We start from the raw sequence: 72089 nt of genomic DNA, 5'->3' as shown, positions 1-72089 counted from the left end.
TCTTTACTTCATAAAGATGGCTATCACTGTAGTCACAACTTGTCACTTGTACCAGGGCATGGGTAGCACGGGACTAAGGTAACCATGGCCTTAACAATCTTACGCAATAGGCTCCTTCTGGGCTGGAGTCTTTTTGCAGTTTACAATCCACTGTTGTAGCAGAGAAATCATCAGGGCTCGCTCCAAGCTGAAAGAGCACTAGGCTTTGTCTGCATTTCAACAAGGTGCCATCACCTTGCAACCACATTGCCTTGCACCTTGCAACCACATTGCCCCTTCAGTCTTTCAAATTGGGAAGGTTTCGGAAACAATTCTAACCCTTTGCCACTATATGGAGCATTCGCGTTTCTTTCTCTTCCTTGTTGGATAAATCCCGTTTACCTTTTAAATAGTTTTTTTTAACTTTTGTCATTCATTGATTTTATTGTTGTGAGGGGTGGGGGGTCGGAATCGGCCCTAACCTGAATTTTCTTTTCCATTGTTGCTCTATCAAAATAAATCTCCCTGGTCACAGTAAAACAAATAAATCCTCCCCAATCACACTGCTACAAGGAAACAGTTCTGATTGTTGCAGAGGGTTATTATCCCATTGCATTTTTCTTAAACAAATCATTATTAATAAATATATCATAAAATCAAAAATTCAGTGGGACATCCGGATCGTTCCCACATGGTCTTCAAATCCCATACTAAACCTTTCACTTGCATAGCATCAGGCCGAAGGAACAGCACTGACCTTGAACATCTGACTTGGCTCCACCCATCCGGAAGACCCAGAACTTAGAGAAAAGCGCATGGGCAAAAGAGATGCTCACTGTTCCTTCTTCTTGGCTGCTTGCTTTTTATGCCTGAATAAATAATATGCAAATACCTTTCACTTTCTGCTTGCTCTCAGTCCTGCCTGTGCTCTCCGCTTCTCTTAAAATAGAACAAAAATGTATAAACTTAACATTTATCAGTACCTTGGAGGATGTGCTAACTGAAGACTGTATAAAGCCCAAGCAGCTCATTATCTCCAGTTTCATTGCCCCACAGCCTGCACTTGTTTTAGTGTGCATTTTCTTCACTTTCCAGAAGTGCAAATATGGTGAAATGAGCAGCTGTGATGAGTTTCATGCACTTACCTCCTCTGTGGCAGAGTGTTCAGTCATTTATCTGACCATGCAGTCCTGCAGGATCTGTGCGGTAGATTCTAACACACGCTGGGTCTGAAGCAATCGGGGTCAATGCATCACTGGTCTACATTTGTTGCTCAGGTACTTTTAATTCCAGGACCTTGATTGCACGTCTCAGTTGCCCACCCAAAACGGTGTATAACAGCAAGCTGAGGGGTGGAACGCAAGCTTGGATATTGAGACACTGCCTTCCAGCACCAAAGGAATGCAAGTCACGGGAAAAGTGTTTTTTTGGGAATGTTAGAAAATAGAAGTAGGAGTAGGCCATTCGGTCCTTTGAGCCTGCTCCGTCATTCATTTTGATCATTGCTGATCATCAAATTCAATATCCTGATCCCCCCCTCCCTTGATCCCTTTAGCGCCTAGAGCTATATCTAATTTCTTGAAATCTGACAATGTTTAAATGAGGGGCATCTGAGTGATATCTCTGCACCTCTTGGCTCCAGAAAGGAAATTTTTAAAATTCTGGGCAGTATTCTCCCATCATCCTGCTGGTACATTCGGTGGCGGGTGGGGAGGTTGGGGGAAGAATACGGTAGGGGTCCAAAAATCAGTTTTACAGCAGCATGAATTTCCACCGGGATCTTCGGTTGGTGCCCACCACGGTGGATCAGGAAACCTGCTGAAGGCCAGCATAAAACTGATTTGCATCCCGCCAGTCCAGAACAAGCTTGGAACAATGTGGTGTACAGAAGTCAGGACTCACCTGAGTAGTGCCTGGGGCTATCTCTGGAGTTCAGGATGGACAACCCCGGGCCCCCAAACACCACAGATTCACTGGCATCGAGGAGGCCCATCTTTCAGTCTCTGTGTTCCTTGAGGTGCGTCTCCTTTCTCAGGAGATGCATTTTCTTTCTTCAATGGTGGACCAGTGATGTTGGGCACCTTTTTCAAAATGGCACCCAGATGTAATGGCAGGCCTCACGCCATCACGCCCAACATGCTACAGGATATGGCGCGAAACCCCTGGGTGCATCATTAATGAGGTTGAGGCCAGAAGATATGGCATGGTTTCCTGCTGGCCTCCACAACCAAAAACACTCCCCATCCCCGCCCACGGGACTCAGTCCCAGATGGCAGAATTCCAACCTTCCTGGTGTGTGCTGGCCTGATTTTAGCTGGTAGGAAAACTACAATATAGTCCCTGCTCTGGTCTGGGTTAAAATGTGATCATGGTGTCTTGGACTTCACGGAACCCTGCCACCAGTCTGGCATATGTGCCTCATTTGCCAGTGAACTAAAAAAATTGTGGGAAAAGAGTGCAAAAGGGAGCTGCTATTCTCTTGGTACTGAATGTAGTGAATAAAATTTCCACCATCAAGTTTCAGTAGTGTTGGATCAAAATAGCTCTCTATCTAATCACACACATAGACAAAAACAACTATTCTATCCATTTGCTCACAAGGAACATTGGTAGATTTGCGTGAATGTTTGTAGAATAATGGGCATTTTTTCATGAAATGTTTATAATTTTTCTGCAATATTAAACAGATGCAATCTTCATAAATGAAATCAATACTCTACTGCATGTAGCAATGGAGGTTTCTGTAATTCCAGTAAGGGTACCAAACTGTATTTCTTTCCAGACTAGGGAGGACAGTAATTAAAATTCAAACTTACCCTCACTTCTTGGTGGTCTCATGGCACTGATATAGATGTTTAGTTGAATTCCTTTACTGCCCATGAGACTATATACATTTCAAATACCATTGAAATTTGGAAGGATGCAGGTAGGTATCAAAATGTAGAAAATTGCAACATTTTTTGCAAATCCTTAGAACATGCAACACCAAATTATACCCTCTATAATTATTTAAATTGGCATTGCTTTTTTAAAATTGAGAATTCAATCTCATTTTTGAAAATGGGGTTTAATAAAGACAAATTGGCATATTGACATCTTTATAGAATCATTTAATGTTCATACAGCAAATATATTTATCAACTTTTCTCAGGAAGGAACCAGGAGACTGAAATGTGGGTGCACTATCTCGAATGATGTCTAATGATGCTTGTAAAAATGTCATTTGACACAAAATATGACATAGCTTTCTCATAAACGTGGGTCTTCCAGTTCTTTATTTTGTGCTGAAATTATTATTAAATGTGAAATGAACTGCTACTTCCTTTTTGTGGGAGTTCAAACAGTGGTGTTGATGGATAGGGATCAGTGAGCATTTCCACAGTTATGACTCGGTGGACTTACGCCTGGAAATTGTATCTCTTGGATAAATCAGAATTTTCCCAATTTACATTCAGCTATTTCATGCCAATGTGCTGGATTAATAAGCTTTCCAACATTAATATTAGTTAAATGGCTCATTAGCTGCCTGAGAAGTGCTAAAGGATAATAATTATAGGTGCAGTGCAATTGACTATTTTTAATCCCATGTTTCAAAATCACTTGATCATATGATTGAGGCTATCCCTTATTACTTTCTCCTGTGTGGGGAAATAAAGCGATGCTTTTCAACAAGTAAAATGACCTCGCAAGGCACTGTTGGCACATTGTTGTCAATATTGTTCCAGTTTATGACCAACTTTCAGTCAATGCTTTAACATTTTGAACTGTTAAAATGGCTGCTGCCAATCTTGTGACCATGGGCATTTTGAGCTCCAGATGGTGCTGAGTCTCTGGCAAATACTTGATTAAATATGGACATTCACAGCCATCCTGGGAAGTCACACATCCTTTTAAAGATGGGCCATCAGCAGATGAGCTGTAACATTCAACACTGAGATAAGAAAAATAAATTTTCACATAAGGTCTGGAGTCTTTGGAACTCACTTCGTCAGAGCAGCGGAAGCGGAGTCAAAAAGACAGAGGTAGATAAGATTCTTAACTGACAATGCAGTCAAAAGTTATTGGACGTAGGTGGAATGTGGAGTTGAAGCCACAATCAGATAAGCCATAATCTTATTGAATGATAGAACAGGCTTGAGGGGCCAAATGGCCTACTCCAAATTTGTATGTCCATCTAAGAAACTGCAGTCCTGCCACAAAAGAAATGGAGATAATGATAAATTGTAATTGTGTTGTTTTACCTTCATATATAGCTTAAACTTTGTGTGATAGTGTGAGTGCGATATTGCATTTTAAACATCCAGGGCAAGTGTATGATACTAAATAATTGTCTTTATTTTTAAACTCTCAAAAAATGTGCTGCTGGAAATTAGTTAATTTGGACAACCAGTCTTGAGAGTAGGAAAACACACATCCCTGACATACAACATATTGATAATGGCAGTAAAAAGAAATACAAATTTTATCTGTGACAATTGCTAAAATGTATTCAGCCTTTTCGGGAGTCGATGGACATGAAAGTGTCGCATTATCTGTCCTTCAGTCATGAAATTCACTCCTATTCTATGTAACTGGGAATATCCATAAAAGTGCTTGGTACCAACAGAGCTGAAGACTTACATTGTTGTAATATTCAGTACTCGGAATGATGTGAAGTACTGTGTAATGTTAAGGAAATGGGTTATCGTTGTACTTGAAAATAAATGCTCATATCCATGATGTTGGCAGAAGTGGTCTTATGATGGAGAAGGTCTGCAGCTGGAAGCTCAGTGTAGAGTGGAACAGGACACTGTGGTAGAAAACTGCTCAGTCCATGTTAATGTGGTGGTAAGGAAGGAAATTGAGTTCGTTGAGAGGTATAATTTCTTGTGGGGCCTAAATACGATGGATGTGATTTTTCTACTCTTTTTAGTCAAAGTTCTGGTTCCTGAAGACTAAACCCGGCATGGGGAATGATCAAAGGTCATTTAATTAACAGCTTGCGAACGTATCAAATTTGATAAGTAATATTGTCTACCATAAGAAATAACTTTTTTTTACAATTGTAAAGCCAGAAGAGGCTGGGTTTCTGGAAAGCCGGATTCCCCTATGGAAAGGGCAACCTTGATATCGCACTTCCATAAACAGCAAGTGCTTCAACTTTGCCTGCAAATAATCTATGAAGATCAAAACAAACTCATGAAAGTGAATGCCTGCTTCCCTGGTGCTGGTCATAATTTTAAATGCAGTCCACTATACCAAGATTATTTAATGGAGGAGAAAATGTACTGGAAAGGTTAAAGAGCTAACTACCGACTTCAAGATTAGCTCCTGATTTCCCAGAGCAAGTAATTGAACAAGTGGCAGAACACAGTTACAATAAGCACTGGGTCACTTAATGGACAGACTTTAGTTTTCCTGAACAGCAAGTCAGATAGTATGATGCTGAGCAAAATGAAGCCTCTGGAGTGTAATCTACTTTCCTGCCAGATCTATAACTTTGCCAGACAGGGAGACGCAGAGTAAAACAGGTAGAGGAAAAGGGTACCCACATCCTGCCAAGGGAAGAGGTAGACAAAGATCAAAAGAGATTTTTTTGCTGAATCAGATTCAAGGCAGAAGGAGTTTTATGACAATCTGTCTGTCACATTTTGGGCTTTTTAACCAGATGTTTTATTGGATTCGATACCAGTGACTAGTCCTGTCAGCAGATCCTGCAATCCTTACAAAGCAGAGTCTATCTTTTTCCACTTGGTGTCGAGGTAAATGACCAACCAGTTACTGGAGTTCCTCCCCAGCTACTTTGTCATTCATTTCAGAAAGAGGGCTGAATGTACAGATTGGTGCTCACCAGACTATGAGCCAACACTTTTTTTATTGTAATGCATAAACTATAAACGGTATAAAACAAGCCTCTTGTCACTTTTGTTCTAATTGGCTTTAAAACATAAATTTACTTTTTGCACTGTGGAACATTTGGGGGTGATTCTCCCAGCGCACCTGGCTGGGAGACATAAGCAGAGGCCATGTAAGGGTTCCCTGCTGGGTGCCATGGCTTCCGTGTGTCTCCAGCCGCCGGAATTCTGGCTTCATCACCTCCCTGCCGGAAATCGGAGTTAAGCTGATTAAAATATTTAAGTTAGAATTTTAATATCATAAGTGGGTCCAGGGCTGAAGTCTACGAGCCCACTAGTCTCTCTTTTCCCCCCATACCCCCACCCACCAGGAATGTTTCACTCCAGCAGTAGGGGAGCTGGTGGCCTGACCCCACTGGAGTGAAGGGGAGGCCAGGAGGTCAGGGGTAAGAGCAAGCCTGGCCCCCTGGCATTGTCCAACGATCAAAGTGGTACTGCCCAAAGGGCACCTTGGCACTGCCCACCAGGCATCGGGCAGTGCCAAGGGGGTGGCGCCAGAGGAGTCTATTGGGGACGGGATCTATAGCAGGAGCAATCGATGGGAGTGGGGGGTCCCGCTGCCACTTGCGAGCAGAGGGAGGGAAGGGCTGATCGGGGCTGGTCATTGAGGTGGTGGGGGGTGGGGTTGGCCTGCCGGGGGGGTCAGGAATGTGAGGGGCGGAGGGATGGGAGATCGGGACTACCAGGAGTTGGGGAGGGGGTTGTGGAGATTGAGGCAGGCTGGGGGGGGGAGGAGGATGGTCGAAGCTGGCTTGGACACATCCCTGAGACCAGCAATTGGAGGGTGGGGGTTCGCACAGCCTGTGATGCGAGGTTGCAGGGCTGGCCAGTGATCATGAAGCCGGCAGTGCGGGGCTACTATGCATGCACCAATCTCGGTGCTGACAGATCGATGCATGCGCGGTGGCCCGCTCAGCGCTATGCTGCCGGCCTCTCCAACAGGAATAGACCCCACACCCGGCTTTCCATCATGATTCACACTAGGGCACCCTGTGATGCAAAGTGTGCGGGAGATTCATTTTGAAAATCCTGCTGAAAAAACAATCGTGGGATTTACTCCAGTTTTTAGGCAAATTCGGCACTTCGGATTTTTTTGGGAGAATTCCGCCCATAGTCTCAGAAGCAATCCGCCTGTTCTCTTGATTAATGTAAATCTTAAACATTTGTCTCCAGCTGTTTGTTGAAGACTGTAGACTATTTCTCTTGAGTAAGCCCACTGATAGCAATATTTTAATCACACTGATGTACACATAAGCAAATAGAGAATTGCATCTCTCATAATTGCTATCCATCACTCTGAATAGATAGCCAATTTTTGCTTGACAAAGAATTGAGACTTATTGTGATGGTGTCACTATTCTAGCACTTATTCACCTTCTGCCCCTGGTGCCATCTGAGTGACAGAAAAATTGACCTTAATCAAATTTCCAGTGGCCAGATTAGTACTGATGGATTTCAGAAATAATTCTAGGATAATTCCTTTGTCCTGTCAGAAAACATTATTATCACAATCACTTAGTCCCTCATCTTTTCCACTTATGTCCTTTGATCAGTCCACAGGGGCAGGTAAACCACTCGAAAGTAGCGTCACCTGTTACATTGCCTGCTGTTGAGAAAATCCCATCTTAAATATGGAAAGACATTACATCATCTGGACACTTGAGTGCTGACCTTGAGGTTTTTAAAAAGGTCAGAAGTTCACCTGGGAAGAACCCTGCCTTCATCCAAAAAATTACCTGACCTGTTTGGCACGTGAGAAAAATATTTTGAACTGCAATCACTTTAATTGATGGAGAAAAAAACTGAAAGGCAAAGGCTCGTTCCTTACTGGAAATCACATGGCAGAGGCGAGCTTTCACCCTTTTGGCTTTGAAGTCAGTCTTGTTGAGGAATAGGCTGGCAAAGGAAGGCTACCCTACTTGACTCTCTTTCTGCCTCTCTCTGCCTTGCCTGAAATTGTATGGTTCTCAACCTGCTGCCAGAGAATCCTCATCTGAATGTAACTTGTCTGCATTTGGACCTGCAAAGAATTGATTCAGCCCGATATTCACCACTACACTGAAGTTCTATTGGTGAGAATTTTCTGCGTGCACCTGGGCCATCCCCCCCCCCCCCCCCCCGCCCCCGGGCTCCCCCCAACCCCCACCCCACCCCCTTCATATGAGGGACCTCTAGTTCAACAGTATTGAGACCCTGCAATCTTCCTTTATTTCATAATGATTATCCTCTAAAGCCTACCTCTGCAGGGAGACCCTATCTGTTTGTCTTTGGTTTGTATGTGGAGATGTGTGCGTGCTGGGTGAATTTTTAAGAAGGGATATAATTACCATTGTATATTAACTATTTCTTGCAACTTGTTCAAGTTTTGTTTTATAATGAACAATCGTCCTGAGTTAATTGAAAGAAGCCTGATTAAAGTTTCTTTTATCCTGGGTACCAGTAGACAAGGTAAACAACTGGCCATTTTGGTGAGGAAACTGAATTTTTATGTTAATGGTAACATTTGCAGAGTAGTGGGTCGAGATAACACACACATTCCTTCCATCTGGATTGTCACACTGCCATAACTAAGAACTGATATTAGGATAATCAGGTGACTTTCCAACAGTAGACAATTAGTATTTTTTAAAATCATAAATGAGTTTAAACTTTTGTTTATGAAGCAAACTATCATGTTGTTTTCCCCAGAAATATGTGACCTGTTGCTATGTGTTATTGCTGTTAATAGAATTGTGATCTACAATTTAGTATTTCTCCAATACTGCAGCAGTTTAACTCAAGAAACAAGAACACAAGAGATTTTGAAGCTTAACAATATTTTCTTAGGCATTTAGAACATTCTTACTGTTGATCTCGGAGTAGCTTGATTTGTTGAACCCCTATCTGTTGTTATGTTTGAATCAATATTTCATTTATGCAGATAGATTACTGTGCAGATCAAGGAGTCAGTTGCTGAACTGTAAAATTAATGTTAACAATGATTTATAGATTGTTACGACCAAGTCTGGAGGGGTGAATAAATTCCTCTATTCTATTCCTGAGTTTGAATGTTTTACAAAAAGGTGTGATTTTTCAAATCACTATGTACTTGACCACATGTAAACTCATCAACTCTTCAGTTGACAAGTAGAGTTAGTTTTATTGTTAAAATTCACCCAGGTAAAAGTATAAGACATTTTCAAAAAGGTAAAACGAGTCCCAAATGTGGCAACATATATATGCGCATGCTACCATGCAACATAGAACCTGTTAGGGGGAGGAAGTGAAATTAAGAGTTAAAGTTCAGAAGAAGAAAGAGATGTATATTCCAATGTTCCTTCAGTGGTTTTGAAATTTCAGCGGTGCTGTGGCTGATGTAAGCTGGCTGTTTTTCAGTCAAAATTTTTGTGTTGCAGATTTGGTACTGTCAGACTCCTATTTATTGACTGCAGCTCAGCCTTCAACACCATTATTTCCACGAAACTCATCTCCAAACTCCATGGCCTGGAACTTGGCTCCTCCCTCTGTGACTGGATCCTAGACTTCCTAACCCACAGACCACGATCAGTAAAGATAGGCAACAACACCACCTCCACGGATCATCCTCAACACCAGTGCCCCGCAAGGCTGTGTCCTCAGCCCCTTACTATACTCCTTATACACCTATGGCTGTGTGGCCAAATTCCCCTCCAATTCAATTTTCAAATTTGCTGATGACACCACTGTAGTGGGTCGGATAGCAAACAATGGCGAGACAGAGTACAGGAAAGAGATAGAGAATCTGGTGAACTGATGTGACGACAATAATCTCTCCCTCAATGTCAACAAAACAAAGGAGATAGTCATTGACTTCAGGAAGCGTAGTGCTGGACATGCCCCTGTCTATATCAATGGGGACGAAGTAGAAATGGTCAAGAGCTTTAGGTTTTTAGGTGTCCAGACCACCAACAACCTGTCCTGGTCCTCCATGCCGAAGTTATAGTTAAGAAAGTCCACCAATGCCTCTACTTTCTCAGGAGGCTAAGGAGATTTGGCATGTCTGCTACAACTCTCACAAACTTTTACAGATGCACCATACAGGGCATTCTTTCTGATTGTATCACAGCTTGGTATGGCTCCTTCTCTGCCCAAGATCGCAAGAAACTACAAAGAGTCGTGAATGAAGCCCAGTCCATTACTCAGATCGGCCTCCTACTCCTTGACACTGTCTAAATGTCCCGCTGCCTCGGAAAAGCAGCCAGCATAATCAAGGACCCCATGCACCCTGGATGTACTCTCTTCCACCTTCTTCCTTCGGGAAAAAAATACAAAAGTCTGAGGTCACGTACCAACCGACTCGAACAGCTTCTTCCCTGCTGCTGTCAGACTTTTGAACGGACCTACTTCACATTACGTTGAATTTCTCTACACCCTAATTATGACTGTAACACTACATTCTGCACTCTCTCCTTTCCTTCTCTATATATGGTATGCTTTGTCTATATAGCGTGCAAAAAACAATACTTTTCACTGTATACGAATACATGTGGCAATAATAGATACAATCAAAATCACATGTCCCCAGTATAATCCTCTTTCAGAGGCTTTGAGAAACTTGGAAAAATTGTGGGTCAAGTGACTTTGGCAGTCGTTTTAAAGCTGCATATTTGCAATTTTAGCTGTTTATATTTTCTCCTTAAAAACAATCTAAGGCATGACAACAGTTGATAACGATTAATATTCCAGATTGCACATGATACAATGTCGTGACACCTCTCCTTCATGGAGAATAAAAACATACATTATAAGGAGTGTTCCATGACAAGATGTCAAAATATTAAAAAATCAAAAAAGATACACATGCACACCTATTCATACTTTAACCTTATGGTTACAGCTATGTTCAGTTGTCGGGGTGGCAACTAGATAATTGTAAATGGAGTTAGAGTCTGTATAGCATACTGTAACATTGCTCGTTTCCATTTTAAGTGTGTGCAATGCATAAAACCTATTTTCACTGGGAAAGGTTAGTCTTGCATTATTTCTCAATTCTCTCTGGGGTCAGGCATGTATGAAGGTTTGTGGTTTCAGTGCCTGCTCGCGACTCCACAAAAGCCCTGAATGCCTATCATCTAGCAGCTTTGGGTTTATAATTCAAATTAAGCTTCTGTTCCGCGGATCTTTGATGTGTTAACTGTGAGACAGGCTGCTGTTATGCAAATATTCTCTCTTGCAGAGCTGAGATGCTTGGCTGAGATTTAACCCTTTGACGTCCAGCTCTATATCCCATGTAGTTAGTGGTTCAACTCCAAGTACTTTTTTCAGATTTGATCTCCCGGAAGTCAGTAGATTGTAGCTTGATTTTAGCCTCCAGTTGGGTTTCTGGACCTGCATCAGGCACTTCACTTTTACTTAACTCTGCATCAAGGTGGTAGCATAGTGGCTTTGTCACTGGGCTAATAATCCAGAGATCCAGAGTAATGCTGTAAGGTCCCAAGTTCAAATCCCACCATCGCTGATGGTGAAATTTAAATTCAGCAAAAATCTGGAAGTAAAAGTCCAATGATGACCATAAAACCATTGTCGATTGTCATAAAAACCCATCTGGTTCTTTTGATTTGATTTATTATTGTCACATCATAGAATCATAGAAACCCTACAGTACAGAAAGAGGCCATTCGGGCCATCGAGTCTGCACCGACCACAATCCCACCCAGGCCCTATCCCCATATCCCTACATATTTTACCCGCTAACCCCTCTAATCTACACATCCCAGGACACTAAGGGGCAATTTTTTTAGTATGGCCAATCAACCTAACCCGCACATCTTTGGATTGTGGGAGGAAACTGGAGCACCCGGAGGAAACCCACGCAGACACGAGGAGAATGTGTAAACTCCACACAGACAGTGACCCAAGCCGGGAATCGAACCCAGGTCCCTGGAGCTGTGAAGCAGCAGTGCTAACCACTGTGCTACCGTGCCGTACCGTACTGTATTAGTATACAGTGAAAAGTATTGATTCTTGCACGCTATACAGACAAGGCATACCGTCCATAGAGAAGGAAAGGAGACAGTACAGAATGCAGTGTTACAGCATAGCTAAAATGTAGATAAAGATCAACTTAGTGCGAGGTAGGTCCATTCAGAAGTCTGATGGCAACAGGCAAGAAGCTGTTCTTCTGTCAGTTGGTACGTGACTTCAGACGTTTGTATCGTTTTCCTGACGGAAGAAAATGGTAGAGAGTATGTCCGGGTTACGTGGGGTCCTTGACTACGCTGGCTGCTTTTCCAAGGCAGCGGGAAGTGTAGACAGAGCCAATGGTTGGGAGGTTTGTTTGCATGATGGACTGGACTTCATTCACGACCCATTGTAGTTTCTTGCGGTCTTGGGCAGAACAGGAGCCATACCAAGCTGTGATACAACCAGAAAGAATGCTTTCTATGGTGCATCTGTAAAGGTTCTCTAATGTCCTTTAGGGAAGGAAATCTGCCATCCTTACCTGGTCTGGCTTACATGTGATCCCGGACCCACAGCAGTATGGTTGATTCTTAACCTGTTAGAGTTCTTTGAAGAGATAACAAATAGGTTAGACCAAGGAGAGCCAATGGATGTTATCTATCTTGACTTCCAAAAGGCCTTTGACAAGGTGCCTCACGGGAGACTGCTGAGTAAAATAAGGGCCCATGGTATTCGAGGCAAGGTACTAACATGGATTGACGATTGGCTGTCAGACAGAAGGCAGAGAGTTGGGATAAAAGGTTCTTTCTCAGAATGGCAACCGGTGACAAGTGGTGTCCCGCAGGGTTCAGTGTTGGGGCCACAGCTGTTCTCTTTATATATTAACGATCTAGATGACGGGACTGGGAGCATTCTGGCCAAGTTTGCCGATGATACAAAGATAGGTGGAGGGGCAGGTAGTATTGAGGAGGTGGGGAGGCTGCAGAAAGATTTAGACAGTTTAGGAGAGTGGTCCAAGAAGTGGCTGATGAAATTCAACGTGGGCAAGTGCGAGGTCGTACACTTTGGAAAAAAGAATAGGGGCATGGACTATTTTCTAAACGGTGACAAAATTCATAATGCTAAAGTGCAAAGGGACTTGGGAGTCCTAGTCCAGGATTCTCTAAAGGTAAACTTGCAGGTTGAGTCCGTAATTAAGAAAGCAAATGTAATGTTGTCATTTATCTCAAGAGGCTTGGAATACAAAAGCAGGGATGTACTTCTGAGGCTTTATAAAGCACTGGTTAGGCCCCATTTGGAGTACTGTGAGCAATTTTGGGCCCCACACCTCAGGAAGGACATACTGGCACTGGAGCGGGTCCAGCGGAGATTCACACGGATGATCCCAGGAATGGTAGGCCTGACATACGATGAACGTCTGAGGATCGTGGGATTATATTCATTGGAGTTTAGGAGGTTGAGGGGAGATCTGATAGAAACTTACAAGATAATGAACGGCTTAGATAGGATGGACGTAGGGAAGTTGTTTCCATTAACAGGGGAGACTAGGACGCGGGGGCACAGCCTTAGAATAAAAGGGAGTCACTTTAGAACAGAGATGAGGAGAAATTTCTTCAGCCAGAGAGTGGTGGGTCTGTGGAATTCATTGCCACAGAGGGCTGTGGAGGCCGAGACGTTGAGCGTCTTCAAGACAGAAATTGATAAATTCTTGATTTCTCGAGGAATTAAGGGCTATGGGGAGAGAGCGGGTAAATGGAGTTGAAATCAACCATGATTGAATGGTGGAGTGGACTCGATGGGCCGAATGGCCTTACTTCCGCTCCTATGTCTTATGGTCTTATGGTCTTAACTGCCCTTTCAAGAGCAATTGGAGAAGGACAATAAATGCTGACCCAGCCAGCGATGCCCACATCCTATGAACACATAGGATAATTCTTGCAGTTGACAACTTTATCCTACTTCTTCATATGCTCGATAGATCTAAGGTGTTATTATAGTCAGCAACTCAATTGATTATGTCCAAAGATGTGCGGGTTAGGTTGATTGGCCATGCTAAAGTTGCCCCTTCGTGTCCTGGGATGCGTAGGTTAGAGGGATTTGCGGGTAAAATATGCAAGGATATGGGGGTAGGGCCTGGGTGGGATTGTGGTCGGTGCAGACTCGATGGGCCGAATGGCCTCTTTCTGTACTGTAGGGTTTCTATACCGAAAAAAAAAATATTGCCAGACTGGCTGGTCTTTTGCTTGACCAGTGGGTAACTCAACATTGGTTTCACTGCTATCTCTTTTGTAGTCTCCACATGTGGTATTTGATTTGAGGTATTTTTTTTCTCTTTTTCAATCAGGAATGGGTTTTCTCCTAACCTCTTCCATGTCTCCTGGAAGGCAACTGTCCCCAGGTGAATGTCCAGCTCCTGCTGCACTCCCCTGTGGCTCTTTAACCGAGTGGGCCATCATGCTCAATTTCTCTTGGCCTGTTTGAGAACTTGCCTGGCTCCCATTTAAATTGGATGTGAAGGTGTCTGCTAAACAGATTGCTGGCTCTCTTCCTTCAATTTTTGTTGAACCTTTATGGCCTCTTTCTTGGTCTCTTGTACCTCAGAAAGGGATATCTTTTTAAGCAGGACAGGAACTGATGACTATGCCGATATCCATTGAGGCCAGCCTGAGAGAAGGAAACTCGTCCCCATCATATTTTTTAGACCTAGTCAACAAACTACTGCTGTTCATGTTTCCAGTGTTGCTGCCTATTCAGCAAATAAATATCCTGGTGCTCATACCACCATATTATTGTCTCTCTCAGCTGTATGGATTTTCTAACTGTTGACCTAGGCTAAGGTTCTCCTTTTCTGATTACTCTTTTGCTACTCCCTCTGCGCTCGACTTGTTTCACAGGATCATGGAGGACATATCCTGACTAGTACAGTTATGCCTGTATCAGCATGCTATCCAAGCTGGTGGTGTGGTGATACTTGATAATCTTGCAGTTGACAACTTTATCCTACTTCTTCATATGCTCGATAGATCTAAGGTGTTATTATAGTCAGCAACTCAATTGATTATTTGTTGACTGTAGCATATCCAGGATGTATTTCCACATGCAGGGATGGTAATGGTAACTTTGCTCATTCCAGACAGATTTTCCAGTCTTTAGTGAAATGATCCAATGATGCGGGTTAGGTGGATTGGCCATGCTAAATTGCCCCTTAGTGTCAGTGGGTGCAGCGAGGATAAATGTATGGGGATAGGGCCTAGGTGGGATTGTGGTCAGTACAGACACGATGGGTCTGCACTTTAGGATTCTATGATTCTATGATGGCTTTTTTCCTACGAAAGGACTCTCTGTCACCGTTTAACTCTACCACCCACAATGAATTGATTGACAACTTTTAGTTCAATAGAACTAATGGCAGTATTTAACTTGACATTGTTCTTTACTGAAGCTGGCAGATTCTGACCTTTCCTATCACTATGGAAATGTGATTGTTCCTGTGGAAGCCAGTTGTTAATAAGCTGCAGTTCCAACTGGTATGTACCTCCAGTGCAATAATTTATAAACAAAAGGTCCTACACTATTTTACCTATGATCTTTGTCGAGGCTCATGTTCTCCTGCATCGAAGCACTTTCTGTCTTTGCAAAAGCAATGGTTTTGTTGAATCTTCAAGCATAGCTGAAAATAAGGCCAACATCATCCCCAGCTCTGGTGCGCATTGGCATACCAGGCATAAAATTCAGTGCCTGTCAGCTATCCAATCCCATGGGTATTTTAACTACGATAGGTAAGGCAGTGGGTGACCTGGGCAACCTGTGGGCAAATTGAGGCCCTTGCATGGCCAATTAAAGGCTATTTAAAGACCTACCACTGCCATTGGGATTTTGTGGGGTGGGAGACCGGGGGTTTTCAGGCCTCCAGTGCCAACAGAGGCCCTCTTTCCCCAAGAAATTTTCCTCTCTGCCCCACCAACCCACTCACCTCGACCAGCCAATCTGGCTGCAATGAGACCCATTGAGCTCTGGGCTCCTTAGGCTCAGTTCTTCACGGACTGACCAGAATCGCAGCAGTGGCCACCATTTGCAGGGCTTTGGTGCAGCCCAGCCAAGCTGAAGTGGGCTTACCTCCTGACTTTTGTGGCAGGGTCATTGCTGCCTGCACACGCATAAAATTCAGTGAGTTTCCACAGAGGCTAAATTCAGCAATCCTCTTTCACTTACATCTCTTGCACAAAGACATGGGCAACGTGGCAGAAGCATTCTCTCTTCCATCATGGAACTTAATCCATGCAAATTCCTCCCGTTTTCCACAACTCAAGTCAGCCGATGTCAATGAAAAGTGTTTGGAAAAATTTGTTACTTAGCACATCTCTTAAATTTAATGAACGGTGTAAATTCTCTCTGTAACGCTGCAACTGGATTGTGCCCAATTTGTGGGGGTGTTCCCTGTCCAACGCACATTACAACCGCCTAACATGGCAAATTGCTGCTGGCCTCATTTGCTTATTACCAGTGATGTGTGGCTGCCAGGCACGAAGGCAGTGTGCTATTCCTGAGGGGGGTCACGTGGAATTCAATTTTAATTGTTGAACGTGTAAAACGTTGATTACATTCCAAGGACCGTTCTCCATTTTGATTGCAAACTTCTGTCTTGTCAAAGATGAGATTAGAACATGCTATGAGAACATTGCAATCTTGTTTCCATTGTGAACTGCTTTTAAAAAAAATTTCAACCCGCATCTTCATTTCACCCCCACCACAAAGTGGTGGTCAGTCATGCACTCAAACGTGACAACAGCTCCCTCACTCTTTCTTATTTTAGACCAGGATCTTGTGTGAGCAACATCATTAATATCAATTAGCTGTGGCTGTAATGATTATTTTTATTAATGAGGCCACCCCTCCTGCCTTTTTTGCAGCTGTCTGCTGAAAGTTCCACTGACAAGAACATTGTTTTTATCCTGGTCCAAACTGAAGCCAAGTTTCCGTGAGGGCGAAACTGTGTTCCTTTGTTCGAATTGGTGCTTCCACTTCTCATAATTTATATTTTATGCCTTGTGTATTAGTGTTTGCACATTTTGTGTAAAGATTGCTATTCTGATCCATTAATACTGCACAGTTCATTTTTCTTTTCTTCATCAGCCTCTTTAGCCAATCTGCTCTTTGCCTTATCATCAACATAATTCTGCATGAGTATACAATTTTAGACAGCTTGTCCCCCTTCACTATATGTAAGGCTAATGTAGACATTTTTTTTTTATACACTGAACAAACTAAACCGGTGAAGTTATTGTTATTCAATCTCTAGTAAATAAGAAATGCACATTAGGCTGCTCCTTCGAGTTAAAGCTTCATCAATGTTTGTAGATCTTGGATAAACAAATAAAATCCTTCCCTTTTTTTAGCTTTAGATGGTGAATTTTCTAAAGATCATGACCTGAAAATCCGTGGATGTCACATCTTGCCATAAGTGTCCATATGTGACCATCCTGGATCTCTGGCATTGGGACCACCAAAGTTTGCAGGCCAGAAGAGATTCTTTCACTCAGGGCAGATGTGGGACTGGCAAAATTGCAGAAAGACCAGGATATCCAGTGTAGATAGCTTAGCCGAGGATGGGGTAAGGCTGTCTGAGCAAATGACTCTAAAAATGACTTAGTTGCCCCCAGAAGCCCCTTACAAAGGGGCTTAAAACAAAATTCAGCCCAATCGGCAGTGGTTGAAGCTAAGATCTCTGGTCCTCTCAGTCACCCATTGGTCAGCTTCCTGGTCTCATCAGATATGTATCTGCCGACCTTTCATAATTGGAGGCTAAGGTTGTGGGAACTCCTGATTGTAGAAAGTGATTGTCCTGGCCCGAACCCCTTGTGACTGAGTTTGTAAGCAGCTGGTGGAGGCTCTTACCCCAAAAAGCCACATCTCAATCCACCTCATTTAGATTCTACTATCCTGGTATTCTGAATCAGAGTGAAATTGTTGACAAGGCATAGATGGTACATTAAAAAATCCTCAAAGGTGGATAGCTTTGGGAATTGAAACACTCAAGGTTACCACCAATGATGCTTGGCAGAATGGAAAAGGAGGAAAAACCCAGATAATAAAGGATGTGTAAGAACATTAGTGAGAAAGGATCTTGGCTCAGAACAGTAGAATCAGCATGGTTGGAGATCAGGAGTAGCATGAGTCAGAAAGCATTGGTGGGAGTAGTTTCTAGGTGCACTACCTGCAGTTATACTTTTGAAAACAGTATTAAACCAGAAATTATTGGAGTGTGTAATAATGACCATGTAATAGTTTTGGGGACTTTAATTTTCATGTAGTTTGGACCAATCAAGTTGGCAAAGATGGTCTGGAAGATAAGTTTCCTGGAGCAACATTTTGTGGAACCAATTGCATAACAGTGGATCTAAAACCATTTTTGATCCACTATTGTGCAATTAGTTAATGTTAATTTGTAATGCCTTTGTAAAGGATTCACTGGGAAATGGTGATCATAATGACATTACATTCCACATTAAGTTTGAAAACAACATACTCCAATTACAAACAAGAATCTTAAACTTATACCTATGTAAGTATTTGTTTGAGGGGAGACCAGGCTAAGGTTGATTAGGCAAATGAGAATAAAAGATATGGTAGTAAATAAACAGTGGAAAACATTTAAAGAAGCAATGGAAAACATTCAACAAAAGTATGTTCAATTGAACAGCAAATCCTCAACGAAAAAGACCCATCTGTGGCTTACAAAGATGCTTAAAGCATTTGAGTAAAAGAAGAGGTGTCCTGTGTTGCAAAGAATAAAAGTGTGTCTGAGGAATGGAAGTTTCATATACTGGCAGTAGGCCACCAGAAAGTAGATAAAACGGTAAACATCTAGACTAAAATAGCCAGGTATATAAAAAAGATTAGAATAGCTTTTTACAAGTAGTACAAAGGAAGAGAGTAGCTAAAGTAAAAATTGGTCCCTTTATAGCAGAGACAGGAGAAAATAAAATGGGGAACGAGAAAATGGCAGAAACACGGAACAAATATTTTGTGTCTGTTTTCACAGTAGAAGACACAAGTTACACATCAGAATTAGCCATGATGTGGAGATGCTGGTGTTGACCTGGGGTAGGCAGATAAGATGCCGGTGTTGGACTGGGGTAGGCACAGTAAGAAGTCTCTCAACACCAGGTTAAAGTCCAACAAGTTTATTCGGTAGCACGAGCTTTCAGAGCGCTGCTCCTTCATCAGGTGAGCGTTCTGAATGCTTGTGCTACCAAATAAACCTGTTGGACTTTAACTTGGTGTTGTGAGACATCAGAATTAGAGCATAATCTAGGGACTAAAAGGAATGAAGAAATTAGGGTATCAGCAAATAAAAATGCTTGAGATTCTTAAAGGACTAGCATATGATACACACTAGTGCATGAAAAGAGACAGCAGCAGAGATAGTGGATACACTGGTTGTGATTGTCCTAAATTTCCTAGATTCTGGTAATCCCAGCAGATTGAAATTTAGCAAACATAACACTGCTATTCAAGAAAGAAGGGAGAGTGAAAACCAGGAACTAAGGCAGGTTAGCTTAGCATCTGCAAAGTGTTGAAATCTATTATTAAGGAAGTTCTAACAATGCACCGAAAAGGAAAGGGGATGATTAGAACTAATCCATTTGATTTTCCAAAGGGACATCCTGTTTGATAGATTTATTGGAGTATTACTGAAAAGAGAGAGTTTTTGCTGAAGTTTTTCATCTTGCATTGATCAGATTTGCAAGAATATAATGCAAAGGAAATCAACTAATTTAAAGTGTATGGGAAGAATGTTGATGGTTAACAAGTAGACTTTTATTTGTCAAAGCATTGTGTTGGAGAATGCACCAGTTGACAGTAAGCGATAGTTAACTGCCAAGCATTATTCGAAATTTAAAACAAGGCAGCTTGACTCTGATTTGTCAAGGCATTGTCCTGAGGAATGAAACAGTGAATGGCTGTCATTTAGTTTAATTAGCTGAAACAAAAAACAGCCGCAAATGTGTGCACATGTTCTTCCTATCTGCAAATAACAGGGCCCTGTGTAATATTACATGTAATTTTCAATACACATACATGCACCACACTGTGAGCCTGACTGACAATCATAAATTGGTTGTCAGGGTCATTTTTAGCACTGAGGATTATTTAGCAAATATTGTCCAATTGCGGAATATCATCTGGACATTATTTTGGGTTTTGTAAGCATGGGCTAGTTGAATACATTCAGCACCTTGCCCATTGTGAGCAGTGGCTGGGCCAGGTGCCAGTTTTCGCGATGTATGGCATACATACCTAGTATCACATTGGCATTGAAGTTTATATACCACATTACTCATTTTGTGTGTCTGTTTGGTTTGATGGCAGCATCCTGTACTTGCAAATACCACTCATTGCCACTGCATAGTAGCAGTGTGAAACAGCTAGCTTCATCTGTTGCTCAAATGTTTGAGATACTTTGTCATTCCATGATAATCTGAGGTAGACTTGACATTTTTCCGGGCTCAAAGTGATGGCCTTTAGCCTGTTCATGAGTGCAAAATGATCTGCTCAGGGTAGCCATTATCCCACAGGATGGGTTTGATGTGCTTATTTCAGCATCAAGCTTGCATGGTGAGCAAGTAACTCGGGCCCTATTAATGAAGTTGCCAATAAGGCCAATCTTCTAGTGCGTGGAACTGTAAGAATCCCAACGCGTGTATTGATCAGTAAAGGTGGGCTTGTGGCAGACATTGGTAGTGGACCCCTGGCAGATTTCTCAATTAGCATGTGAAGGAAAGGGAGTTAGTTCATTTGTCCGCTCCATTTCAAATGTGAATTTGAGTGCAGGATGGAGCACCATAAAACATGTAAGGAAATTATTATTTGAAGCTGCAGATTTAAGTTTTGCAAACGTATCATTTATACAGCAAGGGGTATGAGGTTAGGTGTCATTCCATTGAAGATGCATTTCTCGTTGAACCCAACAAAGATGTTTGAATAAGTGGGCCAAGAGGGGATTCCATGGCAACACCATCTATTGGGCATACATAGTTTTTTAAAAACTGAGCTCAACTGCACGAGTTGCAAGTTCATAAGTTCAATGAACAAAGATTCAGACATTGGTGGCGGGTCTAGATCACCGTGATATCGTGCTGTAGTGCAAATATCTCTGGTTTCCTTAAATGCGACATTGATGAATAGGCTAGGAATGTCAAATGAGCACATGGATGTCGCATTGTTACTGATATGCACGTCCTGTATTGTCTTTATAAATTTGAAGGAATCCTTCACCCTCTGTCTGGAAAACCTGCTCAAGACTAGTGTAATAATTCACCCAACTATTTGGCAAATTCATGTTGTGCAGAAAACATCAGGCTGTGGTGGTTCTCCTTGAAACTGAGGAGGCCAAGGGGAGATTTGATTGAGATTTACAAAATTGTCAAAGGCCAGGATTGAGTTGATGGGAAGGGCCTATTTACTTTAGCAGAGAGGTCACTGACTAGGGGACATAGATTTAAAGCGATTGGTTCAAAGATGAGAAATTGTTTTTTCACCTAGAGGGGTGTGGGTGTCCGGAATGCTCTGCCGGAAAGAGGAGGAGAGGCAGAAACCATCAACTCATTTAAAAGATGTCTCCACATGCACCTCAAGTTCTGTAACCTGCAGGACTACAGACCAAAGGCTCTATTAGGCTTGGTGGCTTGTTCTTTGGTTGGCACAGACACTGGGTCAAGTGGCCTCTAACTGTGCCATAAACTTTTGATGTTTTTATCCCCAGCTGTTGTGATGGGATTTGAACCCATGTTCTCAGACCATTATTCCGGGTCTCTGGATTATTAGTGCAATGACATTACCACACTGCCACATTGCTCCCCAGAGTGAGGAGATGGCACTGCTGATACCACAAAGCTAAGTTGAGAAAGCAAACTGAGGAGGATACCAAAGAAGCTGCAAAAAGATTTGGGCAGGTTGAGTGGGCAACAGGGTGGCAGGCTGAGTATAATGTGGAGAAGTGTGAGATTATTCATTTTGGCTGTAAGAAGAGAAAAGCAGAACATTTTTCAAAGGCTTGTAAAATGTTGCTTTACGGAGAGATTTAGGTTTACTTGTTTAAGGAACACACAAAAACCTAGCTTGTAGGTACAAGTAATTAGGAAATCAAATGGCACATTTGCCTTTTATCGTAAGGGAACAGGAGTACAAGAACAAAGAGATCTTTCTCCAATTGTATGGGGCTTTGATAAGACAATTCCTACAACAGTGTGCAATTTTGACCTCCATATTTGATGAATATTCTTTTTTTGCAGGCAGTACAGCGCAAAGGTTCATTAGATTGATCCCTGACATAAGAGGGTTGTTTTATGATGAGAGGCTAAGTAAATTAGGTCTTAATTCTCTGGAGTTTAGAAGATTGAGAGGTGATTTCATTGGAATATTCAAGATTACAAACCGGCTTGACAAGGTAGACACTGGAATGTAGCTTCTCCTGGCTGGGGAATCTAGCACAGTTTCGGGATAAGGGCATAATTGTTTAGGACTGATATGAGGAGAAATTTCTTCATTTAAAAAGGATTTTGAATCTTTGGAATTCTCCACTCCAGAGGGTTGTGGAAGCACCATCATATATTGTTGATTTATATATATCATTGAATGTATTTAAAGTTGAGCAAGGCAGACTTTTGATGTGTCAAAGAATCAAGGGATGTGGGAGATTCCTACAAAATGGAAGGTATGCTTCAAGGAGGGAAAAAGGGTGCCTAATCTCTCAAGGTCAAAATTGTACTTATTCCTCCTGCAGTTTAAATGATTAGCTGCAGAAAAGGAATTTATAAACTGTAGAATTAGATCTGTCAGAGGCCACACTAAGTGCAATGCACAGCTTTGACACAATAACCTAGCCTCTGACTGTGGTAATTAGGTGGGTGACAATATTGAATAGGAGATGCATAACACTAGACTTTACCATTTTAACACCCATGCCATTTTCCACCATTGTTGCCTATTTTTGAGTGCATGTGCAAATGAGACAGGTGCTATTCTGTGACATAATTTCATTATAAACTAAATCCTTTCCTATTAGAAGAAGTTATGTGAGGCTTTAAACTAGCCGTATCCCAGGAGGAGACAATGGCTCGGGTGGGATTTTACGAGCCTCACCCAAGCAAAATCCATAAAATCCCACCCAATATGATGTGCAGTTGTGGAAACAGCATGAGAGAGTAATGAGTTTCTTGAATTTCTTGAATAACTATAGAGCACAGAACCTATTGCTTTCATTACAAGCCAAAGAACTGTTACGGGTGGTAAAATATTTTTGTTGTCCTTGAAGACATGTTCATCCATTTTATATGTTAATCCCTTTCTGTTTCTTTGCTGTAATTAATCATTACAAAAACACAAAATCAATAATAATTAAAATTTAGATCTTGCAGGCTTATCAGGTGCATTATTCTGTCTTCAATCCTGCTTAATTTCTAGAATTTTCATTTTTAGAATGTGAATCACCACTGGGAATTATTTAAAATCATTCAAGTGATTTTTACTGATAGTGCCAGTGAAGCTACTGATAATGTTCAAGATTTAAATCTCAATAATAGCAAAAAATTATGAAATAGAAAAATTAGAAATTCAGAGCCAGAGGTTAAGACAAATGGCAACCATCTGGCTTATTCTCCATGTAGAAAAATTATGGTTGTACTTAGCCAATGGTTTTACTTGTAATAAATTTATAGGCTAACTTTCAGAATGCTTACCTTCTCAGTTACAACGGTCAGGAAAAACAGGCAGGTTCAGAGTGAAGAAGGCGTTTGCCTACTTTGTTACATCATATCTCCACTGCTACTTCTAGAACAAGATGGTCTAGTTGGATGTGGATCTAGGTCTGCAGTAAGCACAGACACACCAAGGCCCAGAGACCAAAATGCACTCTGACCAAAAATAAGTGGACACTGCACAATATGTATTTGGAAGATTTAATTTTACTTTGCACCTTTTCTTTCATCCACCTTTTCTGATGGGCATCAATTATTTTTTTTGTAAGTGTAGTTCCAAGTATATTGGATTATTTCTGGTACCTTACATACACAGCCATTATTTTTTATGGGAGTGTTAACATTGTTGTACAAAATTTACAATAATTATATCTTCGCCACCTGGCATAAGCAGCTATTACTAGCGGGATCTGTGCTTTTAACAGCCTGCATATACACTCAAATGATATGCGAGAGCCTCCACCAACCGATGATTTGTGCTGACTTGGTGCTAATGGCTAACTTTGTCCTGAGAATTTAGTACATGGTCAGCACTGAGCCATTTACACAAGTGGGAGGCGGGCTTAGCCACACAGATAAGGAATTTCAGAGCTTATATATTAACAAGCATAACTTGTTAAAGTAATTTTCCCCAAACCAATTCCAGTTCTCAGTTATATGCATACCCTGAAGAGAAGGGGCAAATTATCTAATGTGTGTCAAAGAATTAAAACTGCAAATGCAGGACACTTTAGAAAGGACCATTGTCTCTGAGACAGTAACCTGTTTTTTTTTCCCTACAAGCCAACAGCAAACCGACTGTTTAGTTGAAGCATTTTGTGTTTCTATACTTTCCCATCAATTTTGTATTTTTAGAATAATTTGCTGCAAGATGATGTTTAAAAATTTAGTAATGGTCTTCAGTTTATTCCAGAGGTAAATGGGATGTGGGGAGGGATGTGATTTTTAAAAATACTGTCAGGGGTCCATTTTCTTTTGCCCTGTTTACAAGCATAAATGGAACAGTAGTTGGTTGAACTATTTTTAAAAATCAATTGATGCTTGCTGCTGAAGCGCTATCCATTTTGATTTTTGGGCTGACCTTGATAGAGGCGGTGTGCTCCCACCTGACACAAGTGAGGGCCTCATTAAGATATTTGCTCATGGTCAAATGATGCATTTAGGAGATTGATGCTATTTTGGTGCAAGTCATCACTTCTGTGCACAAGCTAGGGATGGTGCAGGTCAGGGAGAACATGCATTCACAGCACTACTTGAATTGATCATAACCTACATTCGGGTAAAGCTAGAATGCAAATCTGGCAATTACTGCCTCTGCTTTTTAGGAACTTTTAAAGCTTAAACGACTTTCCTTTAGTGCAAGTCTTCAGGATATGCTCTTTATATTTCCCTGCTGCTTAAATCTGCTGCTCTTTTGATCCCCCAATCTTTTCAGCTCTCCTCATTAATTGCTACTTTAAGCCATATCAGTTTAAGTCCTGCTCTATTTCCTGTCCTCCCAAATGGTGGACTCTGTATAAACAATTAGCACTGGCAGCTCGCCTGTTGCATTTAAATGAGGCTTGACTGTAAAACTTGATGGAGCTTCTCTACAGCATTTGTTGTGGAAAAGTTGCCCCATCCGCAGCCCATATGGTGTGTGCCACTTCAGAAAATCAAGCCTTAAATGTCTAATGGACTTCAACAATAAGCAATAATTACCAAGAGTACCAACTTAATGGCATAGTAATTGTGGTAGAATGAAAGGTCACTTATTATTTCACTCTGTGGTTTTGTTTGACTAAGGCTGGCATGAAATATAGAGGTAATTTCATGATGCCTTCCAGCAAGGGATTATGCTCATGAGGCTAAGTACTGTGGAGTTATCTCCATTATATATATTTCGCATGAGCTTTTTCAGAACAATGAAATGATCTCTTCTGTAATATGCTCAGGAAGTTTCTCTGCCTAAAGTGAGATTTAGGTTTGGACTGCTGCTGTTTCCTTTCAGGTAATGGATCACATCTGTACACCCTCGTCTGGCAGGTTTCAAACGGTTTGCAGTACACCAGAATTTTCTGCAGCAGTGATTAATGGTGAATGAATCAAGAGGTATTCTTGAAGAAGCTGATTGAAAATGCCGAACATAAACTTATGATGTGGAGATGCCAGCGTTGGACTGGGGTAAACACAGTAAGAAGTTTAACAACACCAGGTTAAAGTCCAACAGGTTTATTTGGTAGCAAAAGCCACACAAGCTTTCGGAGCTCTAAGCCCCTTCTTCAGGTGAGTGGGAATTCTGTTCACAAACAGAGCTTATAAAGACACAGACTCAATTTACATGAATAATGGTTGGAATGCGAATACTTACAACTAATCAAGTCTTTAAGAAACAAAACAATGTGAGTGGAGAGAGCATCAAGACAGGCTAAAAAGATGTGTATTGTCTCCAGACAAGACAGCCAGTGAAACTCTGCAGGTCCACGCAACTGTGGGAGTTACAAATAGTGTGACATGAACCCAATATCCCGGTTGAGGCCATCCTCGTGTGTGCGGAACTTGGCTATCAGTTTCTGCTCAGCGACTCTGCACTGTCGTGTGTCGCGAAGGACACACGACAGCGCAGAGTCGCTGAGCAGAAACTGATAGCCAAGTTCCGCACACACGAGGATGGCCTCAACCGGGATATTGGGTTCATATCCCACTATTTGTAACCCCCACAGAGTTTCACTGGCTGTCTTGTCTGGAGACAATACACATCTTTTTAGCCTGTCTTGATGCTCTCTCCACTCATGTTGTTTTGTTTCTTAAAGACTTGATTAGTTGTAATTGAGTCTGTGTCTTTATAAGCTCTGTTTGTGAACAGAATTCCCACTCACCTGAAGAAGGGGCTTAGAGCTCCGAAAGCTTGTGTGGCTTTTGCTACCAAATAAACCTGTTGGACTTTAACCTGGTGTTGTTAAACTTCTTACTGAACATAAACTTAGTCAGGAAACCTTTTGTAAAAGTTTGTGTAATTCACCCTTAAGAATGAAATAATCAGCTGTTTTGATTCAGAAATCAAAATGTAATGCATAAAGCTGCTTTTAGAACGCAGACCTGAAAAGCAGCATTTTACCTTCCGTTTGCAAAATCTCTATTGTTCTACAAACGTGAATTCCTATCCTTTTCAGTTTGCTGCTGCTGATATCGAAAGGAGACACAAGAAGCTTTGAGGCATTTTCTCCCCCATACATTTGTCTCGTATTAGTGTATTATTATATAGTGTCGTTGTTTTCATCTTAGGATGCATTGATTTCTCTGCCTGTCCAAAATATTGAAAGTTTTTTGCGTATGACAAATCATTGCACGTTGCTGTAACACTTAATTCTTTGTTCCTGCAATGTCTGTGTCGCTTTTAATCAGAGGCAAATTTAATCTGATACAGCAAAATATTTTTAAAGGCACTTGGAAGAATTGAAGCAGACAACACAGAAATATGTTAAAACAAACAAAAAACAACTGGTGGTCTTCATTTGACGATAAATAATCGGAAAAAATTTCAAACAAATGACTCCTAAAATTCAAATTTTTGAACTCTGGCTTCATTTAAAATGTAACCTACAAAATCCTCTCCCCAAATCCCCTGGAGTCACTAGCTACAGGTCTGTACAGTACTTGTTGGCTTCAATACCACACTAGGCTTGGTGTGGGGGTGATGTGGGAGCAGCTGGAATTTGGTGAACACCCCAGTTATTGACGATTGGAAGTCAAATCCCAGAGTTGTCAGTCCATCATTCACCTGGGTTGCTGGCATCCCACTTGCACTGTATGCAGACTCGAGGACCCTTACTGGAATGCTCACCGACCTGAATGTCCTTCCTCTCCACTCAACCTTTTTCCTTTCTTCAGGGAAGAAAATCCTGTTCATGTGCGTATAAAAGTAATAAAGTCTACTTACTCCCCTGAGCAACATCCCCACTGACTGGCCCAAAGGGAAAGGGAGGAGCTCTACATGAAGCCTCTTGTCTCTAAGATTGCTCATCAAGTGTACATTAGTAATTTTAAGAGATGTGTTTGCTGCCCAGATGTTGGGGAGGGAAAGTAACTTTCCAGTATTGTGCAGATTGCACCTCACACACTATTGTAACCTGCACAACTTCACCATACCAAGTGAACTGGACTTGACATGCAGGGGTTTGAAGCGTTTTGGAGGTAAAACTACATGAAATGTTTTAATAAAGACTGATACTCTTGAGGCCTGCTCAGTGACTGCTTCAAGAGCCATCAACATTCATTTCATCACTCACATCTTCTCTTATGTATAACAGTCTATCTTTGATTCTGGAGCCTGACTTCTTCTCCCCTCCTTTCAAATGGAAAGACATTTATACTCTCCAGCACCATCCTGGAATGTGACAAAACAAATGCTCCCTTTGCCATGACATGACAATGAAAATAATCAATCAATCACCTGATCAAATAAGTCAGTACCATTTCCGGTTTGACTTAAAGATCCATGAATTAAATCCATTGGAGTGCCTATTCTATTTATTGTAGCAAGGAATGGGTCTTTGCTCAATTGGCAGGTAGTGACTAGTAGGTTCCTCAGGGATCTGTGCTAGAACCAACTATCCACAATGTGTATTAATGATTTGGATGAGAGAACTAAATGTATTACTTCGAAATTTGCAGATGATACTAAGTTGGGTGGGAGGGTGAGTTGTTAGAACGATGCAGAGATGCTTAGGATGATTTGGACAGGCTGAGTGTGTGGGCATATGCATGGCAGATGCACTATAATGTGAATAAATGTGAGGTTATCCACTTCAGTAGCAAAAATAGGAATACAGATTATTATTTGAATGGGTGTAAATTGAGAGAGGTGGATATTCAGTGAGACCTTGGTATCGTCTTGCATCAGTCACTGAAAGTAAGCGCCCAGGTACAGCAGGAAGCAAAAAAGGCAAATGGTATGTTGGCTTTCATAATGAGAGGATTTGAGTATAGGAATCGTGATGTTTTGCTGCAATTGTATAGGGTGTTGGTGAGGCCACATCTGGAATATTGTGTGCAGTTGTGGTGTCCTTATCTGAGGAAGGATGTTCTTGCTATAGAGGAAGTATAGCAAAGGTACACCAGGCTGATTCCTGGGAGGGCAGGTCTGTCATATGTGGAAAGACTAAGTGAGTTAGAATTATATTCATTGGAGTTTAGAAGAGTGAAAGGGGATCTAATAGGAACTTAGAAAATTCTAACAGGATTAGACAGGGTTCAGAAACAATGTTCCCAATGGTGGCAGAATCCAGAACAAGGTGTCATAGTTTGAGGATAAGGGATAAACCTTTTTAGGACTGAGGTGAGGAGAAACTTCTTCACCCAGAGGGTGGTGAATGTATGGAATTCACTACCACAGAAAGTAGTTGAGGCCAAAACATTGTGTAATTCAAGAAGAAATTAGATATAGATCTTGGGGCTAAAGGGATCATGGGATATGGGGGGAAGGCAGAATCAGGATATTGAATTTGATGATCAGCCAGGATCTAAATGAATGGCGGAGCAAGCTTGAAGTGCTGAATGGCCTACTCTTTCTATTTTGTATGTTTCTATGTAGAATGCAAACAAACGTGTTTCTTAACACTGCATGTTTCCTGTGTGGTTACCAATGCTTGCATTTCACATTTTCTGGTGCTTCTCTTCAGTACAAAATGTTAGTTGCTCATGTTCCACAAAAGAGGTGAACATTCAGTCACGACAGTTTCTGACTAGGAGTTGCTGCTGGTTGCATCTCTGGAACTTGTTCATTGATGGACTGCCCTGCAACCCATTTATTGTACAGTGTGAGATCCAGAGATCTTGATAAGGTCATGGTGGCACAGTGGTTGGCACTTCTATCTCACAATGCCAGGGACCCTGGGTAAGATGCTCTTTAGGAGAGTCGATGTAGACTCAATGGACTGAATGGCCTCCTCCTGCACTGTTAAGGATTCTTTGCAAAAGGTGATGATTCAGTGCAAGAACTTTCTTCACCTTTTCTTTCATTACATGCCCTTTAGTATGTATTTTAATATTACAGAGAAAATATCAAGAAAGTTGATTTGAAACTCTTGATGTTACAGAATGTGTAAATAATTGTATTTCAGAGAAGTGGATTGAGTATTTCAGAGTATGAATAGAAACCAAAAGATAGCTGAGAAAACCTAAAGAGGGGAGATACTCAGTCTTTCAAAAGAATTGCAGTTTGAAATGAAAAGATGACACCATTATAAGAAAAAAGTGATGTCATGTAGGAACTAAATTTTCTTCTGTACACTAATTCAGTGAAATAAATAGAAGTGAAATAAATAGAAATATAAATGGAAATCAAAATGTTGGTAGTGCTATATGATAAACCTGCCAGCAAGTTGAAGGCCATGGAATGAGTGGAATAGTGGCAACATGGATACAAAGTTGGCTGAATGGCAGGAAACAGAGTTGTGTGATCCAGACTTGATTGTAATATTTGCATGTAACAAAGTAGCTGCATTGTGAACTGTTGCGGTGGAGGGAGGGGGTGGGGGGGGGGGGGGGGGGTGGGGGGGGGTGGGGGGGGGGAGCTGGGGGGTATGATAGGTATCAGGAAGAGATAAACAGGTGAACTGGGCAGACAAATGACTGATGAAATTTAATGCACAGAAGTGTAAAATGATATAAAAACAGAAAATGCCAGGAGTCTAAAGAAATTTGGCATGTCTGCTCCAACTCTCACCAACTTTTCCAGATGCACCAGAGAAAGCATCCTTTCCGGATGTATCACAGCTTGGTATGGCTCCTGCTCTGACCAAGACCGCAAGAAACTACAAAGGGTTATGGACAAAGTCCAGTCCAGCATGCAAACCAGCCTCCATCCATTGACTCTACACTTCCCGCTGTCTCAGAAAAGCAGCCAGCAAAATCAAGGACCCCACGCATCCTGGAAATAACCTCTTCCACCTTCCTCCATCAGGAAAAAGATACAAAAGTCTGAGGTCACGTACCAATCGACTCAAGAGCAGCTTCTTCCCTACTGTCATCAGACTTTTGAATGGACCTATCTTAACCTGACCTTTCTCTAAACCCTAGCTGTGATTGCAACACTGCATTCTGCACTTTGTCCTTTTCTTCTCTATGAATGGTATACTTCATCTGTATAGCGTGCAACAAACAATACTTTTCATAGTATACTAATACATGTGACAATGATAAATCAAATCAAGAGAAATACTGAACAGGTCAGGCAGCATATACGGAGAGAAATAAGAGTAAGATTTCTGGTCAGTGGCCTTTCACCAGAGTTCTGATCTGATTTGTTGAATATTTGCAGCATTTTCTGTTGTATTTTGCTTCTGTATTATTGTGAAGTGATAAATTTTGGTTTGAAAAATAAGGAAAGGCAAAGTAAACTGAAGGATGCAATTCTCAAGGGGTTTGAGGAGCAGAGAGAATGATCTTTTGTGCCTAAACATATATAATCTATGATTTTATTATGTTACCATTTCTGCTAACGCCAAACAGTGGAACATATATGCCTTAACATCAAGTAATGGCAGATTTAGAAACATACTAACAAGAATCCAAGTGATGCACGATAATTGAAAAAGTCAGGAAGGTGAACAAGAAGTGAGAAATTCTTCGCGACTGTATCTGAACTAATAAACAGCAGAATTACATCATAATGTTCCAGTGGCGATTCTGAATTCACTTAATGAGATTCTGATATCAATGTTGATCTGGGTGAATGTATCACTCCACTTCCTTCAAAGATTTCTATTCTTGAAGGGCTAAATTTCTTTCTCATTTCTCTCCAGCTTCTGCTGTCACATAAAATTCATATTGCTGGAAACGCGGCTTCTCCTTGGGGAAATTATTAAGATGATAATACAATTATCCCAGTTCTTTCACAAATGATTTCCATGCATTAACTTGGGCAATGAAACATCCTTTTAAAAATCTTGTGACTACTGGGATGAGTAGCTGCTAGCAAGGGTACCCGAGGTCAACGGCAAAGCAAGTGTTGAAATCCTCCTCTGAGAGCCTGAAGCAAAATCTATGCAGCAACAACTTCAAATTTCTTGAATGATGAGCCGATTCATCTGAATTTGAAGTTTAATTAGATTCCAAGAAATACCCATGTACTTTATACTCAGAACCATTTTGCCTCCTGTTGAGAACAGTTGTTTTCCTTCTGGTTCTTGGCATTTACTTGCTGTAAATACTTGAGGCTTGCCACAGCAAGAAGAAATTTAAATACAGTTAATTCTATTTGATGTTCTCATGTTTTGGAGAACATATCTACCAAATTGACTGCATTATTTTCAGCTTTGTACTATGTTCTTGATTTTCTTTATTTGTTCTCCAAATTGGCCCTTTTTTGTCTTCTCTCGTGGCTCTTATATTTTGGAGTTCTCTCCATGCTACTCAGGAACCAACGGGGTAATTTATTCTGATCCATCCAAAGGGAAACTGCCTTGCAATGTGACTGAAGTTCAACTGCCCTTTGAAATGACCTAAGAAACCACTTGGTTGTATCAGAATTGTTGCATTAACACAGAAACTGGATGAGCTACCAGTCTGAACCTAGCCACTGGATTTGGCACATTCAGCCCGACAATGCTCTGCTTACTAAAATAGAATTATATGATTCGGAACTTTTGCGAAAATTTGGAGAGCTCATACAGAGACTAGTCATGCAACAGCCTGACATAGTCATACTCACAGAATCATACCTTTCAGCCAACATCGGAGACTTCTCTATCGCCATTCCTGGATACGTCCTGTCCCTCCAGCAGGTCGGATCCAGCAGAGATGGTGCTACAGTCAGGAAGGAATGATCCTGGGGTCCCTCAACATTTGACTGTGGACTCCAAGAAGAGTTTGTCAGCAGGTCAAATACAGGCAAGAAGTCTCACAGCACCAGGTTAAAGCCCAACAGATTTATTTGATGGCACAATCTTTCGGAGCACTGCTCCTTCATCAGATGACTCACCTGATGAATGGGCAATGCTCCGAAAGCTCGTGCTACCAAATAAACCTGTAGGACTTTAACCTGGTGATGTGAGACTTCTTACTGTGCCTACCCTAGTCCAACGCCGGCATCCCCACATCATAAATACAGGCAAGGAAGCTTCATGTTTATTATCACTTACTGCCTTCCCTCAGCTGATAACTTGATGCTCCTCATGTTGAACACCATTGGGAGAAGAGCTAAGGATAGCAAGGGCACAATGTATTCGGTGGGGCGAGTCCATGCCCATCACCAAAAGTGACTCAGCACCACTATTGACTAAACTAGTCAGTTGCTAAAGTATGTATCTCCCAGACTGAACTTGCACAGACCGTGAAAGAACCAACAAGTGGGAAAAGCCTACTTGACCTTGTCCTCACCAATCTACCTGTTGAGATGTGTCTGTCCAGGACAGTATTTGTGGACTGACCATTGTATAGTCCTTGTGTTGATGAAGCCCTGCCTTATCTTCAGTGCAGATTTAGCAGTTCAAAACTGGGCACTAATGAAGTGTTGTAGGCCTCAAATTTGCAAGCTTGTGGTCGAACATATCCCTCACTCCACCATTAAATCCAACCCTGTAAGTTTCAGGGCAGATAGGCATTGATGTAGCCCTTTTCTTTAAATGGCTCAGGGTCCTCAGTGAAGCACTTTAAAGTATAAAATGTATATGTATTTCTGTGCCTGTAATGTAGGAATGGTGTATTGATTTGTAATTTTCTTTTAATTAATTTTGCCAATTTAATCTCCTATTCAACACTTTCCTGTTACATGCTGATCTTCTCACTCTGTCATTATATGCTTGCATTTCTTTAATCTGATTGCTTGGCCTTTGTCTGAAGCACTCAATGCAAGTTACACTGCAGTTCAGCTTTCAGCTGGGAACATGTTTGTTGAATAAAATATCATGAATACGATTACATCAAGCCAAGGGGTAGCTCTGGTTCAATAAGGGCTGCAAAAGAGCTTTCCTGGAGCAGGAGCAGGCTTACCTAAAATAACTGAGCTGGTGAAGCTCTGATACATGAGTAGCAGACATTGCATTCTATCGATCGAATTGAACAATGCCAAAAGCAACAGTCCTGATCAAAGCTCTGCAGTTGTGCCTCATCCAACTATAAATGATGGTAGACTATCAAACAATTAAGGAGAGGAAAAGGTACATAGACATCCTCATCTTCAAAATGGAATGCAATAGCATAGTGGTTTACTATACAAGTAATCTAGGTCTCTGAATTAAGTGAGTGGGAGATGTGTGTTCAGATCTCATTGGATATTCTGCAGTGAGTGACTCCCTATCTGATTCCCCAATGTCTCTCCACATGATACAAGTGTTCCCCACTTGACAGGAATGAATGAAGTTCTAACAAAATTGAATAAGTGTTGACACCATCCAAGTTATAGCTGGCCACCTGCTTTAACATTCACTCTCTCCACCACTGGTGCACCGTGTTTGTAGTGCTTACCATCACCAGGATGCACTTCAGCAGCTCACCAAAAAGCTGCTTCAACAGTGCCCTGGAACCCATGACCTCTACACCTAGAAGGATAAAGGAAGCAGGCCCATGAGAACACCACCACCTTCAAGCTTTCCTCCAAATTTCACACTATCCTGACTTGGAAATATATTGTTGTTCCTTCATTGTTGCAGGATCAACATCCTGGAACTCCTTACTTAATAATGCCATCACTGTGTGGACTGCAGCAGTTCAAGAGTGGTTCATCATGTTCCCAAGGGCAAATAGGAATGGACAAAAAAATGCATACCAACAATGCCCACATCTTGTGAATGAAGATAAACAATTGCTCAGTATCTGTCAACAGCATCATTTGAAACTCTGTGCATTCCCAATTAGCATTACCAAAGCAACCCTGATATGGATTTTCTCTGGTTCTCAGTGAGAACTAAATTCAGCTTCAAGTTATAAAGGTGCTTTGTATATGGATTTACGATCATTGAAATTACAAAGCAGCAGCCATTCCCCAACAAAAAGCCTGAAATATAGTTTCAATTGACACCATTCTTCTCTAATTAGGTTATTAACTTGGTCTGACATCGTGATGATGCTTAAGAAAATGCAATTGTGCAAGATTTCCAAATTTTTCTGTAAATCATTGACATAGATACATTCAATGATGCAAAAATACATTTCAGTTGACAAGGAAACATCTGTAATTTTATAATTTGCCATTAAACACTAGATGTGTAACTACAGTCAAAATTTGCAGGAAGTTTGTGGGATGCGTATGTACATGGGAGCGGAGCTAAGGTGGTGAGTTGTGGTGGAGATTTTGCAGAAAAAGAGATTGACGTTCAGGCCATAGTGTAAATTTGACAGAAGTCTTGCGCACCTGAATTTCCTCATCATGTTTGCCCAAAATTGGCATGCTGCAAAAACCCCATGGGCGGAATTCTCCGTCCGCGCTGGTCTAAAAGCCGGAAATTCCTGCCCGACTGTCAATGGCGTTTCACATTCTCTGCAACCTGCCCGTTAAAATTCCAGTGGCGGGTGGAATGGGAGAATTTTTGCGCAAATTTGCATGAGCTTTCAGGGCATTTTGTTAGAAAATTTACTGCAAATGCTTCAGAGAGCGTTTTCAGAAGAGGAAGGCTTGGTCAAGAGGCGGACTGACTGGTAATCAGGAATAAAGCCATCAAAACCTCTCAGTCTGTCTTCCTAACATTCAGCTTCTGCAACAGAGTAATTATCTTCTTGTTGAAGCATTAAAATGTTTGTTCTTCCATTATTCATCATCAAGATTTAAATCAACATCAAGTTATCAGAAAATTCTTTGATACTTAGCACTGACAGCTGCAGAAGGAGCAGCAGACAAGATGGTGAGTTTGATGTACTGTAACATTCTTGGAGAATATAAAAAATAAATATCTCAAGCTGTGGCAGCCTCTGGAGGCACAGCAGTGGGAGCTGCAACAGGAGTGTTAGGAATATAATAAAGGCAGCAGCAGACAATCTAGTAGCACATTTAAATTATCCTAGATTTGAGTACCATAATTGACAATGATCTTCAAAAAGAAATGCTGTTGTGAATGTAATCTGATTTGCAGAGTATTTGGGGAAACTTTATAAAGATAATGTATAACACGATCATGAGTCTTTTTTTTCCTTGCGTTTAAGCAATGTTCTCCTCCCACCTCAGAGGAAGTATATCCCGGTGCCAGTTTCTCTTGTATCCAACTCCATATGATCCTATATATGGTTGGAATTAAATAGAAAATGGTCTGGTTTCCACTCTATTTACATAAACCAGATCATAGAATTCATGCAGTGCAGAAGGAGGACATTCGGCCCATCAAGCCTGCACCGACAACAATCCCACCCACGCTTTATCCCCTTAACTGCATGTATTTACCCCACGAATCCTCCTGACTCTAACGGGCAATTTAGCATGGCCAATCCACCTAATCTACTTTGGACTGTGGGAAGAAACTGGAGCACCCAGAGAAAACTCACACAGACACGGAGAGGACATACAAACTCCACACAGACAGTGATCTGAGGCCGGAATTGAACCTGGTCCCTGGCACTGAGGCAGCATGCCACCCAAAGATGATTGATATCCAATTTCCAGAGATGAAGTAAATGCATCAGTTTACATATGGCAACATGAAGAGAACATGCATTTGTATATCACTTTCCATTACCTCAGGACATCAGGATCAAGTCAATTACACACCAAAAATGTAGTCCACTGAGGAATGCAGTACCTAAGGCAGGTACAGAATTTAAAATCCGATAAGTCCATTTACCATTCTTTGTTTTCCATACGTTAATGTGGGGCATTGATGTGCCCATTCTACCCAAGAGTTTATACTAATGGGGTTCAGGTTCATAGATAAATGTCTGTTCAGCTTTTTGGAAAATATGGAGCAAATTGGTGGCCTTCCAAGTTAAGTAAAATAATATTTTCAGGGGACAAAAAGTGCACCTGCAGACCCCACAAAGGTGGTTTGGGTTGTTGCTGTCCCCTGTTGAACCCTATCCAAGAATTTGCCTTGTGCCAGCCTGAACCCAACAAGCTGCCTCTATACTAAAAGCAAAATATTGTGGTTGCTGGAAATCTGAAACAAAAACAGAAAATTCTGGATAACTCAGCAGGTCTGGCAGCATCTGAGGAAAGAGAAACAAGTGTTACCGTTTCTAGTCCTTCTTCAGAGTTGTCTCTTTACACCCACTTCAGTTGGCAGCTCATTACCTTCAATTTGATGAGGTTTTGCTGTGAAAATGGACCAGGCTTCCTGTGGCACCACCTGTCCTTCCAGCTAGCCGTCCCACTGTTAGAATTTCCCTAGGGATTCGACCATTCCAATAAGAGTCCAACAAAGCCCAAGGTTCATTGCTCTTGCATATAAGAGAACCCCAATATTCAACCAATGTTCAACCTTTGAGCATATGCTACAGTGAATGTTGTTAAGTTTGTGAGTGATTTTCAGGCAGCAGTCATGATAAAACAGGAGTGCACTGTTACTTTTATTCACAATTTCTGACAACTTGAGCATTGGGTTTCGGGAGGTAATTTTATATATTTCTTGGGATGTGAGCTTCGCTGGCTGGGCCAGCATTTATTGCCCATGCCTAATTACCCTTCAGCTGAGTGGCTTTCGAGGCCATTTCAGATGGTAACCTTTGAAGAGTCAACCACATTGCTGCAGGTCTGGAGTCACGAAGACCAGGCCAGGAAAAATTGGCAGATTTTCTTCCCTAAAGGACATGAGTGAACTGATGGGTTTTTGCAACAATTGATAGTGGTTTCATGGTCATCATTAGACTTTTAACTCCATAATTTTACCATCTGCCATGGTGGGACTCACATCCAGGTCCCCTGGTTTCTGGATTACTGGTCTAATGAAGATACCATTATGCCTCGTAACCTTGTTGCTTGTAATGTTGCCCAACACACCAATTTCTAATCATGTTGGTTCCCAAATCTGCCTCATGCTGCTGAATGAGCTCTGTTCATCTGCTGTGCTGCTGTCTACTTGCTATCTACTTGTTTCCCCTGGCCACTGCCTTTGCCCTGCTCATCTTTCAGAATATCTTCACGAGAGTGGGTTAGAGTTTCGCTAGGTGTTACATGCTCCTCACCACCTTACATTTGTTCCTTCAACCAATTCCCTCATCTGCACCAATCCTGTAGATTTACCCTTTGTCTTCATCCAGCTCCCTGCTCTTCACTGCTGTTGGTCATTGTGCTACACTCTCACTGCTGCTTTCTCCTTTGCTGGTATACCAAATCTTCTGGTGTGCTTTGCCAACACAAGAGGCTGCTATGCACCTCCAGAACTGCCACAAGATATTTGATAACATCCTTCATTAGTTAATTAAAGTTGAACAGAATTAGAAGCAAATTATTGACATTGCTAGAGAATTGGCTGATTGACAGGAGATATAGAGTAGGGAGAATGGGCTGAATGTAACGAGTGGTGTCCTGCAAGGATGGAGCTATTTTAGGACCTCAACCATGCATGTGTTTATTAACAACTTTGACGGTGGGATAGAAAGCTACATATTCACGTTTGCTGATGACACAAATATGGGCAACATTGTAAACAATGTAGATTGAAACATAGTCTATAAATAGCTCTGTTATATTAAGTGAATGGGCAAAACTATGGCAAATGGATTTCACTGTGGACAAGTATGTGGTCATCCACTTCAAACTTAATAAAAGGATGGAAGGGGGTACTGTTTAAATGGTCAAAAATTAGAAAAAGTTATAGTTCAAAGAGACCCTGTACATAGATCATTTCATTGTCCGAGACAGAAAATAAGGAAAAAGGCAAATGGAATGCTAGCCTTTATATCTAGAGGCTTATAATACATGAAGTAGAAGTTAAAGCAAAGGAAAACAAAGCATTGGTTTGACCACAGCTGGGGCACTGAGAGCAGTTCTGGGCACCGGACCTCAGGAAAATGTCTTGGGAGTTGAAGGATTGCAGTGTATGTTTACCGGAATGATAGCTGGACACTAAACTATGAAGGCAGATTACGCAGACTAGAGCTATATTCTCTAGAATTTCTATGATTAATGAAATACTGAATCAAAGTTTTCAAAATATTAAAGGGAACAGGAGGGGTGGAATGATCAAAACAATTTCCACTGATTGGAGAATTTAGGACTATGGGCACAATGTCTACATTGGAGCCAAATGTTTCAAAAGTGAAATTCAGAAATGCTTCCACATATAAAGGATGGTTGGTACATGGAATCTCTTCCGCAAACAGCAATTGCTATTTTAAATCTGAGATTGGTAAGATTTTTGTTAACCCAAGGTATTGAACAGCATCAGGTAAATAAGAATTATCTTAGTAGGCCGTGCCTCAGATCGAGAGTGATTTGCTCCACTTCGGCTCGATGGGTTTGGAGGTGGTTAATAAGTCCGATGTGCGATATGCAGGCGCTGCTTGAAGGGTGGATTGTTTGGAGGGATATGCAATCCCTTCAACACCTTGACATTGCTTTTGTATGTTCCTGATGAAATCTTTCCATCTGTTTGGTGCCTTCCCGAAAGAACCTTCTCCATTTTGGTTAATCACAAGTCAGGGGCTCCTATGAGTCAGCAAGAATATTTGGCCTCTTCAGGGATGTTTTGAGGACATCCCTAAACTGTTCCCGCTGTCCTCCTGTGACTAGGTTGCAGATTGGCCATGATCTCTCCATTGATCATCTACAGCAGTCTTAAAAAACAATCCTAGCAGGAAATGTTGACACCATTTTGCATTCAAATGCACTCAAAACATGCTGTGATATCATTTGACATCAAAAGATATAATTTGGAATGATTTTGTATGGCAGAAATAGTCATTTACCATCAAAAGAGACCAATTGTCATCGCTCTATCATCATAATTCCTTATGATTGTCAGGAGTCATCAAAATGTCCCTAGATGTTCAAAATCTATCACAGCTTTGGTAAATCTGTGGAAGCAGTTATTAGCATATAGAAGTGATCATTTTCACTCAGAGATGTTCATTAATAATCAAAAGCATTCATTCGCCTCAGACCCCATCTCCCCCTTTACAGCCTAGCCTTGATCCCTCCAACCTGGCCTCATTTCAACCCCACACACCTATGAACCCTGCAGTATTGTTCACCACTGCGGCTCACCATTCATATGGTTCGCTGTTCCTCCAATCATTGGCTGCTCCTCCTTTGTTTTCTACTAAGTGAGCCGATCAGCAACAAGCATGGAAGAGAAATAGCCTATGATTGGAGGATCAGCTCCCTACAGAATCTGTCACTATCTGCATTTATTTGGGTGACATTTTTCTGGTTGCCATTGTGATGAAGTTTCCAAGGCTATTTTCAAGCTTTTGGGAGCGAATTTGCCTGCCACCCCTGTGCATTCTGAATACTGAACCAAACTGCATGTAACTAAAAACATAGAGCATCTATTTGTAAAATAACTCCAAGTACATTACTATTTTACTTCCAGTGATCATTTTTGAATACAGATGACCACTATTGAGTGCATATGTTACCTATTGATTGCTGTTGAAAGCAAATGATCTCAAACTTTTCCGGTAGGGAATGCCCATCTGCACATCCACTCCTCTCCCTTTGATCCATTGATGCAAAGCATTAGGAACCATTGCATCTATCTCTTTACCTTTCATAAAATAAAAGACTCTTCAAAAGCCATCACCTTCATTTAACATTGTCAAAATTCCCAATTCATTTCCCTGAATCTGTGTCCATTTGCATCATGCTGAATTTGAAACACGTTGAGACTTTTATGTTTGAAGTGCTACATTCTTTCAAGCTTTATTTGTTATTTTACTTGTACGTTAATTATGCATAAACAAGGCAGAATGTTTAGATGTTTGCACATTAAAGGAGAAGAGAGAAGTAGGGAGATGGTGAGCTTTAGGGAGGGAATTCCAGAGCTAAGGGCTCAGTGCAGACGAAGGCACTGGCATCACCAATGCGGCAGTTAATATCAGGGATGTGTTAGTAGCAAGAATTGGTGGAGTCCCAAGACCTCACTGGGTTGTAGGACTGGAGGGTGTTACAGAGATGAGGAAAGATGAGACCATTGGGGGATTGGAAAACAAGGATGAGAATTTTAATATCGAGGTATTGGTAATTGGAATATTTCTCATGGTATTAAGGTTAATTCAAATTTCCTGAAATGGAAATAAACATGCCACTTGTTAATTTTTTAAGTCCATTATGTAAATACTGTATGTAACAATCAACTATGTACAATATATACATGTATGAGGAGAGATTGACGAGGTTAGGATTGTTTTCGCTGGATTTCAGATGAATGAGTGGGGATCTCATAGAGACTTATAAGATTCTAACAGAATTAGACACGGTGGATGTAAGAAGGATGCTCCCGATGCTGGGGGTGTCCAGAACCAGGGGTCACAGTCTGAGGATACAGGGTAGACCATTTAGGACAGAGATGAGGAGACATTTCTTCGCCCAAAGAGTGGTGAGCCTGTGGAATTCATTACCGCAGGAAGTAGTTGATGCCAAAAGAAGAATGTATTCGAGGGGCAGCTAGATATAACACTTGGCGCAAACAGGATGAAAGGTTATGGGGAGAGAACAGGATTAGGCTATTGAGTTGGATGATCAGCCATGATCGTGATGAATGGCGTAGATCGAAGGGCCGAATGGCCTCCTCCTGCTGCTATCATCTATGTTTCTATATACGTACCAGCAACTCTTCAACAGGAGCAGGAAGAATCCAAGGATGAAAACTGAACAGAAAATTAAGATGCCACAACCTTGTGAAAGCCTAAGGGATAATTACCTATGATTATCTGAAGGGGTTTTGGCTAACCAACGAAACAATTACAAATAATAGAAAGAATCCAACTCCAGATCTGAAAGTGTCATATTGATTGCAGTGCTCTGACTGCAGCTGTATAAGTCAGAGTAGCCTTTTTTGTTACATGGTCTTTCCTGGCACCTGGGGAAATGATTGTGATATTGCTTAAAGCACTGTGTCTATCTGCATTCGAGAGATGACAGATCCATTCCTTTTTCTAAATGTGATGAGAATCACTGTGCTGCAGAACAAAGTGTTACTGGTGTTGGAGAGGGCACAAGCAGGAAAGAGAGGAACAGAAGCTTATGATTTATCTGACTATGCTTATCTTGCAGATGAGAAGTAAGATTGCTCTGGGGAATCTTAGTATTCAAAGAGATTGACAGGTGTCTTGTCCAATTGAAAGCTCAACTTAATGGAGTATAGCTCTAAATTCAATTCCCTGAAGGGTTGCCGATTGAAAAGTGTCAAGACAATGATGAAGGGAACGTATTTCTGACTTGAGGCACAAAATGGAATTGAGTATGAAGGACAGAGCCCAGAATGCTTAATCTCCAAAGTTAATTTTCAAGAATAGATCTTCAGGTAAACAATCCCTGGTCTTGGATTTTGTAATCAGTGATGAATGAACAGCGCCTGATGTTCATTATGCTTACAGTGCCCACAGACATTTTGTGGATTGTTGAGCATCAATTTTCTGTCATTGGGTGTCTGACACAGTGTTGTACCCTCTAAAGGGGATCTGAAAGCTGGATGTATAGTGCAGGCAACAGCATGTTCTGAGTCCTCGGAGACATTCGCAGTCTGAACCAGTTGTATAAATTAAATATTTACTTAAATGTTAAGTTACATGCAGAAGCAAAAAATGGGATTAAGAGGCAGATATAAGATAATTTTTAAAAAAAATCTCAGATCATAAAGAGTAAAAGTGAGACTCCACACTTGTAAACATTAATTTTCAGTTAATTAAGGCATAACGTGCTGTTAAAAAATTGTGTGCATTGAATGAACAAGCCCGAATTTTTTCCAGCTTATTTAATTGTATCTAGTGGGCAAGTATATCAACCTCATGCCTTTGCATGTATTTTAATACGAAATCCTAGGGCAAAGTACCGATGTAATGAAACTGATCTGACTTTCTTTAAAGATTAATCCTCGGCTTAAAGGAAAAGTACCGGCAGATAATATGCTGAAAAAAGGGACCAGGACAAAGATGTAAATGTCTCTCTGCATTACAATATAGCGCAAAGTATTCAAATATTTGAAAAGAATCATAAAAGATATTGGGCCAGAATTTATTGCAAAAGTAACTGAGAAACGAATGACTCTCATGGTTACTTAGGTACAAACTGGACAGTTGACAATTGCAGATGGGCAGTAAACTTTTGATTCTAAACGTTGTTATCCCAATCACTCTCCATAACATGTTTAAATGGCTTCTTGACTGTCTCCCCATTTAATTATATTGAAACTTTGAAATCCTTGACTTCCATGGTTAAAAACATACTAAACTCACCACACAGTTAGGATGTAGTTATTTCAATGTAATTATCCTTGAAATGTCTGGCACTGAAAATTAATTTTAACAAGTTTGCAGTCTAATTTCTTCAGATTTTAATTAATGTTGGAGCTTTTATAAATGTAATTATTTAAATATTTTTTGTTTTCTTTCTCCTTTATTCTCTCTCCTAATCTAAATGTTCTTTTTCTCTCTTTTGCTTTTTGTACCTAATTTGTCATAAAATTCATTATTCTTCCTTGTCTTGGTTCAACTTCTGTCCATTATGAGTTCTTTGATCTTACTGGTGCCGTGACACACAGTTAGTTGCCCTGTTCACACAGGTGCCAGATGCTCTGTAGAAGGTGTAATCACACTTAACTCTCCAATTTACAACTGCCAGTGTAAAATGTCATAGAAATTCAATGGTTTTGGACAGGCTTCACGCTAATTTTCATGTTTTTCAGCATTCTGCATTGAGCATGTTGCTCCTACATTTTCCTGTTCCTTTAAAATCATGGACTTGTGTTAGCTGCTTTTAATTTGGGTTCAGTACCATATGACTCGCAGGAACTACTAGTTTCGTACAATCAGTGGCCTTAATGAATCCTGCAAGTTTTCTTTGGAGTCGCTGCAAGTTGCATGAGGCCAATATATCGGAAATCTCTAACAGTAATACTGTTTCTGAAGGAATATAAAAGTACATCATGCCGTTTATAATCAGGGTTGCAATAGGATTTACAGTAATTTTCAGTAGCAAGATGCTTTACCTTGGCTCAAGGCAATGTTCATTTTATCACATCCTTCTGTTGACAAGGAGAACTTACCATCCACGTCAATGATATTGTACTTTTATAATTGAATATAACAGAAATAATGTGAAATATGTTATCTTGGGCGGCACGGTGGCACAGTGGTTAGCACTGCTGCCTCACAGCGCCAGGGACCTGGGTTCAATTCCCAGCTTGGGTCACTGCCTGTGTGGAGTTTGCACATTCTCTTCGTGTCTGCATGGGTTTCCTCCGAATGCTCCGGTTTCCTCCCACATTCTGAAAGATGTGCTGGTTAGGTGCATTGATCCAAACAGGTGCCAGACTGTGGCGACAAGGGGAATTTCACAATAACTTCATTGCAGTATAAATGTAAGCCTTACTTGTGACGAATAAATAAACTTTAACTTTCATAATCACCACCGTGGTGAACAATTATCTGAAGCTACCAGTTTCATACAGGTTAAGGCAAACACAAGGGGGTGGGTGATTCTCCCAGCCCATTGCGCTGCTAGATTTCCGACGTCATCAGTTCCACGCCAGAAATTGGCGCGGAGCTGAATAAATTATACAAATATTTATTTGAATCTCATTAGCGGGCACGGAACTGAAGTCTCAGGGCCCGCTAGCGTCTACTTCCCCCCCCTCCCCATCCCCTTCAACCAGGGGTATTTCACTCCAGCAGGGTTTACAACAGCTATATCACTAGCAGGGAGCTGGCAGCTCAACCCCACTGGAATGGCCCCCCAGGAAGTCAGGGATCAGTGAGGGTGTCCCCTGAGCATTTGCTAGTCTGGCCCCCGGCACTGCTTAAGAGGCAAAGTGGCAATGCCCACCGGACATCGGGGAGTGCCGGGGGAGAGGGCCTATAGAGGGCGGATCCTCTATGGGGAGATCGGTGAGGGTCCCGCTGCCACTCTGCCCTGGGATGCGTGACTGAGGGAGGGAGGCCAGCGATCGGGGGAGGGAAAGCTTGGCCTGCTGAGGAGGGGTAGGGGATGGGGGGGTCCAGGCTGCCAGTACGTGGGGGGGAGGAGTCGAGACTGGCCAGTGATTGGGGGGTGGGGGAATTGGAGGGACAGCAATTGAGCTGGCCAGCGATCGGGAGGCCGGTAATGCGGGGCTACCGCGCATGGGCCGATCTCGGCACTGACAAATCGGCACAAACGCAGTGGCCTGCTCAGCGCTATGCTGCCGGCTTCTTCAGCGGGAATAGGCCCCATGCCCTGATTTTTAGCATGATTCATGCTCGTGCACTCTGCAGTACACAGAGTGTGGGAGATTGATTTTGAACGTCCCGCTGAAAAAAAACATTAGGATTTACTCCAGTTTTTACTCCAGCGAATTCGACACTTAGAATTTTTTGGGAGAATGCCACCCAGGATGTTGCAACAACACATATAATTCTGAGCATTAATTTCTTTACTTTTAACATATTTGTTGTATTTAAACATAGTCCCGTTTTATTATTTTCATGGTAATTTCTTTTCCTCAGTTATTTTTGGATTTTTGTTTTTTTATATTTGTTCACGGAATGTGGGTGTCCTTTATTGCCTATCCCTGAGGGCAATTAAGAGTCTGCCACATTTTGTTCCCTCAAGGACATCAGAGAACCAGATGGGATTTTAGGACAATCGGCAATGGCTTCATAGTCATCATTAGACTTTTTTATTTCTGGATTTTTTTTGTGAATTCAGAAATCTGCTGTGGTGGGATTTGACTCCTGGCCCCCAGTGCATTACTCTGGGTCTCTGGATTACTTGTCCAGCTATGCCACTGCAACCCACCCCCTCACCCCCCAAGACGACATCACAATGGTGTTGGATTACAACTTCAGCAAGATCATACTTTTTATAAGGCTCAACTAATTTGAACGCCTACAGCAATACCACTTTGAATATTTGGTTATTGTCTGATACTGATGTATGTGTAAGGTTAGAGCTTAAATGAAAATCTGTGCAAGATGTATAAAACGTGACTCTTTTTCCCACTATGTTCAGCAGCTGATCCCAAAAGGCGATCAAACTTCAAAGTAAAAAATGCTGTTAACTAAGAATATGCTGAGATGAGGGCTCTATTATATTACAATTCAGAATAAAGCAGTCGTCCATGGTTAGTTGGAATACAAATTTGTGATAAATTAATACGTTGATAATATGTTCTAGTATAGTTTGCAGAACATGTATTAAAAGTTGATCTTGTGTGAAGCAGAAAGGCTTTAAGTGAGTTATGTTCTGGTTGGGAATATTGAATATGAAATGGGTAAAGCTAACAATTGGAGCATATTACAAACTCCTAGAGCAGAACAGAAAGGAATAGCGTTTCTTCTGAAGAAGGATGTGTGAATACAGGAAGGTCAATCATTTATATATAAATTAGGATACCTCAAAGTGCTTTGGAGTTGGTAAAATAATGCATCATATCGTCGTTACTCATGAACCAATGTGTCAGGATAGCCACAAGAGATGGCATACATCTGGACTGAATAATATTAAGTGACCCAGATACGATAGGAAATGAAAGTTATCAGAGTCCTCAGGGATAACAACAACATTGAATGATCAAACTCAATGTGATTGATGATTTGGAAATCTTGTTGGTATGGGGACAGGGAAGCCTGTTCTACAGTACTTATATTACTGGCAATGTATTATGAAGGGAATTTTCTTTTTGTTTAAATAAAGTCATTTACTGACATTTGAAAAAGTGTAAAACACAAATCACTTATGAGGGTGTGGAGGAAACGGTAAAGGAAACGAGTGATGCCCTATTAATAAAGTTTAAAGAGCTTGCAACAGTTTGAGAAAGATGAAGAAGGACTGAGACAAGTGAAGTGATTCTGCAGTTTGGTACATCCAGCAGCCTCAAGCCTGTTCCATTTGCAGAGTGCACATTTTGGGATAATATTCGACATGCTGTCTGTAGTCTTCCATCCGTTTAGTATTATGGGTGGAGAAATTGTATGCTGTGTGCCCATACTTTCCCAATGGATTCCTGGAAACACTACTTCCCACTGCAAGGCATAAGTTATGAAATCACGACAAAACATAGCACTACGGATGCTTGATTCACAATAGATTTATTTCTGTTAAGTTGTTCATAAGCAGCAAACATTTCAATTTATTTGAAATTTTTTTTGCATTTCAAATGGCTCATGGCTAGTTTCCTTTTTTGAACTAACATGCACGACTATCCTCGCATATTTCTAAAGTGTTTCATTTATTTTTTGGATTCTGGCTTACAAAATACTATTATAGATGAATGAGCAACTTAATTTCCAGTTAGCTGAAGGAAACAAATTTCAGCTGCTTGAATGCCAATGCTGCACATGCTGATTTGATCATATAATGCACACAACTCTTGCCAATTTTTGACACACAACTCAGCAAAAAGAGGAAAGGTCACTAACAGATTAATAATTTTATTAGCAACTCTCACATGTGCTCAATATTTTGAAGCATATTCTTCTCTAGTTCCTGGGTGCAAAGTAACACATGGGATGTGTGCGTATTCACAATGCAGCCTGCCCAATTCCCTGAAATGTGCTCGACCTATTTGATGCTTCTTGAAACAATGGAACATCTATCCTCTTTATCTGTTGGTGTGTGCAATATAAAACAATCTCACTTAGACCAACTTCAGCAATGTACTGAAAGGCAGATTTCCTTAGAATCTTGTACAGGAAACATTTCCGAATGTATGCATTTGTTTGCAGCATGGCTATTCAAGTCCTAGCTCTTTCTAGTACATCTTGTTTGCCTGTTAATCCCAGGACTTCTACAGAAAAGATCAATTAGGAACCAGGGAGTTTGGCCAACAGAACACTGACATGTGTGGAGTGTTGAAGCGTACAATGGTGGATGTTTACTACAATTCTGTAGCTTTTGTCTGCTTCCTTCAACAGAGCTATGCCCTCAAATTTGTCTCACATTCAAATGTAAAAATTGATGACAAAAATCTCACTGCATCTCAGACACAGCAAACTACTGCAGAGAAAGAGAAGTTTAACCCTTTTGAATTTTATCACATCAGGCATTTTTTGCAATCTTACAATTTTAATGTAATGTTAGAAAACATTGTCTGGCATTTAGGATCCACAAAGAAGTGCATTGAATTTGGAAAAGAAGCACCCTACAAAGTGTGAATCAGATTTTCAGGAATGTTGCTGTACAATCCTAGTTGGCCGACTGCCGAACATGACATCACTTCTCCTCCACACAGAGAAGTTCATTGTCAATCTGTGTTAACTACAATTGAACATTTCTTTCCCACTCTTCCAGTACTAGTTTAAACGTCCTAATAGTTCCATTTAATTAGGCACTGCTGCCACATGAACAATGAATGTATAAACAGTTGCTGAAAGGATATTTTTATGTTGGCAAAGGGGAAAAAAAATACAAGTCAAAAATTTAAGATTTTCCTAGATAACACAAACATTTTTATCTGAAATCCATTGCAGCATTTCTGCCTGTGGACATATAAAATGTCCATATAAAAGCTTGCAAAAGGAGGAGAAATTGGCAGGCATAATCATGTCTGTAAGCTCTGTAAATATGCATTCTAGAAAATAATTGCCAAGTGTTAGTATGGAGTCATGCATTTTGTTCTGTTGAAACCTTATTCAGTCATAATTGACCATTTGTTTTTGCTTACGTGCTCAAAACCGTTACAAACATTGTCATGAAGTCATAGAATTGAAAAGGTGTTCTACAGACCAGCCCTCAAATCCCAAACAGTAAAAAAGCAGATATACATATATTTTAAACATGCATCTGTCATATGAATTGCAATTGTATGAGTCCATGGGTGGGTGCAAATCACTCTAAAGCTACTGGCAGTTTAAGGGTTAAAATTATTATTTCCGAGGAAAAAATAAGGTGTCAAAAAATTAAGACTGCCTAAGAAGAATAATAATAAAATAACTTTATTTTCTACTGTACTTCATAATTATTGTGTCTCCCAGTTTGATCAACAGCAACAACTTGCATTTATATAGCACTTTTGACATGTCCTAGAGTCAAAGACCTATAGAGGTTTACAGCATGGAAACAGACCCTTCGGCCCAACTTATCCATGCCGCCCTTTTTTCTAAACCCCTAAGCTAATTCCAATTGCCCGCATTTAGCCCATATCCCTCCATATCCATCATACCCATGTAACTATCTAAATGCTTTTTAAAAGATAAAATTGTACCCGCCTCTACTACTACCCCTGGCAGCTTGTTCCAGACACTCACCACTCTCTGTGAAAAAATTGCCCCTCTGGACACTTTTGTATCTCTCACCTTAAACCTATGCCCTCTAGTTTTAGACTCCCCTACCTTTGGGAAAATATATTGACTATCTACCTTGTCTATGCCCCTCATTATTTTATAGACCTCCATAAGATCACCCCTCAGCCTCCTACGCTCCAGAGAAAAAAGTCCCAGTCTATCCAGCCTCCTTATAACTCAATCCATCAAGTCCCGGTAGCATCCTAGTAAATCTTTTTTGCACTCTTTCCAGTTTAATAATATCCTTTCTATAATAGGGTGACCAGAACTGCACACAGTATTCCAAGTGTGGCCTTACCAATGTCTTGTACAACTTCAACAAGACATTCCAACTCGTGTACTCAATGTTCTGACTGATGAAACCAAGCATGCCGAATGCCTTCTTCACCACTCTGTCCACCTGTGACTCCACTTTCAAGGAGCTATGAACATGTACCCCTAGATCTCTTAGTTCTGTAACTCTCCCCAACGCCCTACCATTAACTGAGTAAGTCCTGCCCTCATTCAATCTACCAAAATGCATCACCTCGCATTTGTCTAAATTAAACTCCATCTGCCATTCGTCAGCCCACTGGCCCAATTGATCAAGATCCCGTTGCAATTGGAGATAACTTTCTTCACTGTCCACTATGCCACCAATCTGTGTCATCTGCAAACTTACTAACTATGCCTCCTATATTCTCATCCAAATCATTAATATAAATGACAAATAACAGTGGGCCCAGCACTGATCCCTGAGGCACACCGCTGGTCACAGGCCTCCAGTTTGAAAAACAATTCTCCACAACCACCCTCTGGCTTCTGCCAAGAAGCCAATTTTGTATCCATTTAGATACCTCACCCTGGATCCCGTGAGATTTAACCTTATGCAACAACCTACCATGCGGTACCTTGTCAAAGGCCTTGCTAAAATCCATATAGACAACATCAACTGCACCTCCCTCATGTACCTTCTTGGTTACCCCTTCAAAAAAACTCAATCAAATTTGAGAGACATGACTTTCCACTCACAAAGCCATGCTGACTGTCCATAATCAGTACTTGCGTCTCTAAATGCCTGTAGATCCTATCTCTCAAAATATCTTCCAACAATTTACCCACCACAGATGTGAGGCTCACTGGCCTGTAGTTCCCAGGCTTTTCCCTGCAGCCCTTTTTAAACAAAGGCACAACATTTGTCACTCTCCAATCTTCAGGCACCTCGCCCGTGACTATCGATGATTCAAATATCTCGACTAGGGGACCCGCAATTTCCTCCCTAGCCTCCCACAATGTCCTGGGATACACTTCATCAGGTCCCGGGGATTTATCTACCTTGATGCACTTTAAGATTTCCAGCACCTCCTTCTCTCTAATATGTACACTTCTCAAGACATCACTATTTATTTCACAAGTTCCCTAACATCCATATTGATTTAGGATCTCACCCATCTCTTGTGGATCCGCACATAGATGACCTTGTTGATCCTTAAGAGGCCCTACTCTCTCCCTTGTTACTCTTTTGCCCTTTATGTATTTGTAGAAGCTCTTTGGATTCTCCTTTGCCTTATCTGCCAAAACAATCTCGTGTCCCCTTTTTGCCTTCCTGATTTCTCTCTTAACTCTACTCCGACACTCCCTATACTCTTCAAGGGATTCACTTGAATGCTGCCAATGCATGTCATGTGCCTCTTTCTTCTTCTTGACCAGGGCCTCAATATCCCGAGTCATCCAGGGTTCCCGACTGCTGCCAGCCTTGCCCTTCACTCTCGGAGGAATGTGTTTACCCTGAACCCTGGTTAACACACTTTTGAAAGCCTCCCACTTACCAGACATCCCTCGCCTTCCCACAGACTCCCCCGATTAACTTTTGAAAGTTCCTGCCTGATACCATCAAAATTGGCCTTGCCCCAATTTAGAATTTTAACTTTTGGGACAGACCTATCATTCTCCATAGCTATCTTAAAACTAATAGAATTATGGTCACTGGTCCCAAAGTGATCCCTCACTAACACTTCTGTCACCTGCCCTTCCTTATTTCCCAAGAGGAGGTCAAGTTTTGCCCCCTCTCTAGTCGGGCCATCCATAAAGTGAATGAGAAATTCCTCCTGAATACACTCAACAAATTTCTCCCCATCCAACCCTCTAATACTATGGCCGTCCCAGTCAATGTTGGGAAAGTTAAAATCTCCGACTATTACCACCCTATTTTTCTTGGAGCTATCTGTAATCTCCTTCCATATTTGTTCCTCAATTTCCCGCCGACGATTTGGGGGCCTATAGTACAACCCTATCAAAGTGATTTCCCCCTTCTTATTTCTCAGTTCTATCCGTAGAGACTCAGTGGCCGAACCCTTGGATATATCCCCTCTCAGTATGGCCGTGATGCTTTCCCTAATCAAAAGTGCAACTCCCCCTCCTCTCTTACCTCCTGTTCTATCTTTCCTATAGCATCTGTACTCTGGAACATTGAGCTGCCAGTCCTGTCCCTCCCTTAGCCATGTTTCAGTCATTGCTATAAGGGCATGGATGGGTACAGTCCCATGTACCCATCCATGCCCTGAGCTCATCTGCCTTGCCCGTCAGGCCTCTTGCATTGAAATAAATGCAGTTTCATAGAACATAGAACAGTACAGCACAGAACAGGCCAGTCGGCCCACGATGTTGTGCCGAGCTTTATCTGAAACCAAGATCAAGCTATCCGACTCCCTATCATCCTGGTGTGCTCCATGTGCCTATCCAATAACCGCTTAAATGTTTCTAAAGTGTCTGACTCCACTATCACTGCAGGCAGTCCATTCCACACCCCAACCACTCTCTGCGTAAAGAACCTACCTCTGATATCCTTCCTATATCTCCCACCATGAACCCTTTAGTTATGCCCCCTTGTAATAGCTCCATCCACCCAAGGAAATAGTCTTTGAACGTTCACTCTATCCCCTTCATCATTTTATAAACCTCTATTAAGTCTCCCCTCAGCCTCCTCCACTCCAGAGAGAACAGCCCTAACTCCCTCAACCTTTCCTCATAAGACCTACCCTCCAAACCAGGCAGCATCCTGGTAAATCTCCTTTGCACTCTTTCCAGCGCTTCCACATCCTTCTTATAGTGAGGTGACCAGAACTGCACACAATATTCCAAATGTGGTCTCACCAAGGTCCTGTATAGTTGCAGCATAACCCCACGGCTCTTAAACTCCAACCCCCTGTTAATAAAAGCTAACACACTATAGGTCTTCTTCACAGCTCTATCCACTTGAGTGGCAACCTTTAGAGATCTGTGGATATGGACCCCAAGATCTCTCTGTTCCTCCACAGTCTTCAGAACCCTACCTTTGACCCTGTAATCCACATTTAAATTAGTCCTACCAAAATGAATCACCTCACATTTATCAGGGTTAAACTCCATTTGCCGTTTTTCAGCCCAGCTTTGCATCCTATCTATGTCTCTTTGCAGCCTACAACAGCCCTCCACCTCATCCACTACTCCACCAATCTTGGTGTCATCAGCAAATTTACTGATCCACCCTTCAGCCCCCTCCTCTAAGTCATTCATAAAAATCACAAAGAGCAGAGGACCAAGCACTGATCCCTGTGGCACTCCGCTAGCAACCTGCCTCCAGTCCGAAAATTTTCCATCCACCACCACCGTCTGTCTTTGATCAGATAGCCAGTTACCTATCCAATCGGCCAACTTTCCCTCTATCCCACACCTCCTTACTTTCATCATAAGCCGACCATGGGGGACCTTATCAAACGCCTTACTAAAATCCATGTATATGACATCAACTGCCCTACCTTCATCAACACACTTAGTTACCTCCTCAAAAAATTCAATCAAATTTGTGAGGCACGACTTGCCCTTCACGAATCCGTGCTGACTATCCCGGATTAATCCACATCTTTCTAAATGGTTGTAAATCCCATCCCTAAGGACCTTTTCCATCAATTTACCAACCACCGAAGTGAGACTAACCGGTCTATAATTACCAGGGTCATTTCTATTCCCTTTCTTAAACAGAGGATCAACATTCGCCACTCTCCAGTCCTCTGGCACCATCCCCGTGGACAGTGAGGACCCAAAGATCAAAGCCAAAGGCTCTGCAATCTCATCCCTTGCCTCCCAAAGAATCCTAGGATATATTTCATCAGGCCCAGGGGACTTATCGACCTTCAGTTTATTCAAAACTGCCAGTACATCCTCCCTCCGAACAACTATTTCCTCCAGCCTATTAGCCTGTAACACCTTCTCTTCCTCAAAAACATGGCCCCTCTCCTTGGTGAACACTGACGAAAAGTATTCATTCATCACCTCGCCTATCTCTACTCACTCCATACTCAAGTTCCCCACCACCCCCCCTTCAAACTAGTTTAAACCCTCCTGAGTGGCTCCAGCAAATCTCCCCGCCAGGATGTTAGTCCCCCTCCAGTTCAAGTGTAACCCATCCCTCTTGAACAGATCAGCCCTTCCCCAGAAAAGATCCCAATGATCCAAAAATCTAAATCCCTGCCCCCTGCACCAGCTCTCAAGCCAGGCATTCATCTGCCTCATCCTCCTATTCCTACTCTCACTTGCACGTGGCAGCGGTAGTAGTCCTGAAATTACTACCTTCGAGGTCCTGCACTTTAGCCTTCTGCCTAACTCTCTGTATTCACACTTCAGGACCTCATCTCTTTTCCTACCTATGTTGTTGGTACCAGTATGTACAACGACCTCTGGCTGCTCACCCTCCCCCTTAAGAATGTCCTGCAATCGCTCAGAGACGTCCTTGACCCTGGCACCAGGGAGGCAACACACCATCCTGGAGTCTCGATTGCGGCCACAGAAACGCCTGTCTGTGCATCTAACCCGCGAGTCCCCTATTACTACTGCTCGCTTGCTCTTTGCCCGACCCTGTCCCACAGCAGAACCAGCTGTGGTGTCACAGGCCTGGCTGCTGCTGGTATCTCCCCCTGACAGGCTAGCCCCCTCAACTGTATCCAAAACGATATACCTGTTTGAAAGGGGAATAGGCACGGTAGACTCCTGCACTACCTGCCTGCCTCTCCTGGCAGCCACCCATCTATCTCTCTAAACCTGTGGTGTGACAACCTCCCTGTAACTAGTGTCTATCACACTCTCTGCCTCCTGTATGCTCCGCAGTGCATCCACCTGCCGCTCCAACCGAGCAATGCGGTCTGTGAGGAGCTGCAACTGGACACACATCCTGCAGACAAAGTTGTCAGGGAGACTAGATTGCTCCCTAATTGCCCACAGCTGACAGGAGGAGCATGCTACTGCCCTAGCTGCCATATTGCCCTTACACAAGTTAAAGGATAAAAGAATCTCAACTCACCTCTCCCTTGCTTGTGGTCCTCTTGCCAACTTTTTTTTTGGTTAGAGGAGGAAGTAGGGAGGGAAACACTGAAATAGTGCTTGGGGTTTAACTGTCCCTTCACAGCAGCTTCTCCATAAACCACCTTCTGCTCACAGTGACTGCACTTATGCAAATGTGACCTGCAACCTCTAATCACCTTTGCCACTCTACTGCCCTCACCTGGACACTTGCCTTCACTCAAACTAGGAAGGTGTCTTCCAGAAACTCACCTTCTGGTTGCAGTGACTGCACTTATGCAAATGTGACCTGCAACCACCAATCACCTTCACCGCTCTGCTGCCCTCACCTAGACACTTGCCTTCACTCAAAGTAGGAAGGTGTCTTCCGGAAACCCACCTTCTTGTCGCAGTGACTGCACTTATGCAAACGTGACCTGTGACCTAAGATGTCGTAAAACATTCAAAGGCATTTCACTGGAGCAACATCAAACAAACTTTGACACTGAAGCATATATTAGCACAGATGACAAAACACACAGGTTTTAAGGAACATCTGTAGCAATTGATCTGTTCAATCAACAACTCGCACCTCAATCTTTGCCATAAGCGACAATAACCCCTGGCTTTTTTTCTCTTTTGCAAACCATTCTCAAAACCCTGTCCCTGTCTCTTCTAGCCGCAACCTCAAGTGCGAGGACCTCAGGACTACTTTATTACCAGTGAGAACAGTAATCAGCCCAGTCGTAATATAACACTTATTAAAGACAATTTATTACAATAAGGAAAAGACACATATACACAAACAGGATGACATACATACAAGAGGACTAAACACACCCACACAGTTTAAGTAGGAATTACCCTTCTGATCCGAAGTACATTTACAAGATCTGAACTTTTTCAGGACTTTCTCCTTCCCTAACAGCATCCAATTCATTGGTTTTGTAAGTAGAGGCCAGCTTATAGTTACCACACTGTATACGATTGAGGAGTTACTTCAGGGAACATCTCTTCTCGGTTCAGCAAAGATATGGGGTGGAGTTTTACTGCCTCGCTGGAGCAAGACTGGAAATTCCCGCCTGAGGTCGTTGTTGGCCTCTTGCCCGCTCCGATTCTGTAGCCGGTGAGGCGGTAGAATTCCGGCGATGGTTTTTAATTGCCTCCACAAAGGTTTCTGCACTCTTGTCTCTGGTCTGCTAGCTAAAACCAGCTTACAGACTGTTAGATGGAATTTGCCTCCTCGTTTCCACGGAAAGATTACCAATTATATCATAGTTTCCCTTTGAAGGTTCGCTCTGTATACTTGACTGTCTGTCCCCCCGGCTTCTGTTAGTTCTAAGGTTAACATATGCATATCTTCCCTGGGTGGCGCAATTGTCTACCCATAACATGTTTCCTATTTGCAGGATGATTTCTTTTTGATCTATCTGCACCGCTAATCTCGTCACTGAGACTCTCATGCTGTGAAAATACCTTTTGCAATGCTGATGGCTTTGGACTGGCTGGCACATTTATGACAATATCTTGTCCGTGAGACCCACCTCTTGCTTCCTTGATCCTATTCCTATTCTCACTGAACTGCTGATCGCCCAACTTCGATTCCTGGCTGCCATATTAAACATTATCTCTTTTGTTGACAGTTCCATCTGGTCTCAGGCATATTACACCAACACGCCCCCCCACCTCCATCCCCACCCCACCCACACCCCCCCCCCCCCCCAAACTCCCTGTCCACCACACAACCCTGCCCTTTAAATTGTTCCATAATTGTGACTCTCCTAAAAAAAAATATCTTTGGCCTCAACATCCTTGCAACTACCATCCCTCTCCAACCTCCCTTTCTTCTCCAAAGTCCTTGAATGTTTTGCTGCCTCTCAAATTCGTGCCATCCATCCTGGAAATCAACGTTGAATCATTTGAAACCAGTTTCTGTCACAGCTTGGTGATAAAAAGATCATAAATGACATTGGAATGGCTGGAATTAATTATCCCTGTTTAGCCTTCTTGGCCTGACTGCAGGCTTTTTCATGGTTTACCACACCATCCTTCTCTGTCTCTCTACTCTTGTAACACCAGGTTAAAGTCCAACAAGTTTATTTGGTAGCAAAAGCCACTAGCTTTCGGAGCGCTCGCTGCTCCTTCGTCAGGTGAGTGGGAGTTCTGTTCACAAACAGGGCATATAAAGACACAAACTCAATTTACAAAATAGTGGTTGGAATGCGAGTCTTTACAGGTGATCAAGTCTTAAACTTACAGACAATGTGAGTGGAGAGAACGTTAAGCACAGGTTAAAGAGATGTATATTGTCTCCAGCCAGGACAGCTAGTGAGATTTTGCAAGCCCAGGCAAGTCGTGGGGGTTACAGATAGTGTGACATGAACCCAAGATTCCGGTTGAGGCCGTCCTCATGTGTGTGGAACTTGGCTATCAGTCTCTACTCAGCGACTCTGTGTTGTCGTGTGTCGTGAAGGCCGCCTTGGAGAACGCTCCGCTCGGAGAAGCTACGACATCTTCTCCGGAGCCTTCAACATGTCATTGATGAAGACAAACATCTCGCCAAGGCCATCCCACACCCCCACTTCTTTCCTACAAACAACCGCACAACCTCAAACAGACCATTGTCCACAGCAAACTACCCAGCCTTCAGGAGAACAGTGACCACGACACCACACAACCCTCCCACAGCAACCTCTGCAAGACGTACCGGATCATCGACACGGATGCCATCATCTCATGTGAGAACACCATCCACCAGGTACACGGTATATACTCTTGCAACTCGGCCAACGTTGTCTACCTGATACGCTGCAGGAAAGGATGTCCCGAGGCATCGTACATTGGGGAAACTATGCAGGCGCTACGACAACAGATGAATGAACACTGCTCGACAATCACCAGGCAAGAGTGTTCTCTTCCTGTTGGGGAACACTTCAGCAGTCACGGGCATTTGGCCTCTGATCTTCGGGTAAGCGTTCTCCAAGACGGCCTTCACGACACACGACAGCGCAGAGTCGCTGAGCAGAGACTGATATCCAAGTTCCGCACACATGAGGACGGCCTCAACCGGAATCTTGGGTTTATGTCACACTATCTGTAACCCCCACGACTTGCCTGAGCTTGCAAAATCTCACTAACTGTCCTGGCTGGAGACAATACACATCTCTTTAACCTATGCTTAACGCTCTCTCCACTCACATTGTCTGTATCTTTAAGACTTGATTACCTGTAAAGACTCGCATTCCGATCACTATTTTGTAAATTGAGTTTGTGTCTTTATATGCCCTGTTTGTGATCAGAACTCCCACTCACCTGACGAAGGAGCAGCGAGCGCTCCGAAAGTTAGTGGCTTTTGCTACCAAATAAACCTGTTGGACTTTAACCTGGTGTTGTGAGACTTCTTACTGTGTTTACCCCAGTCCAACGCCGGCATCTCCACATCATCTCTACTCTTGTCCAGCTGGGTAGGACTGCACTTGCTTGCTTCCATCCTTATCTATGTGATCATAGCTAGATTATGACTTGCAGTGATTTTCCTCTTTATTCCTTCTCTATTACTTCTGATGTCCCTTTAGGATCTCTTTTTAGCTTCTTCTAATCTCTGCTGCTACCCCTTGGTGACTGCATCTATTACACAAGTAAGCTGACAACAACCACAACTACCTCTCCACCATCTCTCAGGACACCTCCACTGTCTCCAATTTGTCAAGTTGCCTGTCCAGCCAACATCAGGGAATGACCTTAAATAAATATCAAGAAGACTGAGCCATTATCTTCCACCCTACTACAAATTCTATTCCCTTGCAGCTGACACCACTCTCCCTCATAACTGCTTGAGGCTGGGGCAGATTTGAAAATCTTGGCATCATATTTTATCCTGAGCTAGTTTCCAACCACACATCTACACCATCGCTAAGAATTCCGATTTCAACTTCCATAATGTTGCCCAATTCCTCCCCTGCCTCAGCTCACCTGTTGCCTCGTCCATACCTTTCTTACCATTAAGTTTGACTGTTCTAAAGCACTCTTAACCAACCTTAAAGTTGACATCATTTGAAGTTCTGCTACTCCTAACAGGTTCCTTTCACCTGTCACCACTGTTCACTTTAAAGTGGACTTTGGTCCACTTTAGTTGACAGTTAAATATTTGCATTCATTGTGAAATTCTCATTGTTGTTTTAAATCCCTTTGGATCCTTGCCCCTTCCTATCTCTATGACCTCCTCATGTCTACAACCCTCCAAGATAGGCGGCATGGTGGCACATTAATTAGCACAGTTAGTGCCAGGAACCTGGGTTCGATTCCAGCCTTGGGTGACTGCCTGTGTGGAGTTTGCACATTCTCCCCATGTTTGCATGGGTTTCCTTTGGGTGCTGTGGTTTCCTCCCACAGTCCAAAGATATGCAGGTTAGGTGGATTGGCCATGCTAATTTGTCCCTTAATATGTCCCAAGATAAGTAGGTTAAAAGCATTAATAGATAAATGCCCGGGGTTACGAGGATGGGATGGGCCTGGGTAAGATGCTTTGTTGAGAAGTGAGTGCAGACTCAATGGGCCGAATGGCCTCTTTCTGCACTATTGAGATTCTATGATTCTATACTTGCACTCCTCCATTTCTAACTGCTTGAGCATTCCCAATTTTAATTTGCTGCACCATCAGTGGCTGTACCTTCTAAGCTCTGAAATTCCTTCTTTGGAACATTTTGCCTCCTTTTTTTTCTCCTTAAAGACACTCCTTAAAAACTAGCTCTTTGATGAGGTTTTGGTCATCTATCTCAATGTCTCCTTATGCAAATTGCTGTCAAATTTTGTTTTAAAATGGCCCTGTGAAGCACGATGGGATGTTTTGTTATGTTCAAGGTGCTATATAAATGTAAGTGTGGTTGTGCAACCCCTATTTAAATCTTTCTATTACTTTCATTGATGGAATAGGATATCTTGAATTAAAGTTTTATAAGGTTAATATAATAAATCCATTTCTAATATCTGAATAATTTTATTTGTAACATTGATGGGGCATTAGTTCCATTTACAGTCTGATACTTGAGGGCAACTAATCATGTGCCTCATTTTAATGTGAGCACAAACCAAAAGGAAAATCATTATTTGCTTAAATGTCCAAATTTTGCACTGAAGTAAAGTTTGGATGAATGTAAAATGCATCTAATTTTATAAAAAAACAGATTCGTATAATGACTGTTTGCCAGGGCACTTAGTTGCCAGGGCAATACACCTATGATTTCCTGATGTGTATACCCAGCAAATGAAGCTCCACACTGTTAGTGCATTCAGCAAATGACCAAACTTGGAATCATTGTTGATTTTGGGTGATAGTGCAAAGCAGGTGATATGAGATTGGCGCCTATTACTCATCATTTCTGATTTTCATTTCCATTGATGTCAATCAGAGGAGATGTATAAAGGGTGACAGATCTGATATTGCCTATTTTATGCATTCAGGCCAAATCAAATTGATCCCCTTGAGTTTTTAGCCGCACAACACTTCATTGTTTGAGAAATGACTGTGCTGCCGTATGAGAAGTATTTTTGCATGATTGCCGAGGGCAAACCTTTTAATGAGGGAAGGTGTTTTAGAAATGTGTAACAATATGTTTATTTATTAGCGTCACAAATAGCTTACATTAACACTGCAATGAAGTTACTGTGAAAGTCCCCGAGTCGCCACATTCTGGTACAGGTACACTGAGGGAGAATTTAGCATGGCCACTGCATCTAACCAGCACATCTTTTGGACGGTAGAAGGAAACCGGAGCATTCAGGGGAAACCCACGCAGACACGGGGAGAACGTGCAGACTCTTGCACAGACAGTGACCTAAGCCAGAATTGAACCAGGTCTCTGGCGCTATGAGGCAGCCGTGCTAACCACTGTGCCACTATGCCACCCAGTTGCTAAAAACATTTGACATTCATTCAAAGTATATTTTGTTCCTTGCATTTGAAAGAGGTCAATGAATTAATTACTTTGTCTGAACCTGTCCCAAGACTAGTTGGATCAAAATTCACTTTATCATTCCTTTAGTGAAAATTGTTGCTCTCGTGGTATGGATAAAGTGCACTGATCATGAGCTGGTAGAAGTCTAGCTTAACGTTGCATTTTCTCTTCTGACTATTTTTCCATGTGTGAAATTGAATCCACTCCCCACGAAAGTAGTTTATCTTGAGCTACAACTTTTTCAGCCAGTCCTTTATTTAATCATCAAACCAGAAGAGCAGAACAATTCCAAAAAATTCCCGAGATTTGTGAAATATATATTTCCTTTCTTTGGAATAACATTGTAATTGTTTTCATTAACAAAAGAAGAACCTGGGATGGGGTGGGAGGTGTTGAATGAGTGGAGATATTTTTACGGAGCAGATTATTATGATCAGATATTATTACCTGAAAGGAAGATGGAAACATAATCAATAGACATTTTCAAAAAGGATTTGGATAGTCACTTGAAAATTAAAAATCATTGGGCAATGGGAAAGAGAAGAAGCATGAGATCATTTGAACAGCTCTTTCAAATAGTAGAAGTAGAGTGCTCTGAGTGGCCGTCTGCTATGCTTTATTATTCAATGAGGCCTGCAAAATTTATTTGCCTCAGAATTGATGTTTACAGCTTTGGACATAATTATCAATGGATCCTTTGGCTAAATACAGCAAGTGTGAACAAACTGACCATGGATTCTCTCTTTTTGCTATGTTTAAGAGAAAGCAATTTTATGATTTTTATGAGCTAAGATCTTTGCATTCATTTTAGCTTATGGCCACATAAAGTTTTTTCTTCATTCAGTCTTGAGTACCGTGCCACTTGAAAAGATCAAATTTTCAGCAAAGTATTTCAGCTGACGTGCTGCTCGCCCTTTAAGTGTGGATATCTAATAAATCTCAAAGTCCTCATTGTTGTTCTTCTTGTTCTACATTGCCATCTTCCACTTCTCATGGAATTAAAATGGCCTGTGCCTCAATTGTGCAATTTGGGACAAACCTGATACTCTCTTGCTAACATTGCACAAATGTCCCCACTTCTGACCTTAGGATGAAGGAAGGTCATTGATGAAGCAGCTGAAAATGGTTGGCATAGGACGCTATCCTGAGGAAAATCTGCCATGAAGCACTTGGCCTTTGACCTCCCATAACCATAAACATCTTCCTTTCTGTGAGCTATGACTCCAAGCAGGATGAGAAACATACCTATTCTTGCCAGATACATACTGCGACTACAAGTGAGGTCAGAAGCTGGGAAACAGCAATGAGCAGCTCACCTCCTGATTCCCCAAATCCCATCCACAATCTACAAGGCACAAGTCAGGAGAGTGATGGAATACATCTCACTTGTCTGGATGATGCAACTCCGATAACACTCACAGAATTCAACACTATCCAGAATAAAGCAATCCTCTTGATTGGCACGCCATTCACCACCTTCAACATCCACTCCCTCCACCACTAATACAGGGCGGCAGCAGTGTTAACCAAGATGCACTGCAGCAACTCGCCAAGGCTCTTTCGACAGCCCCTTCCATCTGCAACCTCTATTACAAAGAAGGACAAAGCCAGCAGATTCATGGCCTGATTTGAAACTATATCACTGTTGATTCGCGAAGGTGAAATCCTGGAGCACCCTTCCTAACAGGTAGATGTACTTACACTTGGACTGCAGAGGTTCTTGAACTTGGCTCAAGAGAAATTAGGGATGTGTGACTAATGCTGACCATGCCAGTGACACGCATATCTCATGAAAAAAAAGAAAAAAATTATAAGCTTGAAGTGGGGGTATGATCAAAAGATCCTTTGCTCCCGCAGTGTGGTTAATATGTTGAATGTACTCCTGTATAGTACCAAGAGCTCGTGCTGAATTAATCCCTCTTTGAAAAAACATAAACTGAACAAACAACTGAGAACAAGATTTGATATCCTGGAGAGAAGCACAGACTGAACTGATCAAATACTTTATGGAGCACAATGGTCCTGATTTTCAAAGCTTTTTATGTCTATATTCGATTAGTTTTTCAGTGGCTCACTGTCCTATGCTGGAGATTTCCTGTCTGGTATCCATTAGAGTTTCGAAGAACGAAAGGTGAACTTATTGAAATATAGATGATCCTGAGGTGGACACTGAGAAGATGTTTCGACTTGTGACGAAGACTAGAACTGGGGATGCTGTTTAAAAATAAAGCTCTCCAACTTAAGATGGAGATGAGGAGAACCTTTTCTCTGAGTCTGAGGAATTCTCCTCTTCTCTGGAGAGTGCCAGAGGCAGGGTCATTGAATATTTTTAAGGCTAGGTTAGATAGATTCTTGATTGATGAGGGAGTAAAACGATAGTGGTGGTGAACAAGAAAGTGGATTTGAGGCTGAATAGGATCAACCATGATCTTATGAAATTAAGGAACAGGCTCAGGGCCGAATGGTCTAATCCTGTTCCGGATTCATATCTCCTTATGTAAATGATGACAAACGTTGAAAATATTGCATTCCTGATATCCAGTGGAAGAGAGATTAGAGTTTGAAGGAAAGCTTTGTGGCAGCGAAGCTAAGTGTAATTGGCAGCACTAGGCAGAATTTTTTTTTAAATGCATGAAATTGAAGTTTTTTTACTTTGATTCACTATCCATCATCCCATTCTGCAACAGATATCTCAACTACAATTCTTCATGCTTGTAACCCATAATCTACAAATAGAAGAAACAGCTCGTTGAGAATGGAAACATCATTGGGGCGAGGGGGGTGGAGGGGGGGGGGGGAGGGGGCACCAGATATATGACGGATCCACTGGGATTAAAGTGAAATAAAATGAATGGATTGAGTGCCGCTACTGTTGAATTGAAAAAAAAGTCAAGGCTAACATTTGTAATTTTATTGGAGTCCAAAGGGACTGTCGTCAGCGGAGAACATCTGATAAGAGCAGAAAGGTACAGACTGGCATTCCAGAAGAAATTCTGAAATTGCTTTGATTATTTGGAGATCAAAGAGTATCTGTTATAACAATCTTAAAAGACTTGGGATAAAATCAATGGTGAGATGGATAGTGGACTGACACGGATCTGCAGGAGCTCCAGACTTACTTCTATTATGTATATGATATCTACCCGAATTCTGTAATCTTCAATTACAAATGATTATTCCTCTTACATATGAGAGAATCTGTAATATACATCCAATTTCAATTGTTATTAAATATATCTGTGCATGTTTGCAGTTCTGTTGGTTCATTTTGGATCCACTTAAAATTTATATGGAACCAGACCATTAGACCCAATTTGAGCAACCATGTGAGCATTGCAACTCTTATTTTTGGATGCATATTTAGTCAAATTGCAAAGATGCACATGACTGACCGTCATATGTCTGTGCAAAATTCAGCTTTCAGCCGAATGAAAACTGCCAGAAGGCAACATGGTTCAGCAAAAGGCCAATGTACCTACTCCTCAAATAAGAAATTATGTCCATTTTGTTATAGGTTTTAATAAACCAGCATTTGTGATATCAACTCTAATGATCTCTCCTTGGCATTCAGTGGAATTTCCCTACTATCAAAATCCTTGCAGTTACCATTGACCAGAAATTTAGCTGAGCCCACCATTCTGTGACCACAAGAGCAGGTCAGAGGCTGAGAATTCTGCAGTGAGTAACTCACCCGACTCCCCAAAGCTTATCCACGAACTACAAGGTGTGAGTCAGGAGTGTGATTGCATACTCACTTGACTGGTTGAGCGTGACTCCATCATCATATCCTATGAAAGAAAAAGAAGCAAGTTGTAACATTGCTCGTGTTTAAATCTCAATAAAACTGATGTGAAAGTTCTGTAAGCCAATAAAAATGTCTTTGTTAATTTTTTTACCATTTCATGTTCTATACTTAGAGCACTGCTTTAACTGCTAACACAGTTGGAGGGCCGAAGGGCCTGTTTCCTGTGCTGTACACTTCAATGATATTATTTCAGTATGTTCTTTTTTAATTTTTGTGCTGACTTTTTAAGTGGATTGCAGAGATTAAAGAAAATGCATATTGTTTCATGTTTCATGTGAATGTTACAAATGGCATATGGCTCAAAATGAACTTGATGTGTGTTTTCTAGTGTATAGATGAGCCTAGAAATTAGGTGGTGCTGCACCTATTTCTCAGGAAGGACACTGGTGCTGTAGGACCCAGTATGGCATGTGGAGTGCTTGCATTCTTTGCACCTCAGGCTTCCACTGCTTGCCATGTTGGTGAGGGTTCCTGCCTGAAGCTTATAATGAAGGCCTTCTTTGCCTTATAAGGGCCTTATAAGGGTCTGGATTGTTTGTAGATTTCATATAGCAACTGATCTTATATGTCAGTTTCCTCAGTTGCACAGCAGCCAAATCAACAGCAGTGACATTTATGGCCGGAGCTTGCCAACCAAAGGTAAGCTTCAGGTTTTTTCACTTGCTTTAATGTGGAGCAAAGAAAAAGTAAGAGTTAAGGGCCACCACTTGGCCCTCCCCCAATTTCATCATGGGCTCAGACACGATGGGCCGAATGGCCTCCTTCTGCACTGCAATAATTCTGTTACGCACCTGAGACACTGGCATCCGGGCGTGCTGGCTTCCTGGGCTCACCGCAACTCACAAACTGCCTGCGGGGTTGGAAATGAATCCCAACTCTTAGCAATCTTTTCAGATGAGAAGATCTGTGATGTTCCACTGTTATAAAGTCTCGTGTATTCAAAAAGCTCTGTTGAAGTTTATAGGAACTCATAGGCGGAAGGAGCAACTCTTATCACAAAGAGTGCTGATGTGGCAGATCCTGAACTATCCATCTGATGCTCTGAAAACAATATCACATATTTTTGTTGAACACATTTATGAAAATAAACTTTCCCTTTGTACTGTTGGCTTCATGTGGCACATGCATGCGGTCATGCATAGCACCAGGACTATGTCTCAACTCCAGGCGTGATTCCTTTCTAAGCCGTGCCATGCTGATGTGAGATCAGTAAAATGGTGTGACAAACATTTGTGCTCAGCGAAAATGCATAATACAAAATCACATGACTAAGGACATTTCGATGATGACTGTGACCTGCTGGCCTCCAATTAGTACCCAAATTCTAATTACAATTATGACAGATTACACTGATAAACTAACTAGCCTGTAGTTTCCTGCTTTCAGTCTTCCTGCTTTCTGTCTCCCTCCTTTCTTGAATAAAGGAGTCACACTCGCTATTTTCCAATGTGTTGGAACTTTTCCAGAATCTGGGGAGTTTTAGAAAATTAGAACAAATGCACCTACTACCTTAGCAGCCTCTTCTTTTAAGGCTCCAGGATGACGTCCATCAGGGCCTGGGGACTTGTTGCACTTTTTCAAGGAGGCTTTGAGGGTGCCCTTGAAATGTTTACTCTGCCCTCCTGGGGTTCGCTTGCTGTTTCAAAGCGCAAAGTAGACTGTTTGTTTCAGGAGTCTCGTGTCAGGCATGCGGACAATATAGCCAGCTCAGTGGAGCTGATCAAGTGTGGTCAAAGCTTCAATGCTGGGGATGTTGGCCTGAATGAGAACACTAACATTGGTGTGTTTATCCTGTCAATGGATTTGCAGGATCTTGCAGTCACAGTGCTGGTTTTGAGGTACATAGTCCATAATCTCTGAGCCATATAGGAGGGTGAGTATCACTACTGTTCCGTTGACCATGAGCTTGGTGCTAGGTCTGAGGTCCTGGTCTTCAAACATTCTCTTCCTCAGGCAATAAAAGGCTGCGCAGGCACACTGAAGGTGGTTTTGAACCCTATTATCATGTCTGCCCTTGTTGATGGTAGGCTCCACGGTATAGAAAGTGGTCCATATTGTCCAAGAGCTGGGGGATAGTGCTGTGTGGTAGGGGCGGTTTAATGGAAGACCTTTGTCCAGTGCATATTTAATGTAATGCTCTCATATGCCTCAGTGATGGTGTTGACGATGGCTTGGAGCTCAGTCTCAGAGTGTGCGCAGATGCAAGCATCATCTGCATGCAGTAGTTCAATGACAGAGGATGAGACGACCTTGGATCTGGCCTGCAGGTAGGTGGAGGTTTAACAAATTCCTGTTTGTTCTGTAGTTCAGCTCCATTCTAGTGGAGAGCTTGCTGAGGGTGAGATGGAGCATTGCAGCAAGGAAGATAGAGAAGCCAGTCAATGTGATGACACAGACATGCTTGACCCCAGTCTGAACATGAGTTGGATCTGTGGTGGACCATTGGTCATGTCATCATGGAGCAGTCAGAGGATGGTAACAATCTTTTGTGAGCAGCAGAAATGGAGGAGGATGTCCCATAAACCCTCACGGTTAAGAGTGTTGAAGGGATTTGCGAGATCAAAGAAGGCCACATACAAAGATTGGTGCTGTTCCCTGCATTTCTCTTGCAGTTGTGATGTGGTGAAGACCATGTTTTTGTGCCCCTTAATGACTGGAATCCACATTGTAGAGAAATCACTTCAGATGAAGGAGAACTCTTGCGATGTCCTTCCCTGGCAACAGGGAAATCTCTCTGTCACCTTCCTTGAAAATTATCGTGATTACAGTGTCTCTGAGGCCTCCTGGCATGTTCTCCTCATTCCAGATTGAGGAAATTAGGTCATGTATTTGAGCCCAATTGTGATTCTCAATATCTGCCATATGTTAATGCTTTAGCAGGGATTCCATCTGCTCCTGATCTCTTGTTCTTTAGTTATCGGATGGCCCTTTCTTCCTGCTAGGTTGGGGTTGTGCTGAGATGGTGGTGGGTAGTGTGTTGTGGGATGGAGTAGAGGACAGAGGGCGGAATATTCCCAAAAAATAACTGAAGTGTCTTAACGACGAGAATAGTGGAGCGATCTGAACCGGTCTCTCAGGCGCACTCCGCACTGCAATGATTCCACACTCAAGTCGCTTTTTTGGACCTTGATGTGGTGCATGCCAGTACTGGGATGGGGGGGGGGGGGGGGGGGGGGGGATGGTGTAGGGCCTAAACACATCGGTGAGCCGGTTTCAGAGTGCTCGGGCACAATTGCGTAAGGTGCCCCGATCCTGATGTCCGTGGGAGTTGGGAGGAGAACTGGGAGACCACCTCCCTACTCCCATGGACATTAAGATCTCCCCTCACCGGCGGCATATTCCCACACCCCCACCCCGCCTCGGGTTGCTGGCATCGGGGCCCTCCCAATGTGACCCCCGACATGCCCTGCCAATCAGGAGCCTCTTTATGATCCACCCCTGCACCCCTGTCAGATGCACCCCTTGTCATGGCCCCACCCCTTGGCACTGCCCTGGAACATGGTGGTGCCCAGCTGCCACTGCCAGGGTGTCCGATGGCCACCACCACTGTGAATGGCCCATTGCTCCTCTCTCACTGTGAATCTGTAGAATTCCGCTGATTGCCCATGTTGACATAATGAGATCTGGAGCTGGGTGGCCTTGGTGGAATCCAAACTAAACATTGTGACCAGGTTACTGACAACTAGTACTGTAACATTCCATCAAATTGCTGCTGATTGAGAGTAGACGGGCGGTAATTGGCCAGGATTGGCTATGCTGTACGGTTTGTGGGCAGATCAAACCTACACAATTTTCAACATTGTTGGGTAAATGCCAAGTGTTGTAGTTGCACGGGAATAGCATAGCGACTGGCCAGAGCATATGTGGGATGTATTCAGGCTCCGAAGCTTTGCTGCAACTGTTTTTTTCAGCTATTAATTAATATCATGTGGAATTAATTAAATTAGCTGAAGACTGATGTCTCGATGGTGGGGACCTCAGGAGGAGATCAAGATATATTTTCTACAGGACACTGTTGGGTGAATGTTTCAGCCTTTTGCACTCACTCACTGGGATCACCATCATTGAGGATGGAGATGATCATCAAGCTTCTTCCTCCCTTTGTTATTTAATTGTCCATGACTGGATATGGAAGGACTGTAGAGTTTTGATCCAATCCCTCAGAATCATAGAATCCTTACAGTGCAGAAAGAGGCCATTCGGCCCATCGAGTCTGCACCGACCACAATCCCACCCAGCCCCTATCACCGTAGCCCCACATATTTACCCTGCCAGTCCCCCTGACACTAAGGGCCCGATTTTACCATCAAAGTGTGCCTGTTTTTGGGCGCAAAGACTTGGTAAAGTCGGGTGTGAGGCGAGTAGCACGATCTGTGACCCCCCTCCGCGCTGGTTTCCCCTTTACCAAGGGCCGAAAATGTCCGGCGCCGGGACTGTGCCCGAAATGGGCATGATGTCAGTTTAAATTTGCATGCATTTAAATTTAATGGGCTGCACACCCAAACTTACCAGCACTTCTATCTTTACCACCACATTCGTCCATCCAGATTCGGCGCAAAACAGACATGGCCCCCAAAGGTCCGATTCAGGCGCTCCAGCTTCTGAGGATGTAGGTTCCTAGCTTCCTGTGGCTCTCTGACTCAGATTGGTGGGGGGAAGGGGGGGAAGTGGGTCAGATGGCTCCACTCAGATCGGTGGTGGTGGGGGTGGTGGAGGGAGGCGGGTCAGATGGCTCCACTCAGATCGGTGGGGGGGTGGGGGGGGGGGTCCATTGTCACTCTGTGTGATCGGTGGGGGGGGAGGGGGGCAGGGGGCCATGATCGGTCTGGGTAGCGGGGGGGGGGGGGATAAGGGGGTCAGTAATGTTGTGGGGGTGGGGCAATGTCTGTGGGGGCCAGGAGGAGGCATTATCCAGCCCGGGCGCGATATGGCAGGGGAGTGTTTTTTCAACTTTTTTTTCTGCGCATGCACAGTTGGAGGCGCCGATCGGAGCTGCAGTGTTTTGGGCACGTTAAGCCCCGCCCACAGACTTCTGCAGCGTGATTCAGAATCGCTGCTATTTTTTCAGGCAGAGTGCACATGGGGGCGCCGGAGAACAGGTCTAAAAGTCGGATCTGAAACACTCCCAGTTTCAAGTCCGCCCAGCACTTAGAATCAAAATGGTAAAATCGGGCCCTAAGTGGCAATTCTCAGTATGGCCAATCAACCTGACCCACACATCTTTGGACTGTGGGAGGAAACAGGGGCACCCGGAGGAAACCCACGCAGACATGGGGAGAATGTGCAAACTCCACACAGACAGTGACACAAGCCAGGAATGGAACCACTGTGCCACGCCCCCCCCCTCCCCCCCCCCCCCACAAACCCTGTTTGCAGGTTGCTTAGCTCTGTTTATACCATTCTGCCTCCGCTTTTTAAAGTACGTGTTTTCCTGTGTTTCATTTTCCCCAAGTTGACTCTCTTTTGCTGCTTCTGGCATGCTCTTCTACAATCCTCACTGAACCAGGATTGATTCTCTGTCTTGATAATGGTGGAGTGAGGGATAGGCTGGACCCTGAGGTTACAGTTTGTGGTGGAATACAATTCTGCTGCTGCTGATAACCCACAGTGCCTTATGGATGCATAGTTCTGAGCTGCTAAAACTGTTCTTAACCATCCTGTTTAGCACAGCGATAGTACCACAATCTATTTGAGGGCGTCCTCAGTATAGAGATGGAACTTGATTGCCATAGTATTGTGTGGTAATCATATCATTACTGGCATGGGTAGTTATATCTAAGACAGCTACATTGGCCAGGATAATGTGCAGTAGACTTTTTCTCTTGTGTGGGTCCCTTCACCATCCTGTTGCAGGCCCAGTCTGGAAGCTTTATCTTTCAGAGCTGGGTCAGTGGTTATACTGAACCAATCTCGATGACAACTTTTTACATTAAGCAGATACTTTGTTTCCCGCTCCTGTTTCTCTCAGTGCTTGTTCCAAATTATGCTCAATATGGATGAGTACCGATTATCAGCTGAGGGGAGGCAGTATACAATAATCACCAGGAGGTTTCCTTACAATACTTGACTCGATGCACAAGATTTCATGGGGTCCAGTGTCAATGTTGAAGGATCCCAGGGCTGTTCCCTGCTGACTTTACACCACCTCTGGTGTGAATGCCCTGCAAGTGGAATAGAATGTACCCAGGAAAGATGATGGAGAAGCCTGGTATGTTGGCGGTGCGCCATACACCCTGACTAATACCCATGCCAAGTTCTTGCTTGACTAATCTGTTGGACAGCTCTCCTAATTTTAGCACAAATCCTCAGATGTTAGTGAAGGGAGCTTTGCAAGGTAGCTGGTGTTTGGTGTGCTTTAGTCCTGTCTAAATCCCACATCCAGGATGAAGTCAAATGGCCCAGTTTGATTCTTATTGTACTACATTGTAGTGATACCTGAGTGGCTTGCTGAGACGTTTCATGGAAGTTAAGAGTCAGTCGCATTGCTGTGGGTGTGGAGTCTACCTAGCTACACAAAAGTTTCCAAATTTATGGGCGATGTGAAAGATTTTTATTTAAGATGCTGGCAGTACAATGCAACAAAATATGAGGAAAAATTTCAATTTCTGTTTACAGCCTCAAATAAAATGTACAGAAGCAATAAACGTTGACGTCTATGTGTGTGCAAAGTGTGGCAAAATCACAAGCAGATTTGCTGTGACATGATTTACGGTTAAAAAGCCTAGCCTTTTGTATGATTGGCCAGAATGCTACTTATATGCCTTGTATAATTGGAAGTTATTGGTTTCAGTAATCACTGCATACACTTCACAGCATCACTTACACCAAGACTATTCAGTGTCTTGTTTTTAAGATCAGCAAATCATTCTTATGGAATGGAGTGTTGAGTATGAGATTGAGGATATTTATACTGTTGGGTTTTCATAGATAACCAGGAGTTGAGGGAGCGGGGGGGGGGGGTCCCAAAGTTAGGAATATTTTTAATATGTCACAATGACAGTTAATTGTTCTGACAAGCAGAGGAATTTCAAATTATCATCCAATAATCACATTAGAATGATTCTACAAACATTTGATGTAGGCCAAGGGGGAGGTGCAATTTGCCACTCATCTGTATTACATGACAATGTACTTAGTAAAATAGTGTTTTCTCTATTAGTTTGATTGTTGTATGCTAAATTGTTTTATTTTAAATATAAAAGGCCTCCTGCATCCTTTATCTCCATCCTTTACCTCCATCCTCTCATCTACTGGTTCGCACTGCTGCCTCACAGCACCTGGGACCCAGGCTGGATTCCCAACTTGGACCATTACCTGTGCGGAGTTTGCATGTTCTCCCTGTGTCCGTGTGGGTTTCCCCCGGATGCTTAAGTGTCCTCTCACACTCCAAAGTGTAGGTTAGGTGGATTGGCCATGATAAATTCTTCCACAGTGTATCTTTCCACAGTAACTGCATTACATTACTAATGTAAGCCTACTTGGGACACTAATTAGTAAATAAAGAAATAAATGGTCAAAGAAGTCATCTTTGTACTGCCAACTAAAGTCCTTGCCTCATGCCAAACCCAGAAACCATCCAAATAAACGAGGATGCCTCTACACCCACTTGCTCCACCAGCTAGTGTCCCCACACCAATCCAATACATAGTATCCAAACCCACCCAACACCATCCTGCCCACCACAACATAAAACACATACAAATAAAAAGTCACCTTATCCCACCAGCTCCAAGAGCCTCCTACCCCACCCACCTTAACAGAAACACACAGGGGAAGCAAAAGTGCCAAGACATGGGAAAGCAACAAACCACCCTTCAACCCACAGCCTACCCACCCACATCCTGATCAGGAAACCCCCAGGACTTTTCCCCCCCACCGTCTGACCTTCCCCCTCCCCTCCGTAGCCCACCTGCTATCCCCCCCCCAAAAAAACCGGAGTCGGACTCAGCAACTGACACACAACCTCCCCAGCCAGGAAACACCCCCAAAAAAAGCTCTCCAACACACACACTACCTTGACATCCATCCCAACCCCAGAAACACATAAACCCCCAATCTAACAGCCCCCTCCCCCTAACACACACCACCTCAACAACCACCTCCCCCAACCCACCTAAAATATGGCAGAACAAGACCATCACCCTGTTTTCCACTCCCCCCCCCC

This window comes from Mustelus asterias, chromosome 17 (genome assembly GCF_964213995.1).
Source record: "Mustelus asterias chromosome 17, sMusAst1.hap1.1, whole genome shotgun sequence".
NCBI lineage: Eukaryota > Metazoa > Chordata > Chondrichthyes > Carcharhiniformes > Triakidae > Mustelus > Mustelus asterias.
The sequence above is the reverse complement of the archived record's forward strand: the minus strand, read 5'-3'. Positions refer to the sequence as shown.